Source organism: Ictalurus furcatus, chromosome 1 (genome assembly GCF_023375685.1).
Source record: "Ictalurus furcatus strain D&B chromosome 1, Billie_1.0, whole genome shotgun sequence".
NCBI lineage: Eukaryota > Metazoa > Chordata > Actinopteri > Siluriformes > Ictaluridae > Ictalurus > Ictalurus furcatus.
Genome location: NC_071255.1, coordinates 18416805 through 18472793, shown reverse-complemented (window position 1 = coordinate 18472793; position 55989 = coordinate 18416805). Strand labels below are relative to the sequence as shown.

The 55989-nt window shown below is 38.5% G+C and overlaps 2 protein-coding genes across 3 annotated transcripts; one reads left to right on the top strand and one right to left on the bottom strand.

Moving 5' to 3' along the window:
* Positions 1–5762: 5762 nt before the first annotated feature.
* cnot10 (CCR4-NOT transcription complex, subunit 10) lies at positions 5763–16758 on the top strand. Of its 2 annotated transcripts, none has more exons than XM_053630649.1 (19): positions 5763–5946; positions 6650–6744; positions 7949–8110; positions 8194–8344; positions 9485–9621; positions 10126–10212; positions 10818–10901; positions 11130–11247; positions 11481–11630; positions 12247–12449; positions 12553–12674; positions 13221–13400; positions 13632–13712; positions 14773–14886; positions 15469–15599; positions 15732–15767; positions 15875–16002; positions 16141–16216; positions 16380–16758. In XM_053630649.1, the coding sequence occupies exons 1-19, from the start codon at positions 5928–5930 to the stop codon at positions 16544–16546; spliced, it is 2241 nt and encodes a 746-aa protein (XP_053486624.1). In that variant the 5' UTR covers positions 5763–5927; the 3' UTR covers positions 16547–16758. The 2 variants fall into 2 exon arrangements, with proteins under 2 accessions (XP_053486624.1, XP_053486617.1); XM_053630642.1 differs by having other exon boundaries at positions 9482–9621.
* A 4266-nt stretch (positions 16759–21024) lies between these two features.
* trim71 (tripartite motif containing 71, E3 ubiquitin protein ligase) lies at positions 21025–50381 on the bottom strand. The gene is made up of 4 exons (XM_053630633.1): positions 49627–50381; positions 33028–33195; positions 27336–27470; positions 21025–26780 (listed from the first exon to the last, which is right to left on the bottom strand). Exons 1-4 carry the CDS (start codon positions 50299–50301, stop codon positions 25329–25331), a joined length of 2430 nt encoding a protein of 809 aa, XP_053486608.1. The 5' UTR covers positions 50302–50381; the 3' UTR covers positions 21025–25328.
* Between the last annotated feature and the right edge of the window lie 5608 nt (positions 50382–55989).

Below are 55989 nucleotides of genomic sequence, written 5' to 3'. Positions count from 1 at the left end.
TACCAATTGTACCAAAGGGTATAAAGTAATAAAGTTTGGGAGGCTCTGTCTGCAGTTAGGTTCTTGCTCTGATTAACAGTCTACTCCTGTGCTACTCTGAAGTATTCTGAAGAATGTAAGCATGACATGACAGGATGTGCTATTATCAACACTGTGGTGATGTGATGTGATGTGTTACCACCCTGAAGTGGATTGTGTTCCTATAACAGCGCACCCTGAAGTGTTTTATTTCTTTTACACCACAGCGATTTGCCTATTTATTACTAAATGGCACATCATAATTTTTAAATGCTTATAGTTTAGTGAATTTAGTTATGTGGGATGTCCTTGCCTCAAGTTAGTTCCTGTTATAACTTACCTTCAGTCGACATAATTATTATCTCTCAGAGAACAAGGAAAGTATGTATCAATTCAATTCAATTCAATTCAATTTTATTTGTATAGCGCTTTTATACAATGGAAATCGTCTCAAAGCAGCTTTACAGAAATATCAAAACACAAGATACAGATTTTAAGTGTGTGAATTTATATTTATTGAGCAAGCCGGTGGTGACGGTGGCAAGGAAAAACTCCCTAAGATGATAAGAGGAAGAAACCTTGAGAGGAACCAGACTCAGAAAGGAACCCATCCTCATCAGGGTAACAATGGATAGTGTGAAAGTAAAAGAAAGTTCATTATGGTTTTTACATAAAGTCTTTCCTGAACTAGTCCACTGTTCACTAAATGAGACCTCAGTGCAAAACTGCATGTGGTAATTGCAGTCCCAAGGCTATAGTAGCAACCGTAGTCCCAGCAAACACAGCGAGAATGTCCATGTGGAATTGAGTTCCAAAACCATTTCCATGGTACTTCAAGCGGTACCATCCTCAGCAATCTCCAGGCTGTAGCCTCCAGTTGATCAGAGCTCCATCCAGAGGTAGGGCATCCGGCTGGATCAGGCAGGTCCGGAGAGCAGAAAGGGTCAGGATCACTGGCATCTCCATAAAATCATGGCTTGACTCTCCTTGTCTGGACTAGAGACTACAGAGCACTTCTATAAGTCACTCTGGATAAGGGTGTCTGCTAAATGACCTAAATGTAAAGTGCAAATGTAAACATTATAGCAGCTATAAACAGTCGTTCCCTAACCACATAAGACAAACAAAAGTGCATGTTATTTTATAGAGAAATAACAGAAATAACAGAATCCTCTGTCCTGAAGACTTTCCCATGGTGGAAAACTTACTGTAAAACCTTACTGTTACAAACACACAAGACTCCACCTATAAGTGGTAAAGAAGCATGTCCTTACAAAAAGCTTAACCATATCAATGACTATATGGTGTTTTTTTTTTTTATGTTAAACAGCTACATGCTTTTAATCACTTTGTTATTAGTATTAGATTACAGGGGAGTGTTGGCCATACAGGTCCCTGTGAATGAGTTGTTACTATAGAAACAAAACATATTAAACTGAGTGCGTAAATATAATTAAATAATTAAACAAACAATGAGCACATTAATATAAACCTCACATTTGATTGATAGCCTGCACTCTTGTCAGAGCTGTTGTTACAGAAAATGAAACAATTTTTCTGTGATGTGGTATAAAGCACATATATACATATATATCTCCATATTCTTATTTGCTGATATTCCTACGAATGTTGCATGAGGTTGGTACTATTGGTTACTACTGATTAACAGATTGGTCTATAACAGACTACACAGCACATTTTCAATGCTATAATATATATTCAATTATGAGTGTATAAGGAGCAAACAGGAATATATAACTGATATTACCCAGCAGTCATGTGTTTCAGACACTTCCAACTGATCAGATTTTTCAATTGTCCCCACACTTTAGCTGAACATGATTTACGCACAGACAGTAGCTGTGGCAATTGAGCGATTCTGCTTGTCTCCAAGCAGCTGTGTATTTAATGGAACACTTTTCTCCTAAAGGCTAAAGCTGAGCTCTCTATGCTCATTTGTTTCTGCTCTTGCTGTGCCCTCTGAGCCCAATAAAAGCTTCACATTTATTCCATTAAGACTTCCTTGTCTACTGCAAATACCAATCATTCAGCATAATTGCCTTGACAGTATATTACAAGCTTTGCAGGCACAGCCTCCCAAACATAAAATAAAACTAGATAAGAGATTAAGTGTCATTAAGTGTTCTGGTAAGATGAAGATAATCATGAAAATTAAAATGGCAGATGGATGATGTCCAGTATCCTCAGACCTCTTCTGTTAAAAATACATAAAGGTAGATCAATAAAATCACTGAGGGTCACAGAACTGCTTTTTATTGTGTGTGTGTGTGTGTGATTACCTGATGAATTGAACTGTGTGTGTTAAAGCAGAGAAGACATTAAACTGTGCAATACTGCAGTCCTCCAAAACTGGATGACTCTGGATCTGACTCCCTGCAGTGCACTTTCAGTCGTTATTTTAAACTCTATGCACTAAAGTGTTAGGAGAGCTGCCCCTATCCCTCCTCATCTCCCAGGTGCCTGCTTCACATTTTCTAGCTTATGAAATCTTGACAGAGAGAAATGTCTACACCGGTAATAATCACAGTGGAAGTGTTTATTGGACCACTCGAGGCATTTCATACATCATATTATCAGAGCAAATAAACAAAGCAAAAAATTGTCTTTTCTGGTCATTTAGATCCTTTTGTTGTGTCTTGCCATAGCCAGACCAACTTAGCTGGAAATGACCGAACAAAATTATTCATATTGGTAAAATGCTCTAATTCCCAAAATGGCTGAAAAGATTGCTTCATATTTATGGAGGATCCAAATAACCAGATATGTACAGGCAACCAATCAGCTCTCTTCTTCTCAATCTCTATTTCTCTCCTGTCAATTATTAGGGCATTTTGAAGCTAGCTCAATTAAGACTAATTTAAGTCACAGTGGCAAATTAACACTGCTCTGGGGGGTGTTTCAGTGTTGCAGGAGGACTCAGCGGATGTGTTTCACAGCAATGGGACATATTATTGAGTGCTCATGTGATGTTACACACATCTAATACATTATCAGTTACAAAAGGACTCTCCTCTTTGCCAGTGATAATTCACTAACTAGAGACACCTTGTGTTTGTGTAGACCAAACATTTTTTTCTGTTCATTATTACTGCGATCTATACGCTTAAACATGTCAATCTAGTACCCTACAGTACACTTTGTTTTGTTCCTCTGAGGGAACAGTTACAGGTTCTATGTAGAACCCTACAACAGAGGTTTCCCTTTCAGACGCGTTTCAAAATATGCTATGAATAATAAATAAATAAGAAGTTAAAACTCTTTTTAGAGTATAGGCCACACACACACACACACACAAATGTGAAAGAGTCATCAGGAAGAGTCCATTCAATTCTCAGGAGAGTCACTTGGGAGTGTGACAAAAAATTATTTTAAATTTCTGATTTCTGCTTTAAACTATAATATTTATCCCTAAAATACTTTAAACTAATTAAATTACATTGTACTACATACCGTATGCCATGCGGATCAATGTGTATTTCACAGCTCTGTCAGTGAGCATGCTCCTGTCTGCCATGCTGGTATACCGAGACAATCTTGAATTATGTCTCTAAAAATAACTGTACTATCTTCATGTTTTATCATTTGGACATTTTTCTTTCAAAAATAAAACAAACACAAAACAAACCAACACATGGCCTTTCTAATGTTTTCTTATGTGACCCACTGAACTGAGGACTGCAGAGATAATAATAAGGTTATTTTGTTTATTAATTAATTAATATAACTCAAGAATAACTTTATTTTTATGATAAATTTTTTTGATTTTGTTGTATAGTTTTACTTGTCATTTTGGTAACATTAGTGCTGGATTTTGTATTAAGTGTTTTATATATTTTTTTCTGTATATTTATGTCTGTTTGTGTGTTTGAGTTTTAAGTCTGTTACTCTGTAATGGCATGCCTTCTTGGCCAGGTCTCCCTCGAACAAGAGATTTAATCTCAAGGGACATCGTAGTTAAATGAAGGACAAACAAACAAACAAACAAACAAACAAACAAACAATTAAATAGTTAACATGCTAGTTATCAGTATTGAATAATACATTCACAGTATTTCACACTAATGAAATAAACATGAATTGGATCTGAAGGCTTTTTTCCCACACGAGCTTGGCAATGCTGTATCACTGCAATTCTTTGGTAAATATATTCATATAAACTTTTTTCACCAAAATTTCAGCCTTAGAACACAGAAAGAGTTCTCGTGATAATATTTTAATAGCTTTATCCTATTGCATGGTTTGCATGATCAATAAATATATTTCGGACCATTATTTTATTTTAAATGTGAAACAATATAAATAATTTCAATATAAATAATTTTGTCTTAACTGTATCCATATTTGTACTGAATATCAAAATATACAAATCTCTTTCAAAACACAATATTTGGTCTAGAACCTATGAATCCACGAATATGAAGGAAGTAAACACATTTGTCATTTGAGGTAGTAGTCTACATAAGATCATGTTCTGTGCTTTTAACAAATATTTAACTATTTGAAAGCATATCCTGTTCACAATTAGCCTGATCAGACTGATTAGCCTGATCTGTTTAGACTATCTTAAAAACTCTGATTAGGCAGAAGGAACAAAATGGGACAAAAAGAAAGAAGTCCAAGCAAGTCTTTCACAGCGACTTAACTGCAATCCAATGATAATGATACAGACATTGATAAGTTGGTTGTAGTGGAGGAAATCACAACCCAGTGTTACCAAACATATTTATTACGGTATTTGAAGGTTTGACTAGATGGATGTGTATAATTCAAACCTCAAATCAAAACAAGTATGCCTAAATACACATTAAAAGGAATAGGACCCACACCTGCACATGTATGCAATTATAAAATCAGCCAATCATGTGACAGTAGAGCAATGCATAAAATCATTCAGCTACAGATCAAGAGCTTCAGGTTATACTCATATTAAAATAAAGCAATCTCAGTGATCTCTTTGTGATCTCTTTGACCATGACATGGTTGTTGGTGCCAGACAGGCTGGTTTGACTATTTCAGAAATCTCGTGTTTCACACACATCAGTCTATAGAGTTTATACAGAATGTGCTAAAAACAAAAAACATCCAGTAAGCAGTATGTGGGAGGAAAAGCCTTGTAGATGAGAGAGATCAGATGAGGATGGCCAGACTGAGCTGACAGGAAGTCTATAGTAACTCAAATAATCACTCTTTAGAACCACGGTGAGCAGAAACGTATCTCAGAACGTACAACACACTGAACCTTACAAACTGGAATCTCCTACAAACAGGAATCTCTACAGTCTACAGTGGGCACAGGGTCAAGACTGGAAAAAACATTGCCTGGTCTTTTAAAGTTGCTTGTGCTTGTATAAAGTCAACTTCTAACAATCAAAATAAATTTATTTTAAAAATGTGTTCTGTGAATGGAAAGTTCAGAAATAAATAAAACAAAAAGTTCCATGGCTCCAATAAATAGCAAATATATATATATATATATATATATATATATATATATATATATATATATATATATATATATATATATATTATGCACATTTAAATACTACAGCTATTAGTTGTATGATGTTCATAACAGTCAGAACCCGTGCTGGAGTGGGTTTTGTAACTGTCGCCATCTCGTGGTTGCTGTAAAAGGCTGTTTTTACACAAAATGGTGTCATGCTCTAGCGCTTCCCCGCTGACAGGAGGCGCTCGCACAAATGCTCTGCACTTCAGCGGGAGACTCTGGGTAATTTTAATGGCGAAGTCCTGAGTAAAGCGAAATCTGTTAATAGCGAATGCGGATCAGAGATTTCTTCGTGGATTAGATCATACATTCGCGAGTCACTAAGTAGTAACCAGTTGCTGTAATATAGATAAATACCTAAACCAGCGTTAATTTTCGAGAAATGGCCGAAACTAACTCTGGTAAGCTGTGTTTTTATCATTAGCTAGTGAGACGTTAGCCGTTAGCTAGGTAGACCACAGACTAAGTGTTCAGACAGCTACATAATAGCAGGTGTATAAAGGTGTTAAATGTAGCTTGCTAAATAGTTGACTCTTTGATTATGGGGTCGTTACTTTCTCCATGTAGAAGCTGTATTGTGATTGTGTGTGTGTGTGTGTGTGTGTGTGTGTGTGTGTTAGTTAGTTAGTTAGTTAGTTAGTTAGTTAGTTAGTGTGTTAGTTAGTGTGTTAGTGTTAGTTAGTTAGTTAAACATGAACGCTAGCATGGCAACTGCAACTAGCGAGCTAGTCGAGCAATAGCGCTGGCTGTTAGCGTAAACTCTCATTCTTAACGGACGCATTATGTTTTAAATCACGCATTAGCTTTTCTTCTTGTTTTGTTTGGAAAGTGGGCCGGATAGATGGCTAGGAGGATAGCTCGAGGATGTATAGTTGCATGTTGTGTTGCTTGTCTAGCAGAGCAGGTTGGGTCTGAGCGGCACACCCACATCACCCCCCCATATCCACCTGCACCAGGAGTGCATTCTCTCTCAACAGTGTGTGAAAGTTTTAGCACACTTTGTATTCGTTTAGTTTCGCACATGTAGGCTGCAGCAGAGCAGATCATTCACTGCAGCATTTATTTATTTACTTACTTACTTATTTTTCAATATTTTCTCCTCAGACCAAGTCAGTGACATTAAACATGACAGCATTGTTTCTCCTGGAATTTCAGACCAGGAAAAGGAAATGGCTACAAATGCCCTTGAAGCATTTACGGTATGTATTTGTTTTTCCACATATTGTAGCTGTTAGTAAATATCACAATGTCCTCTCTGAGCTCTTTGAAAGTATGTTTGGCCTGTGGGAGAATGCGTGAGCCTGTACTTCAGTCATAGGACAACATCGGACAACATCAGAAAACATCTATTCATCCGTTACTACTGTTATGTATGATCTATTGGATCTATATTGGGGCGTGTTATTTCACTGTACATGCTGTCATTGGGAAACCTGATTTGAATAAAATGATGTCTCTTCATTTTTGCACCGTTGTTATTCAGCTCGGTTTCTCCTTCTATTCAATCACTGCTCACTACAGTGTCCCAGCTTGTGCACTGCGGATATTAAGACCCGGATGGTTATCGATTATCCCGCTGAGTGATTTTTCTGAAATGAAGTTGTTTCTTTCTTTTCAGGACTTTGAATTATTCATGCTTTTCATCTCATTTTGTTTAGATTATTGTCATTTCTGTATCTTGGCATTAGCAAGGCTTCTCTAGATCACTTAGAGTTGCAAATTCCAGCTGCAAGCTTATTCAACATCACCAAGAAAAGAATCACCTTGACTTTGGCATCCTTGAACTGGCTCCTTGTTCAATGTGGAATCCAGTTTAAAGTAAAAATTGGTTTTGAAAAGCTCCTACTGGTCTAGCTTCCTCCAGTATCTCTGATCTGTTGTACAACACACCAAACCTTGAGGCACGTTGAGTTCCACTCCTACGAGCAGGAATCTCAGTCTAGAGTGGGCACAGGGTTAAGACTGGAAAAACATTGCCTGATCTTTTAAAGTCGTGCCAGCCTCCCACTCCCATCAAATGTGCTCTTTCTCGCGCGCTTTCTCTCTTGCTCTTGCTCTCTCTCTCTCGCTCGCTCGCGCTCATGGTTTTTAAATCAAGAATAAAAACACACTTGTACAAATTAGCATTTTAATCTGTGTGGTTGTTTCCACACATGTCTCCTTAAGTGCTTTATATCTGGAGTATAAATAAACCTATGTCTATAATATAGTATAAATTATACCTATGTATTATATGCTCTTAACCAAATTTCATATTCTCTTTTCAGTGTTTTATATGCTCTTAACTGGGTACAACATTTTTGGTCAACTTGTGTTGTTTCAAATGTGCTTTATAAATTAAATGTTCTTACTTGTAGCCTGAGCTGTACCCCCTAACTTAAAACATCTCTGATTTCTCTCTAGTCTGGAAACTATGATGATGCCCTAAAGCAGCTAGAAAGTCTCCAGGAGCTGAACAAAGATGACTACAAGATTGCTATGAACAAAGCTGTCACTGAGTTTTACAGAAGTGGCCAGACAACCACGAGCACCTTGAAGCAATCTTTAATGATGATAAAAAATCAGGTGAGAAAATACTGTGCTGAGCTGCGATCTGTCTGTCGTGTAGCTAAATGTCAAGTGTTATTTATTTATTATTATTTTTGTAGGTGCATTCCACTGTGGAAGATATTGACGGTTTGGATGATGTTGAAAACAGCATTCTGCATTACAATCAAGCCATCCTTCACTACCACATGCGGCAGTACTCAGAAGCAATAGCCATTGGAGAGAAGCTCTACCAGTTTCTGGAACCTTTTGGTATGCTTTGAAATATCACAGAAAAGTTCGTGGGAGCCTTAGACAGTGTTTGCTATAATAAAATAAAAGCGCACACATCTGCATATTGCTGTTTCTCAGCTCCAGTCATGGGGAGAAACCCAGTGGCCTGCAGTTTCAAGATTTCCCTGATATCAACATATTTTTCCCCAAAATGGTGGTGAATGTTGGTGAATCCTCAAGCCTAGAGCTGAGAAAAAGCAATATGCAGATGTGTGTTTGTGTGTGTTTTTATTGAAAGAACATTTTAAAGAGCCACTCCAGTCACCGTGTATAAACACCTTCTGCATCACTGACTACTGAGCACCTTGATGCGATTAACCCTCTGTTCTGTGAATTAATGTAAGTTGTGATTTCATGGGCGGTGTGAATTTAAAAGCCTGACCTATGTGATGAAGATTACAGCTCCATTTCTGGGAGCATTCAGTGTTTGTCCTTGACACTCAAAGCTGAAGCATACTACTTCCAAGCTTTGTGTGTGGCATTCAGGAAAACAAAATAAAGTGAAACAAAAATTGAATTAAAACAGCTCTAAGGATTTCAGAAATCATGATTGCATATGTTGCTCTAGATTTGCAACAGGTTATTTATTAATACAAATAAATAAAATTTCTAGTAGCGAGAAACAGGACTTACAAAACCCCACTATTTTCTCTATATTCTCATTTATAGCCTATTGATGAACCTCCCCCTACTACCAGACCTCTAAAACAATCCTGATTTTTGGTGAGCTCTCCGTAATCTCTGGTAGTTTGTGTCTTATAGACACAGGTGCTTTTTGACAGCGTGGGGGTGAATAAGCCCTGCACCCTGGATGAGCTGATGTCACAGACCTTGACTTGATTTGTGTCTATGGCCAACCCACAATTTTTCTGGCAGGGGGGGTTCAATACACAAGAAATGGAACATTGATTTTGTTTAAAGTCAGAAATTATGACCTGCTTAAGAAATAACACTGCTTTAGAGTAACTTAATTTACTTTCATGAGGTACACTGGAATTGCCCTTTAAAAGATTTGAATTGATTGAGTAGGCATTTAAAATTCTGAGTGCTCCCACTTTACTATGCACTGGTGCAGTGCGGTCGAGTGGTATGGCTTGATGGCATTCTCTGTACTAGAAGAGAAGTTTGCTCAGGCGGTGTGCTTCCTGTTGGTGGATCTGTACTTGCTCACCTTCCAGCCCGAAAAAGCGCTACACTTACTTGCAGTGATGGAGAAACACTCTGTACAAGGCAGCAACAAAAATGGCAAAGGAGAGGTAAGAGAACACACAATTGTGTTCTCATTTTATGTTTATTTATTTATTTATTTATTTTTTACTAATTTTCTCGTTTCTCCTCTTTTTCATATTTTGTTTCTCTCAGTTTGTCGCTTGGCAGCGTAGCCTCTATTGTTTCTAGATGTAATAAAGTATAAACTATAGATGTTATAGACTTGCAGTCTTCATGTGGTGATGTGCAAGCAAGATTTGTATAGTTTTGCCTAAGAGTTCAGTATTTGGAAAGCTGGTAGTTTATGAGGATATTTAGTTTAAATAAATAAATAAAACCTAAAACCACATAATTTTATGAAAATAATAAGTTGATGGTTTTTAGATAGGTTTCTGACAGTTTGTAACTCAAACATTTACTTTGTTCGCAGAATTACAGTATAATGCCTGCAATTGTTAAAGGCTAAAACAAATTGTTTAAACTACTCTGTGTAGTATAGTTGTAGCCTGATTTGCCTTCATTTGCTAATGGTTTTATTTAATTTGTTACAGGGTATGAGTAGCACAGCCAGAGAATCTGCTGCTCAGAAAGCTGAATTTGCAGCTTTGATCGAGGCAGCCAAGTCCCGGATGCACCAGGTAGTACAGTACAGTAAAGTCAGCTCTACAGTTATTTGCGTTCTTGGTAAAGATGGGTTTAAAACAGTTATGGAAAAATCTTTGTGGCTATTGAGCTTCATTTCACTCTGAAGATAGAGTGAAATCAAACATTTAATTGGCGTAAATTATTTACCTAAACAGCCTGAAGAAAATAAGCAACTACGGGTGTGTTATAATTATTGGCACCTCTGCCTTTTGTACTTTGTATAATCTCCCTTTGCCAAAGTAACAGCACTGAGTCTTATCCTGTAATGCCTGATGAGATTGAACAATGCAAAAACACTCTTTGACCATGCCACAACAGAAAATGATTCCAGGTCCTGCAGGGTCCTAGGTCTTCTTTTGTGGACTCTCCTTTTTATCACAGGTCAGGGTACTGGGATGGCCATCGCGGACGCTTGATAGGGAGAAAAGTAAAATTGCCAACATTAAACTAGTTTACTGTTTGTTCTATATGGTGGTGGATTTTATTGAGGACCTCATGTCTGTGCTTAAAACTCGCTTACCTGTCAGCATTTTAAGTTGAATTACAGGCCTCTTTTTCTGTGTGTTTTTTCCTAATTTTCCCCATGTGTGTTTTGCAGTATAAAGTGCGGGCCTACATTCAGATGAAATCTCTCAAGGCTTGTAAAAGAGAGATCAAGTCTGTTATGAACACAGCTGGAAATGTGAGTTATTGCTGAATTCCTGTATTATGCATGGTGTTGCACATAAAGTACATATCTGTCAGCTGTTTTAGCTTACAATATATATGGAGGAATGCATTGTTAATATGACCTAAAGTATGAAAACATCTTGCCAAATAATTTTTATAGAATACAAGTTCAGGTCATTGCAAAAAAAAAAAAAAAAGTTCTTGCATATTTTACATCTTTTACTCTGTTTCTCTCTCTCAGTCTGCACCATCTCTCTTTCTGAAGAGTAATTTTGAGTATCTGAGAGGAAATTACCGTAAAGCAGTGAAACTCCTCAATAGCTCTAACATTGCTGAGCATCCTGGACCCCTCAAGACAGGTACATAATTCATAAAAACTTCACAGTACTTAGTGTTCAATTTCTCTGCAAGATGTACTAACTCGCCAGTTTCTTACTTCAAAGTAATATTTCCAAGCCCATTATATTCTGTTATAATAGCATCGTGGAATCAATTAATACTCGATTCCCTTTACTTAATCAGTAAAGCTAAAAAGATTTTTCTTTCAGGGTAGCTCAGTTTCTGATCCAACATTTGACCCTTTTTTTTGTAGGTGAATGTGTGCGCTGCATGTTCTGGAATAATCTGGGCTGTATTCACTTTGCTATGGGGAAACACAACTTGGGCATCTTCTATTTTAAGAAAGCCCTGCAAGAGAATGACCATACATGTGCACAGCTAGGAGATGGGAAGAACAGCCAGGGTGAGTGGCAGAATACTTCCTACATAAGAAGGCAACCACAAGGTATTTCATTTGCTAGCTAAGGTTATTCACTATACAGCTAAAAGTATGTGGATACCTGACCATATGCTTGTTGAGCATCCCATTCTAAAAGCATTGTCATTAATATGGAGTCAGTCTCGTTTGCTCTTCTGGGAAGGCTTTGCACTAGATTTTGTAATATGACTGTTGGTGTTCCTGTTCATCCCAAAGGTGTTTAGTGGGGGTTGAGGTCAGAGCTCTGTGCAGGCCACTTGTTCTTCCACTCCAACCTTGGCAACCTTGTATCCAAGCTAGTATTATGTTCCTCATCTGAAATCTGTTCTGTTTAAACATGGATTAAGGTTCTCCATCACAACATTGGATTCCTGTCACTGCAATCTGAAATTTCACTTTGCAGAGAATTCACCTTTCTGTATGGTGTAGATGTAACATTCCTCTGTGCACCCAAGATAGTTTTAGTCAGGATTTTATCAAGTCCATTTGAGCATCTGTCTGTGTGCCAGTTATTAGTTGCTTTATGGTTGTAGTGTATATTGTTTGATTGATTCTTTGACCGACGCGCATTAAGCATCAATTCTGTTTTCTTTTCCTACAGGTAAAAAGTTTGCAGGTATTCCCATGTGTGCTCTTCTGGCAAATAAGCGCTATGAGCTGCTTTATAACTGCGGCATTCAGCTTCTCCACCTCGGCCGGCCGCTGGCCGCCTTTGAGTGTTTAATGGAGGCGGTGCAAGTATACCACTCGAACCCTCGTCTCTGGCTGCGGCTCGCTGAGTGCTGCATTGCTGCCAACAAAGGGGTGAGACAGGCTAACTTATAAACGTACACGCTAAGGATTGTCACCAGTTTCTGGACTCTGTGCTAACAACTGTTTTTCCTGGGTTTTTTTTTCCTCTCTCCAGAGTTCAGAGCAGGAAACTAAAGGTCTGCCCAGTAAAAAGGGAATAGTTCAGTCCATTGTAGGACAGGGATATCATCGCAAGATTGTCCTGGCATCACAGTCCACTCAGAACACAACTTACAGGTGTGCTGTCCTATTGTATTATTTCATCTAGATTTTTGGAGTGAATCGATTTCTTTAACGTGTGAGGATGTTGGATATTTAATCAATTTTGTAATGTTAAGATTTGCTTTTCATTCATAGTGTTTTTCAACCCCACCATTTACATTGAAGTGTTGGTGTTGTCTTGTGTGTGTGTGTGTGTGTGTGTGTGTATAATATATATATATATATATAAATAAATATTTTTAAAAAATATTATTTTAAACAGATATTGTGCATAAATATTATAATTTCACTGTTAATAAACGGGTCTGCTTTCCCATGAAGATGTTTCCAAGGGGAAAGGAAATTAGAAAGAAATGCACTCATCTAGTATAACATAAATGTTAAAATGTTTACTGTTTTGAGAATTTTTCTTTTTCTTTTTTTTTTTTTATTAAATCTTCTATCTGGCAGCTTTTGCCCTGCAGGTGGCACTGTGTTCATTTTTTACTTTTAATTTTGAGGTACATCCTCTGTGTGTGTGTGTGTGTGTGTGTGTGTGTGTGTGTGTGTGTGTGTGTGTAGTGAGGGTCAGTCAGCAGCAATCCCTGTTGCAAGTATGGAGTTTGCAGCAATCTGTTTGAGGAATGCGTTACTCCTGTTGCCCGAGCACCAGCAACACGAGAACAAACCAGAGAATGGCTCTAAAAACTCCAGCCAATCAGGCAGCACGGAGAGCGGCAGTGAGAACAGTGATGCCTGCAGGTATACATAACCCACTGTACATGTCCACACATTTACAGACTCTTGATCAGCAATGTTATAATGAATAATCATTTAACAAATAAACGCATACACACACTGTGAGGACAGTAGCAGAAGCGCAATAAGTGATATCCTGCTAGGACTCAGCAGTTACTTGATGCTTTACTCATTTTTGTGCATCGAACAGTGGGATGATTCAGTAACCTTTTCAGCCTGTCGTTTGATTTACAGTGGGAAGAGCCAAGAGGGAGACAAGTTCATTCCTGCTGCTCCCTCATCACCTCTTAGAAAACAGGAAGTTGAGAACCTCAGGTAAGATCAAAAAGTGTCCACTGTGTCACTCTCTTCTGCCCTTATTTCCCTGTCTCCACCTTTTTCCCATCCAACTGGGGCATTTTTCATTTATTTTCATCATCTGTCAGTCCAGACATGGGGCTGCAGAGAGGAAAGAGTGGGCGGGTTAAGGGGTGACCCGGGATTGACACCCTGGTACAGTGACATGTTTATGAGCCCGCAAGCCACCTACTCAGGTTTCCCTTCCCGGAATCTGGCAAGTCTTTTGTGTTCCAGCCAACTGCTGGGAAGCCTGCACCTCCTTTTTTTCCTTTTTTCTTTTTCCCTCCCTCCTTAACCCCTTTAATGATCGGCTTGTAGTAGATCTGGCACTAACAGGAAACAGAACAAAGATGGAGGGTTAAGAAGGGTTTAATTGAGAACACCTCCACTTATGATTATGCTTAGGAAATTTACACAGTGGAGTAAATCACTTCCCATTGTTATCAGAGCTATTATATTTATTATTGAGATCTTGTAGGTGTTAGTCAGTTTGACCGGTCACTTGAATTGAGTGGGTTTAAACAGAGAGCGCCTGCTCTAAACCTCCTGTACACAGAGAGGAACATGTGCAAATAATTTTGTGCCCAAACAAAAGCTTCTAACAGAGCAAGCCCTTTTAACTTAATGAACTCTCTTTTAGGTTTATAGAAAATAAATGCATCTGTTTACTGTGTCTTTACCATTTAAAGAGTTAACTAACATGCTCTGCCTAAGCTTCAGCTAGACTGTACCTAAACGTTGAAGTATTTGGAGTTTATGAGCTGGTGACTTGGTTATGTCAGGTATCTACCACTGTCTTTGCATCACAGATGTCTGGCATTTACCTCTGCTCTTTCATTGGCTGTAAATTAGGCCCCACTCAATACATTTACCCTTGTTTAAGGGTTTGGTTACAGCATGCATGCTTTTCTAGTTTACTAGTCTGAAAATTTATTTAGAATCTTTTGAAGTTAAATAAAAAGTTAGGTGTGTCTTAAAATTAAAAGTGTAGTTGAAACTTACTTGTTTGTTTGTTTGTTTGTTTGATCGATCACAGGTGCTGCATTTTAGCCTGTAGCGCGTATGTGGCTTTGGCCCTTGGGGACAACTTGATGGCACTTACCCATGCAGATAAACTCTTACATCAGCCCAAGCTGTCAGGATCCCTCAAGTAATTCTCTCAACTTACCTTCCATTCTATCCTTCAGAAGTCATTTTTTTCCCATTGTAATGACATTTTAATTGATTGATTCTCATTGGAATGTCAGGAGAAAGACGACATGAATATGGCAGCAAATGATTTGTTTGATTTTACTTGCATAAAGGTCTGAAACTGTTAATAGTGCAAAGCAGCAGTGATTGATTTTTGAACAATACCGGGTGTGCTACTTTGCACTTGGCAGGAATAGCAGTTCATATTTTCTGCTCAGAGAAATTATATTGTTTTGTAGTATTGCTGTGTTGTATAAAAGACCATTGTGTTAGCATGGTTTTATCAGTATAACTTGTCTGGTTTGTAGCTTTGGAGTAGCATTTTGCATGTTGATGATGCTGCGACACCGTGATACACTGAGTAGTCTTTGAAATCCTCAAAACACCACAAAGTTCCATTTTATTGTTTTTGTTTCTATCGATTATTAGTTGTATTTTCTAACATCTGAAAGCATTTGTGCCTTCTCAGCTCTTTAATTCCCTTGTAGTAGAGTCCATTTCTGCTGCTTTTCATAGTCAGTAACAGGTATACTGTCTTTAGGTTCCTGGGTCATTTATACGCTGCTGAAGCTCTGATCTCTCTGGACCGAATCTCTGACGCCATCACTCACCTCAACCCAGAGAATGTTACTGATGTCTCTCTAGGCGTGTCTCCCAGTGAACAAGACCAAGGTAAACTCACTCACATGAACACGAAGTGTGACTCATGCGTCACAGCTGGAGTGTCAACACAAGCACAGCAGCGTTTAGGAATATTTCCTCTGTATGCTTACTGTGATTTTTACACATGTTCTGAACCCACAGGGTCAGATAAAGGAGATTTAGAGCCTGTTGAATCTTGTAAGTATTATTAGCTTCCTATTAAAATCACTCTCTTGACACTACAGCAGATAGTTGTGGGTTTGCTTATTCATGAGTGGTCTGAATGCCTGTATATTTGTGTGTAGCAGGGAAACAGGCTCCTCTGTGTTTCCCCAGTAGTCTGAGCTCTGCCAAGGCCATGATGCTCTTTAATTTGGGCAGTGCTTATTGTCTGAGGAGTGAATACGAGAAAGCACGCAAGTGCCTTCATCAGGTAATGAACACCTGCATACATTCTGCTTGGTGGACTAGGCCCTGTTCCTCATAGCTGGTTCATTTTACATTGAAAAGCTTTTAACATTATTTTACATTTAAAAAAAAACAGTTGGCCTTATTTTTTTTGCCTTTGTAGGCGGCTTCTATGATCAGTGCCAAAGAGATTCCACCAGAAGCTATTTTATTGGCAGTCTACCTGGAGCTACAGAATGGTATGTTCTTAATATCTGATTGTCAAAATACCCAGACTGCCATATTGGAAAAACAATGTTTCATCCCCTTTTTTCTGAATTAGCTATCATTTTGTTTTATTAGTTGAATATTGTGATCAGTAGTGTATGTCCGTGGTTTAGTACATGATGAATGTGATTGCAGGTAACACGCAGCTGGCTCTCCAGATCATCAAACGGAATCAGTTACTCCCGTCAGTGAAGCCCTCGTCCTCTCCGGACCTGCGCAAGAAGCCTCCGCCATTCCAGTCTGTGCAGCCCATGCAGCCTATACAGATGCCCTCTTCCTTCACACAAGTACAACGCAAATGATGCGTGCACACACACTCTACAGTATCATAAACACCTTTTTAACACTTATTTATGAGCCTGCAGCAGAAGGATGGATGAAGGAATGAGCGGTGAGGAGGACAGGATACAGAGGAAAGGTTCAGGGAAGAGCTGCTTCCTGAGAGCTCATCTTCAAATGCATATTCACATCATCTGGGGTCTATGAAATCTTAAATAAATTTTATTTACAGTAATATGTGGTGTGTTTGTTTTTAAAGCAACTACTAGGATGTGGGTTTTGATGTTTTTAATATTTTCACACAACAGCATGAAGTTTATTTGAATTGAACTTTGGTGTGCCTGTGGTCCTTTGTGTACTTCATCTGGGTATGTGAGACCCAGAAAAAATCTGAAGAACAAAAAGAAAGAAATCTAATATTGGATGTGGTACACAAAAATATGATACAAATTGTTGCAGCATTTCTGATCGAGTATTACATGTGTGAGTAATACGTGTTTTACATGTATGTACTACATTATCCCTCAGCAGACGAACCAAAAATATCAATTTCGCTCTGATTCAGACCCAAGAAAACACTCAAATAGGGGCCTGTGTAATGCTGTTACTGCTATAGTAGTCATAAAGCCGCATTTGTAACTGAACCTATTCCACATGTGGTGGTGTTGATGCAAAGTATCAGTGCTACAGACTACCCTGGGGTTTTTTACCCCAGTGCTCATCATGGTGGTCCTGCAAACACACAGTCATACCTAGGGACAGTTTAGGCCTGGTTTATAGTTCACACACCTCTGCAGACTCTGGGCTTTTTTTATGGCGTAATTTGCAAATAAACATGACGTCGACAAACATATAGTAAACTATTTACAAAAATAAATTAACATCCACAAATAAATTTAGATGAACAAATTTTCACATATAATAAATTACTTGTTAACGAATTACTTTTGGGTTTATTTATTTGTGGAATCAGCTGCATGTGGATTATGTACTCATCACTTGCTACGTTTCTGAACTGCCTGCCTTTTTTTTTTTTTAGTAAATTTTATTTGTGAATTCCTGAAACATTTCTCAAATCAAGCCACAAATGTGTATCACTGCGCCAACCAATCCTCTTGAGCTCTACAAGCCCTGCAGGCAAATAAGCTGGTTTTACACTCCTTTGTTGTCTTTGTCCGTCCTCGGTTTGGAGATTTGGTGTTTGGTGTAGACCTACTTTACAATAATGATATTAATATTAATTAGCTCAAGCTTATTTTGAAACAGTGAAGACAATGAATATATGTATGCGCTGTGTTTCTGATCACAGTTCTGGATGAAACAGGAAACTCGGTGCAGCTCTCCACTAATGTCTCAGAAAAGTTGGTGAAGTGACTAAAGTAATGATTTAGCGTGTTCATTTCATTCATAAGTGGTTGAGGTAATTCTTTTGGACGCAGGAGTCACGATGGAAACTTAGGAGAAAAATAAAACACGGATATTTATATTTGGGAAAACGCTGTTTCACTAGGAATACATTTTAATTATACCCACAGTGTAGGTGTGTGTGGTTTTTTAAAATCGGTTATCCCATTTAATCTAGCAGAAATATGCCAAATAGCCAACTGGGAAATACAATAAGAAGAAGCAAGCAGCTGCAGCTGTTCAAAGCGAGTTTAATCTGGCCTGCAGCTCTGTGTCTTTTAATCTGATTGGTTGAGTACGACTCTCTCATTGGTCGGTATAATGTGGGAGTTGGCGAAATGTTGTCTGAGAATCTGATTGGCGGATGCAGACCCAGTGGGGGAAAATACATAAGTGAATGAATTAATTTGTACAGATCAGAGTGAGAAATATTTCTGAAATCTGGCGATCAATAAACAGGTGTTTGTGCATTTCAAACATATATATGAACCATTTTCTGCTTTGTGAAACAAACTAACAAAAAAAAATGCATGTTGTTTTATTTTTTGTTGAACTCGTGTTATTTATTTGCAGTTTGGCACGTCATAGCCTAAATATGTCTGTCCGGCACGTTTACATGTTTACCATCAACATGTTTAGAGATTATTTCTTGCAACTCAGACCTGCTGTTGAATTTAGAGCTCCATCTCAAGTCGAAGATCTTACATTCAAAAATATTTACTCTTCTGAAAGATTGATAAAACTTGAATGTTACGTGTAAGTCATTTCATTCAGTAATTTTCATAATATGGAACTCCATTTGTGTTAAAACGAGAAACTGGTCCTGATTCAGCTCTACATAGTGATATTGGCCACTGCCTGCAATATTTACACTGCTTTAACGCATCAAAACAGTGCATGATGCTCGCGGCAGCCATTTTACTCACGCGTATTTACGAGCAAGCATAACCCTGGTTTTAGAGCAGCTAATCCAGCCAGGCCTAGTTCTAGTGTATAGAACTAGCGTGCTTCTTGTATACGCTTCTACGCTTGTATATGCTTCTTGTATAGTGTATAAATCTAGCGTGCTTTTTTCCTTATTTATACCGGCGTGCTGTCCAATTCTCGAATCTGATTGGTCAGAAGGTGTTGATGAATTTTCTTTAAAAGCAGCTCTAACAATAATGCTGAGCCTCCTGCACTAAACAGGTTTTTCGTGTTCTGTCAATGTACACATTTTGCAGAAGTTAAGTCACTGGCGTATTACTATACTGCAAGATATTTCTTTTTAAATGATTTTAAAAAATCATGTGAATACAAGAACCCTAAATAATGTTCTGCCTGAAGCAGTGTTTCTACTAACATTTGATTAGATCATAACTCCTCATTATTAGTGTGTGTTAATTTATTCTCCTCTTTAACCCTTTTAACTGTGAAATAAATTGCACAGAAACTCTCAGTGCAGATTTATTTGACAAATGTAATCCGACTATACAAACATTAGGCTCATGGTTTAATTGTGCACAGTAATAATCTGGCTATTTATTTGAGCCTTAGAACTTGTTTATTTCTAACAGAACACAATATTACATGACAGCTCCAACATGTCTATTTCTGAGTTATTTAGGTTGGAATTAAACACATTAGATTCAAGTGACCAGTCAAACAGAATTATTACTATAATAACATAATAATAAATATAATAATTTTGGGTTGTGATTTTGGCAAAAACATAGGCCCCAGAGCCTCCACAGACCCCATTATGAGAACTACCTATAAGTTGTAATTACTGCTTGTATTTTACTGTATGTAGCAGCATGTATGCACATTTCAGCATCTCTCTCACAGATTTGTGGCCCATAGAAAATAAAATTCAAGAAAAAAAAAAGAACCATCTTAAAATGCCACTGTGGAATGTGGTCTGATTGGTGGCCTGCACAGGGACCAGTCCACTACGGGAAACCACCTCTGTGTCTCTCTCTTTCTCTGTCTCTCTCTCTCATGTGTGGTCCCTCCCTTTTCTCTATGTCTCTCTTTAGGGTGGCCAAGTTCCCTTTTCCCTATAGGCAGCTCTTTTCTCATGCTAAATCCCTTCACCTCCCCTGTGTTCATTCCTCTCCTCCCCCATCTCTCTGCATTGTTACCCAGATCTCTCCTCTGACAAGCTCTGTCAATGATCTTCCAGAGAAAGTGAGAGGGTGAGGGCTTTGTTCAACCTTTTTAAAAGAGCTCAGCTACTTAGGACACAATGCCTGTGCTCATACTGTAACTCTACATGTTTCCATTAAATAGAGAGAGCTTTTGTTCACAAATGTGTTCCTTAATTTCCTTGCATTGGTTTATGTAAAGTTGTTAATCAATTCTGCAATAAATCTGCTAAATTCCTGGATAAATTATTTGACTTAACAGCTTGGAGTTGGTGACTGCGTTGTGAACACCGTGTCTAACAGAGCAGTGGACTATTTGGGAGTTATAATCTCCAGAATCTTCACCTCATCATCAATCATTAAAGGCTGTTTAAAGACGCAGGCCATCTGTGTGAGACTTGATGCCTTTGGAGATTTTTTTTCTGTCCCTTAATACAATATAATTCTTTAAACCGGTATCTGAATATTTCAATCAGAATAGAAAGATTATGAACACTTAAGCACTTTCAGAGTGAACGATAAAACGACAGTCTTAGACCAACATGAAAAATGTGTTTACGTGGTTTAAATCGGTTATTTTAAGAGGCCATCTGCTTGGCCATTCTGGTCATCCCTGCAATTTGAAGCTTGGCTTTGTTGACCTTTTGGGCAGGGCTCTGCCATGACCTCTGACCCTTTGGTATGCAGGGACACCAGTTCCTCCTGCTACACTGGTGGTCATGCTGGGTTTTGTTAAATGATAATATTAGAGTTGATATGGTAAGGTATGTCATTCATTTATACTAAAGATGACATTAGTTTAATAATAATAAAATAAAATAAAATAAATATAATATAATATAATATAAATATAATATAATACAATTTAATATAATTAAATAACCCTGACAATTCAGCACTACTTACAACAGTGTGAACAGTGAGTTTCTACTGCACTGCCACTTCAAACAGAAAGAAAAGACACCCACACATTCAGGATCCCAACAAGTTTATTTAAGCATAAAGAACTGAACATAAAATAAGAATCTGCATAGGAAAATGTTTAAAGTCAACAAAGACAAAAGCACAAGACTGTAGATCACCAAATAATTCATACAGCCTCCTCTAAGTACAGCAGCCGACCAAAATCCATGAGTATTTTATGTATGGTAAATACTGTTTAGAGAGCAAAAGAGGACCTCGTGGAGGATACTAAATGTTACATCCACCTAAAAAGACAACAGACCTGGAATCTGGCTTTGCTGTTTTGATCCTACCCTAACAGTTAGATTTTAAAGGATAAAACTGATGCCAGGTCTGAGTTTAGGCAGCAATCTCTCCACATGTCCCTTTGCATTTGTCTCACAACCAAATGTGTGATCAAGGAATTAAAAGCTATGATGACTGTAATGAAAGTGTAATGAAAACTATAGTAGAAATGGTTGGATTGTTGCCATCAAGATAAACAAACAAACAAACATTTTGATGAGGAAACATGTCATATTTGTAATATATTGAACATTGAATACATTGTTCATCAATACAGTAACCAATGTAATCTTACACTTATCAAAAATATCTCCACATTGTTGCATTAGTGCTGTTTGACTGATTTAACTGAACTATTTTTCTGAATATGATTTTTTTCCCCTCAGTCTGGGTCTGAAAATGAACACACACAGTAAAATTTGGCTGTGAAGGATCCTGTTGAATTTAAACACAGCAAAGATATTTTTTGTAGATAAATACAATAATGCACACACAAAAAATAGATACTAAATCCTATGGAGTACTAACAAAGGATTTACTGTAAGAAACAAATATTGACTTTGAATCAAATCTCTATAAAGCTACCTGAGTTTTGGGGATTTTTTTTTTCTTCTTCTTAGGTAATACAATCATTAAAAAAAAAAAAAAGAGACCATGCACTTCTGAACTGTTTACACTTTCCTTCTGCTTTTCCAAGATTAGGAAACAGATCAAAAGCTGGAATACACCACAAATGGTGGGAAACCCGTAGAGACGCTGACCAGAAGTCCAAACATGACACAGTATGATGTGACTAGACATACTGAAGGCCAATGTTTGAGCCTGATTAATAACTTCTAGACATGTGCACCCATTTACTGTACTGTTCTGGCACCATATTGTCTAAGAAGTTACAAAACTATTCCTATAATATAAACTAGATTTCCCTAATAACCACCACATATCGAAAATGCACTGATGACATACTGGAGGGTTGTTCTGTGTGGCTGCTCGGTGGAGGCCCTATGCCTCTACGCATGATGGCTCCTGGGTATGACTGAAAAGGTTTTCTTCTTAAGCACAAATCAACACAACTGCTTTTTTCAACTGTACTTGGACATTGGTACATTTTAGTGTAGCTCAGTGTAAATGTTGTGTCAAACATATGAGGACATCAGTGAGGGATTAAATTGGGGGGGGGGCAAATGGAAAACAAAAAAGCAACAGAGCAAACTCTTTGGCAGTTTCCAGTTTGATTAAATTTCAGAAGAGGAAAGTAAAGTTACATAATACAATGCAGCAGTGTTAAGGCATATGAATGTAATTTCTCCTAGTCTCTCCCCCACACTCACACACAGTACCTTGCTCTGTAAAGCTATCCATCAATGACTAATAGAAAACTTGTAGTCAAAGTTGTTCACCACAACATAGGAACATATATATATATATATTTTGGTATATAATAATAAGTGTCTGCTTTTTCTTCATCACCTCATTTCAAATAAAATTACCAACAAGGGCTTTTAAAGCATGCAAATGTTTCTCTTATAGAGATTTCTTTGGTTCTCTGGGGACAGAGCTGCAGCTAAACCTCACAAATCAAACAGCTGACATTAATACTGAAATCAGTGTGAAGATTTCAAAGCAGCAAATTCTCTCATAACTGCCCAATGCTCACACTGTTCATGTTCCACAGCAGCTCTAGCACACGACTAGCACATGTTTTTAACTCGCCACCAGCCTAAATTCATCCTGTGACTCTGGGATCAGGTTCTCCACTGATCTACAATCACTGCATTTGGACCAATGAACAAGCAGGTCAATTAGGCTTTCGAAATATGTCCCTTCATATATAACAGCACAGTTAATGTTACACTCTGCTGAGATACATATTAAGATACTGCAGTGTAAAAGGTGCTCCATAGAGTTGAAGTCGCACTAATGAACTGATTTGATAGGAAACCAATCTTAAGAGCAGCCTCAGAGCAAGTGTCCCACATATACACTTTGTTTTGGCACTTGACCATTCCCAATGGTTACTATTTGGCAAAGTGTAGACTTCTGGGCACCAGAAAGACAAATCTGACTGAGCAAACAGATGCAAAATACTATCAGCATAACACTACAACATAAGGGACTAGGTGTTTTTGTCTACTGAAATGCTGCTGTGCTTTTTTCTTTATTGATACTTTTGAATTTGAATTTGAATGTTCTGCTGTAAAATGGAATGCACAATTGGAGCCTCTATAAGGTCAAATTAAAACCACATAACATTTACCTTGTGAATGTACTTGTCTTTACCTGAGACACACACTCACACCATCATAAAAAAAGAGCTCTCATAAGTTTCATCTGCAGAAGCAGCTTAAAACACAAAATGCCCATCCAGACGAGGAGCTAAACAAGAGCAACACCTGACAGATCAGCTTTGGGATTTAGGCCCTGGAAAGGGCATGTGGTCAGGATATGGCAGGTTCTAGGATGTACATTCTTCATTGTCTCTCAATGAAACTCTCCTTGTAGTTTCCAGATGGGTTTTTCATTGCATGACATTTCTGTAGATGGGTTAAATAAAGGGGAAAATGTTTATTTTCAGGATGTCAGTGCTTGTCTTTTTTGTTGCTTTCAAATGCTTTCTTTTTGATCAACATTCAAGAGAAGCAGGCAACCATTAAATCATTAAAGTGGTTCCCCCACAAATAAAGAAAAAAAAAATCTCTTATTTTAGACCACACTCAGTTGAATATTGATGCTTTCAAACTGTGTTCCACTGACTGAGCAAATGGTCTTTGAGGAGATCTTATTCAGCTCTTACTTTTAGAGCGCTTTCTTGGCCAATAAATAGATTTCAGACATTCAAAAAGGACTTTTTATCAAACTAAACTATGTCGTCCTATAGGGTTTGGATTACATCCAAGCTTGCAGCAACAGCCAGTCAGCAAACCAATGTGCCAACCAATAATTCTGATAATCACTTCATCTTAAATGGTGCTAGATGATGTTAGATTTAAAATATATAAGACATACAAAAATAACCAAAAATGGGATGATTCAATTCAATCCAAGGTCCCAAAAACGATTCAAATCTTCATACAACGATCTCTGCCCCTTTCTTCTTTTTCTATAACAAAGGGAGCAAGTAGTTTCTTGCATTACTCAAACTCTAGGCGTGAATCTATACTAAAAGACCTACCAGTAATTAAAAAAAAAAGCCTTACTAGCCACCCTATAAACCATCATGCATTTCAGGAGACTTACACATCTTTAAAGGAAATCAACACAAAGTGAGGTATGTACAATGAGGCATTTGTACACAGAGGTACATTTAGGTTATGAGGTAAGAAGTTTAGATGAGGTACGACAAATGAAAACCGATTTAAAAAACATAACACAAAACAGTAGATTTATCCAAACAGTATCCAAATGTTCCCGCTGACATGCAGCCCTGGTCTACTGCATCACTGTACTCAAACATTCAGGGGTCCTGCCTGTGTTATGTGCACAGTAACAATCAGGAGAAATTTGTGCGAACTGTGCAAATATCAACCAAACATTGCTTCATTTCTTATGTTATGTTCTCTGACGACAAAAAAAATAAAATAAAAATAGCACTGAGGTAGACGTCTTTATAAAACTTCACAGACGCTGCACGCACACAAGAGAATACATTCATACACAAGCTAGATGAGGTAGGTATAATGCAGAGAGAGAAAAATGTTTCAAGAATGCTGGAAAATTCCCTGAGAAAAAAATCAAACAAATAAAGATTTCAAAACTCAGATCAAGAGCAAAATAGCAACACTACTAGCGACCAGTCTTTTTGCTCTACTCCTTCTCTTTGATAAATGGCGTGTGCACGAGATGAACACTTCCGCCAGCAGCGCAAATCATACTACAATCAGGATAAATAGATATAGATGAGTATAAAAGAATCTAACCATTACTGCCATATTTTCAACATTCAGCCATGTTTGCTCCTGATAATTGTGTACCTAAACCTTCTTTTTTCCTCCTCCGCCTCCATATATTTCTAACATTGAACACTAGCTCAAAAGATGAGGATTCGATTGTTTCCAAAGTCAACGGCTACAATCATTCCGTCAGGGGTAACGGCTATACCTGATGGGCGATCCATCTGCCCGAAGCCACTACCCTGAGTCCCAAACTTGCATAAGAAGTTGCCATTGGGTTCAAACACCTGAATACGATGGTTACGGGAGTCAGCCACAATAATGCGATCCTCCTGGTCCACGGCTACGCCTTGTGGACGCAAGAACTGCCCGTTACCTGTTCCCTCAGAGCCAAGAAAGCGAGCAGACTGGCAGTCAGGCCTGATGACGAGCAGGCGATGATTGTTGAAGTCAGTCACCACTAGGTGACCTTCCTGGTTGAAGGCAACTCCTCGAGGCGAGTCGAAATGCTTCCAGAGGGCACCTTCGAAACCATACTTGTTGATGAACATCCCATCAGGGCCGAACAGCTGTACCCGGTGGTTGCGCGTGTCCGAGACAAGAATCTTTCCCTCCGAATTGACAGCTACGTCCCAAGGGTAGTTGAACTGCCCATTTTTGGTTCCCTTTTCACCAAACTTGAGGAGGAACTGCCCATCAAAGGTGAAGATCTGGATGCGGTGATTGTCCTTGTCAGCCACAATGATTCTTCTCTGGCTGTCACAGGCAACCCCAGCAGGTCGGTCAAACTGGCCAGGTCGTGAGCCCAACGTGCCAAATTTGTGGTGAAAGGTGCCACACGGCTTGAAGATCTGTATGCGATTGTTGCTTCGGTCAGCCACGATCACATAGCCTTCCTTATCAACGCAGATGCCCCAAGGTCTACACAGCTGTCCATCACCATCACCCTCTCCACCAAAGGATGCAACAGGCAGACCAATACCTCCGTAGCTGCGGCCAGATTTGACCATGACTTTGAAGGGACTTCCCTCAATGTGCTGGTTGCAGATAAGCACAGAAAGAAGATGCTCTCCTTCACTCTTGGGCAGGTAGCTAACCGTGTAGGTACCATCTTGTTGGTCAGACACATCAGCACTAGAGAGGTTTCCCTCTGGACCCATCAAGACCACTGATACACCATCTCCACCAGACAACCGTGGTTCTCCATCATGGTCATATGCCACTACTGTAAAGGAAGCCAGTTTTCCCTGCAGAGCTCTCTTGAGACCTTCCCCATGGGCTTTGGTGGCTGATGCGAAGGCTCCACTGCTTATCAGGCCCATGGACTGGATGGCAATCAGAAGCGCCTGATCTGGAGGCGTGAACATAATGCGGTCATCCTCCTGTGGCTGCAGAATGCAGCGCAGTGCTTTGAGCTCCTGCAGCTGATTCAGCATGTGCTCACGTGCTAGTAGGATGTCTATGTTGCGACCTTCCTCCAGCACCTTTGTCACTGTGGCAATGGTGCTGTCCAGCTTGGTGAGGTTCTGGTGAAGTTTCTCTACCTGAAGGTACAGAGACTTGGCCTTCACCTGGCGGATCTTTTCCAACTGCATAGGGACATGAAGGAAAGGGCACCAGTTGGAACAGTGAAGAGGAAAAACTGTATCCTATTGTTCTGTGATGTAACAAGTTTGAAAAAAAAAACTACATAATTTCAGATTTGTTTATTTTTTACCAGCAATTACTAATTGCTGGTAATCATATATTTATATATAATGAAATCTCAAGAATAATTCAATAAAACTTCAAGACCCAGTGAACTATGCCTGTGGGATTTACTGGTATTTCAGGATTTATTAAAAAGACCAATGGCATGCCAATGCTCATGATGCCATAAAATTGATTAACATTGTATGGCTTAGTAGTTATATAGTGGTTTGGATGACGACTGATACCATGGTGTTAAAAAAGGGTCTCGGGTATCAAAGCCCAAAGAATGTGTGTGATGTTATACAGAGTGGTGTATACCATAAGTTTCTGCCCAGGCACCAGTGTAACCTTAGTGGCAAGGCAGAATTTCCCTTAAGTGAATAAAGCCACTGTTGCTAATGGTTATATGATCAGGGTTCTCCACAGAGCGGTAAAACCAAGTGCATGTTTACCTTCCATAGCAGCTCACACTCGCGCTCCTCCAGGGCTTTCTTGTGACGCAGAGTGGTAGTCTTCACTTCTGACTGCACCACCTTGGCCTTCAGTTCCACCTGCTCAGCGATGGCTTGCGCTTTCTCAATGCTTAGCTGTGAAGGACATTCAGTCAGATGATTCATCAGTGAAAAATTTATAAAAATCATATACAGCATGCGTAACAATATATAAACATATAACCATACACCACTTACTTCAATGAAATCTAATTAAAACTGTAAATAAAACCTACACAGTGAATTGTGTATTTAAATTATACAGTACAGAGATAATACTTACAAATAAAAATTTTACACATAAATATATTAATTCATCTTCAGTAACTGCTTTATCTTGGTCAAGATGTTGACAGTATTAAGACCGTGCATAACGTGCACACACACACACACACACACACACACACACACACACACACACACACACACACACACACACACACAGATTTCTCCCAGTAAACATGAATAAATGTAAGAGAGCATGAGGGTTCCCTTTGTGATGTTACACAGAGGAGAAAATAGAGGTCAAATTGCAGCATCATGACCCTTAACCCCTGTCCAAACAGTACAATGCTCTGGGACAGGGGATCTGAACAAATCACTCTCTGCCCATCAACTGTGACCTCAATCACACTTCCAACTAAATTATTCAAAGACATAAATATGCACTTTCAGTTATTTCCACATCCTACATACAAGCTGCCCGAGGCCTTTATGCCTTTCAAGTGTTTTATAATAAAGAATCAAAAAAGCTGTACGAAATGAGTTCACCCAGTTTCTGCCCATTATAGATGTACATGTACATGAACAATAGTGCATCAGTCCAAAAGGTCCCGCATCGGTACATCTCTAATTCTTAGCCAAGTAAGTCAGTACACAAGCAAATAAACAAACAAAAACAAATAAATTCCCCACACAACACTCCACATCACTGCAAGAGGCCTGAACAGTCCTCTCTGGTACTCGTGCATTAGAAAACATCATTTACACCTCCCACGTTTTCCATGTTGCGAGTAAACAGTTTCAGAGAACTCTGACTGCTATTTTAAATCAAGTGGGAAACGCATCTGCAACCCGAAGCGCATAAAACCAGTAAATGGGATTAAATAGAGCTGATTTAGTCACAGTGGCCAGCGGTTTGTAGTGGTCCAGACTCTTCATGGTCAAAGCACTTTCAATATGGTGTAACACACTCCAGGAGCTTTCAAGTCCATAAAACGTTTAGAGGCTTCCTATTTAACACCATGTAGTAATAGGATTAGGACAAAATATAACAGCCCAATCGACCACATACAGCTGCAAGCTGGCCTCTCTGCTCTGAGACTGCAGGGCAGTTTTAACAATGAGGAAGTCAGACTTACAGGGCATCACTATGAGCAGCGGATTGGCAGATTTCCAGGTGAATTTAGGTGCTAAAAACAACGACTTAAAGCACACAGTTAATCATCTGTGCATTAGCACTTTTAAAAAAAATCTGTGTAATGGCAAAAGCAGTGCACTTGTTATTAACAGTTAAAAAAAATTCTATATTAAAATTACCCAAAAGCATTTTGAACACTACGTGCTGAGTGAAGCAGCTCGGTTGCAGAGGGGCATCACCCCTCAAACCGAATCACTGTGTTCAGCCTTTCACTTGTAAATTCTCTCTGCTGGGTCTTCCTGATGATCAGCTCTGCTCAGTGTCACCACACACCATGTGAACAGTTCTCTGTGGGGATGCAGCCCCACCTCCCAAACCCCTCAACCCCCTGCTGTGATTCTTTAGTAGCAAAAGCATGAGTGATAGAAACATTTGCACAGTGCTGGACTAATGATCCATCCTATTCAGGCCTTCAGGGCAGTGAATATGGGCAGGCAGGACGCGCGGTACTGCTTTATTCGGGGCCAGAGGGGAAAGAGAAGGGACAAGGGGGGTTGGGGGTCAAGAGCCTGCTAAAAGAGCAACACTGTTCCACTGCTTTCTTTTAAAATACTTTTTTCAGCCTTCAGAAAAATATGCATGCATACATACAGTATTTGAGTGATTCCCTCTCTTTTAAAAAAAAAAAAAAAAACATAAAAAAGGATTGACTACGTGAAATTGCCCTTAGGTACAGTGGATAAAAAAAAGCCTACACACCCCTGCTAAAATGGCAGGTTTTTGTAATGTAAAAAAAAAATTAAACCAAGAACAAAAAAGTTTTTCCACCCTCAATGTGAAATTACAACATATAAAAATCAAACATTTTAATGGGGGGGGTGGGGGGGGAAGCTTACAATATCCTAGTAGCACAAGTGTGCACACCCCTAAACTAACACATTGTTGAAGCAGCTTTTGATTTTATTACACCACTCTGGGTACGTTTACATGACAACGATGTATGAAACACGTTTTTTTTAAAAACGTTTCGTGTATAGATGACAACGTTTTCAAAACGATCCCCATTAACATGGATCCGTGAAAATGATTAAAAAACGCTGTATTATGCATGCCAGGCCAGCAGTTGGTGATGTCATGTTGCAAATAAACACTACGCGCCTGCGCACATAAGCATTCATGACAACGTGTCCGCCATATTGATCCGGGCAAGACTGCCCAATAAACAAATACAAGTAAATGGGGGAGCTGTGGGTTTTTTTAGGATAAAAAGGACAATAACGTTTATATTTCTCAAACGATTTCATGTGGAGTGAAAAAAACAGTTCTGTCTCCAGTTACTTCGAATCTCGATATCTAGACTCGAAAAATTATTAATTGTCATAAGGAATTGTGAAAACTCACGCTTGTCAAGCATAGATTTGGCTTATTTTTCTTGGTTAATAAATGCGGAGGCATCCCTAATGTAATATAATTTAATGTACATGAAATGTGCATAAAGCTTTTTTCATTATGGAAATGGTCTTTTCTTGTGCTCCAGGTCAGAATTCTGTTAACAAAGCTCAATCATTTTTAAGTAACGAAAAAAAAATCTAAATAGTGCATCTTTAAGTACAACTCATTGAGCATCACTGTACTAAAATGGATCAAAATCTGCAAATACAAATCAAATAGTGAGACACTGGCATTCGGTCTGCTTTCTATATTTTATTAGCAATAAAAGGGTACAGATTTACTCCAAAACAGACAATTAAAGATAGCGCATGACATCATTTTCACAAATTCTCGTTTTTGTACGTTTACACAGAGACGATAAAACCCGTTTTCAAAACTTTGCGTTTTCAGGCCCCAAAACGCATTGTCGTATAAACGAACAGCCAAAACGCATAAAAAGTTTGCCGTTTTTAGTTGAAAACGTTGTCGTGTAAATGGGCCCTCAGTCTTTATGGGTAAGAGTCTGTCTAACTGAAGAAAAGCAGCCCTAAAGCATGATGCTGCCACCATAGTTATGGTGTTCTTTTGGTAGTCCTTTTTTTTTGGAATTATGGAATTATTATATCTTTTGAAATCGGTCTCATCAGACCATAAGACATTTTGCCACATGCTTTGGGGTGATTAAGTTAAGCTTGGATGCTTTTTGTGAAAAAGGGTTTCCATCTAGCCTCTCCCTACTCCATAGCCCAGACATGTAAAGGAGATGTGAAGATATTCCTGCAGCTCCTTTGATGTTGCTGTAGGTCTCTTGGCAACTTCCCTGGTAAGTTTTTGTCTTATCCATTTGGAGGGACGTCCTGTTCTTGATGAGGTCACTGTGGCGCTCCATTTTCTCCACTTGTTGATGATGGCCTTCATGGTGTTCCAAGTACATCTAATGTTGTGGAATTTTTTTTTGTACCCCTCTCCTGATCGATTCCTTTCAACAGTGAGACCCTGTACAGGCTTTGTAAGCTCCATGTAGAGCATGGCTTCAGCAGTCAGATGAAACCAGGAAGATGTGAAGAAAATTCTACAGAAGCAGCCGGTCTTTATTTTGGGGTTAATCAGAATAATATCATTGATGAGAGCTATTTGATAATTACTTTGGAACATGAGATTGAATGTGACTGGTTCATTCTAAACACAGCCACATCCCCAATTATAAAAGGGAGTGCACACTTATGCAACCAGGTTATTTTCCCCTAAAATGTTTGATTGTTGTTCATCGTGGGGCGGCTGTGGCTCAGGTGGTAGAGCGGGTTGTCCACTAATCGTAGGGTTGGTGGTTCGATTCCCGGCCCGCATGACTCCACATACAGAAGTGTCCGTGGGCAAGACACTGGATCCCAAGTTGCTCCCGATGGCAAGTTAGCGCCTTGCATGGCACCTCTGCTACCACTGGTGTGTGTGAATGGGTGAATGAGACAGTGTAAAGCGCTTTGGATAAAAGCACTATATAAGTGCGCCATACTTAGCAAAAAAAAAAAGAAACGTCCCCTTTTCAGGAGACTGTATTTTAAAGATCATTTTGTAAAATCCAAATAAGCTTTACAGATCTTTATTGAAAATGGTTCAAACAATGTTTTTCATGCTTGTTCAATGAACCATAAACAATTATTGCACATGCACCTGTGGAACAGTCCTTAAGACACTAACAGTTAGCAGGCGGTAGACAATTATGGTCACAGTTACAATACCTTAGGACACTAAAGAGACCTTTCTACTGACTCTGAAAAACACCAGAAGAAAGATGCCTAGGGTTCCTGCTCACCTGCATGAACATGCCATAGGCCTGCTGCAGGGAGGCGTGAGGACTGCAGATGTGGTCAGAGCAATAAACGGCAATGTCTGTAATGTAAGACGTCTAAGACAGTGCTACAGGGAGACAGGAAGGACAGCTGATCGTTCTTGCAGTGGAAAGTTACATGTAACCATGTCCCTGTCCCCCCCCCCCCCCGGATGTGTTCGAGAACGTCCAAATGCCTTGGTGGAAGAGTGGAGTAATATCTCAAAGCAAGAACTGACCAATCTGGTGCAGTCCAAGGGGATGAGATGCACTGTAGTATTAAAGCAGCTGGAGGCCACCACATACTGACTGTTACTTTAGATATTGATTTTTGATTATTTTGATATGAACTGGCATCCCTTCCAGGGTCTATTCCCATTCCCTGGACAGACTCTGGATCCACCACCCTGACCAGGATAAAGAGCTTACTAGAGATGAATAAATGAATAATAAACAGGAGGGTTCGATGTCAAATCTGTAGCATAAGCAAACATCTGTCCACACCAATTCAGCCATCTGTGTAAATAAGGCCAAGTTGTTCCAGTTGTAACTGAACATACACTGCCAGTCAAACGTTACTGAACGTTTCTATTTTTACAGTTTTATTACAGTTTAATCACTATTATGGCCACAGACCAAACACAATGGTACAGAACAGCAGTTAAATAAGGAAACAAATATTTGTGTGACATTAACCGGTCGCCCAGATCGTAATGTACCTCTAAGGTAATTACACTTTAAGGCTAAATCTATTAAATCTATAGATAAAAGACACACAGACAGTGCTAGTATTAACTGCACAACATAAATATGTGCTCTGCTAAAAGTGATGTAGATTCCGGTCTTTTCTAATGAGGGTCAAAAAAGAGAAAAACAGAAATGATTCTACATTCCATATAATAAATCAAATGATAATTTGATAATGACAAACCAACACTATAAAAAAACAAAACAAAAAAAAAGGAACATATAAGAGAACATATACAAAATATATAAAGTGAATAATTACTAGTTGTAAGTGTATGCTGACTAACCTGCACGGCCTGTCGTCCCTGCTGTGCATCTGCAAGCAGCTGGATGGTGAGCGCTCTGGAGTCATGCAGCACGTCCTGCAGGTAGGACACACTGTGGCCCACATGTCTCCCCACACTGCACTCCCTACAGATGGGCACAGAGCAACTCTCGCAGAAAAAACGCAGCACCTGTGAAAAAAACAATGACAGACCATCACCACAACAATCACAATATTTGCCATTAAATCAGCCTGCACTCAGAGCAACATTCACAATGAAATGATGGGGTCCATGCCCCCTGCTCCCTGGGATAGGGTCCAGGCCCATGTGTAGGATAAGTTGTACAGAAAATAGATGGATGGATGAAACGGATTTCAAGTAGAAAGATGATCTGCCTGTTTTAAAGCACCAATCAGCCAAGAGAATATAAAATCTGGAAGTTATTTCGGGAAATAATAGCAAAAATCAACAAATCACAAACGTACAAGTCAGTCTATATGCCATGAAAGCTAATAATACTGACAAAGCAGCCTTATCAGACCAAACATGGTGTACGGGCCACAATGTGGATAGACCTACAGCAAGTGTTCATTCTAATGACAAACCCATACAAGGTCCCTTAAAAACAAAACATTCATTATTGTATATTAGACACAATATTTCTTAATAAGTGATGTTCCCAGAGCAGTGAGAACAAAATTATTTGACAGACTGCATTATTAGAGTATTTACAATTATTATCTTTAATATACAAAAAAAAAATTTAAACTGACAATGTTGATTTGCACATCACTTTGTCATATTATATATCATATAGAGCAACATTAGCTTAAACTAAGAAACATGGAACCTTCTATGCCAACAGTCAAAAGAGAATGAGGGGTAAATGGTAAGTAGTAGTTTTAAATAAATATCATTTTAATAATGCTCTCTGGAATATGATCTTGAGCTACTCAAGAGGGTAAAATTCACACACCTATATAAATATATTCTACAAATGTAAATATATTCTACATTTTTGAAGCTAAATACATACTTTTAATAGATTAGTAATGTGTAAAAACATATCTCTATAATTTTAGAATTAACAAATTACAAACCAAATTACACTGAAAATCTGCTTTTAAAAGGTTCATAAGAATAATACAAAACATATAAATATAAAAAATACCATAACTGAGTACAATTAATTACTTAAGATATTGGTGAAAATTTGCTCAATTTAAGACAAAAATATAAAATAAAATAAAAAATAAAATAATAATAATAATAATAATAATAATAATAATAATAATAAACTGGGATATAAGGGTCATATTTTAAAATTATACACAATGTACCACCACAATCTGTTGTAAGGTCAGTGACTGACTAGTAACACCATAAATTAGTTCTTCCCACGATATTACCTATTTAGATTTAATTTAAGGATAATAATTTAAAAAAGAAAAACAGCCAAAAATCTAACAATATTATCAATTTATACACAAATAATGTCCTGTTTGCGGGAGTGCTGGTTTGCAAACACAGATTGAGCTTATCAGAGCTCAGACAGCGTGCCTGATGTGACACAAAGGGGAGGTCCAACTTCTTTCAAGCACAAAACAGTCATTCCTGCTCTCAGTTTCCTGTGTTCTGATGGCTTGGTGATGGATTGCTCAAGTCCTATTGTCCTGCCATTCATTCATGCCTTTTAAGAATAATTTCATTGTTCTTTAAAGAATGTCCATCCATCAAAAGATTAGATAGTACCATTAAAGCCTTTAGTTCTTTTTCCTTCTGGACCAACATCACAGAATCTGTAAATGTAGGAAATGCTTCTTCACAAATAAATAAATCTGCATTTCAACGCCAACACCACTCACATGCACCTATATTTCACGCTCCTATACAACACTCTCTTAAGAGCCCTTTACACGCTCGCATCTGAATGTAATATCTTTACCAAACGCCTGATCAAACACTAAGTCTCCACTGTCTGCAAGCTGAAGCAGCTGCCAGTAAACTTAGAGCTGTGATTGCACTCAAGTTACCTGCTAGTAGTTGGCCCTCTCCCCGTGGACCAGATGGCCTCACTGTGGCAGTGTGTACAGAGTTCATGTGGAAGTGTTTCCTGGAGGGGGAAAAAAGCCTTCTGGAAGGACACAGAAAGCAGAAAGACCTCCAGAGTTGGAGTGGGAAGTCTAACAAATCCTGAATTACTGTCCATCTGGATGAAGCCACAACAAAGCCTCAGAACAATACAACATGAAAGACAAAGGGAGGCCGCAAAAGCACCAAGCTACGTTGCTGGAGAATAGACTGTGTTTAAATACTGAATAACCATATATAGCCCATTATAGCCAGCACTAAATCTAAACAGTGTACAAAAAAAAAACTTCACTGAAACAGTTAGAAGTGTTGGTGATGTGCGTTATATGCAGAACTGCACTTTATGTACTCAAGTATGCAATTCACATCCTGAAGAGACTGGTGGGTTTTACTACAGACTCCTTTTAGTTTCTAGCTGACCCTTTCAACCTTACACTAAAGCCAATAATCTCAGTCAATATAAATCTTTGTCAAAGCATTCATGTTCCCTCTCTTTGTCTCAGTCATTTACTCATCGTTCTTCCTTTCATACATATCTTCCATACATATCGTCATACTATATTTCGTTTTTAGTATAAACAAACTCATGTGCTGTTATATGAATCGTTCTCTGTTCATATACTGCTGAAAATGACACGAAGAGGCACATGTTAGGTAGCAACAGCTTCTAAATATGTGCCAATTTTATTAGAACCAAAATGTCACGTTCAAAAAATGCAATTATCCCTTAGAACATGTAATGAGGACAAGATATGATGTGTTCTACATCATGATTTCCCCATTGATATCAATAAACAGAAGGAATATCAACTGGTTAGATTACCTAAGAGAGTAAATATCTGCAGGTAATTATTAATATTGTTCCCAGTATGAGAGAAAGCAAGTCTGTGTTTTTGCTGATAATAGACTTCATAGGTCTAAAAGACTGCAGTTATGTTCTACATAAAATGCGAGATTATGGGTAGGTACTGGATAAAGGTCTCATTTTACATAGTAGTAATAAAAACTTCAAAACATAAATTCTAAGAAATAGATACAAACTGTTCACCATGAAGAGTGTTTTCATTGCAAGGTAAACATTTTCATTTTAATATCCAAAGAATGGATACTTTCTTCTTTTATGTTTTATTATGTACACAAATGGACACGTTTTATTTGGTGAAGCCTCAGTTCCACAAATAAATCTTTTTTGTGAAAATGTTGAATACAAAAAATAGTTTCTTAATTTTGATATCTAGTGTTTCAATACTATATACACACACACACACACACACACACACACACACACACACATACATACATACATACACACACACACAAAACTCTCTATCCAAAACTCTCTCTGTTGAGCTGTATGCGTATTCCTGCTGCCCGACATGATGTAGATGCTTGATCCTGACACACTTCTACTGTTGTGGCTCCTCTCACCCTTCAGACCTGCCCAATTCATCCTCATACTACTTCTACCTGGAGCCTCTGCACTGGTGAATCAGCTTCTACTACTGTGGATAGTCACCCTAAAGTTTTACACTTCCCAAAAACAATTTATGCCCAACACTCTCCCTTACATCAGTGAATTCTCTCATTTTTATACTAAACACTCTTGTACCTAGACCGCTGTTGTATTCATAAAGATTGCCTTGTGTCTTTACTCTCAATATACTCATACTGAACATCCTTTCAACACACTCTGTACTGTTTGCCTTTACTCTTCTACAGCTGTACACTGTAATTACATGGAATCTCACAATCCGGAAAATAGGTTACCTTTAGAGTCTGGTTCCTCTTGAGGATTCTTAGTCATGCTGTCCAGGGACATTTATCCTGCCACTGTTGCCGCTGGCATGCTCATTGCAGGATTTATTCATTTAAATCTAAATTTGTATTTCTGTAAAGCTGCATAGTGACAATGTCTATTGTTAAAAGTCCTATACAAATTAAATTGAATCTAAACTGAATCAAATTGCCTTAAACATCTCTACCTTTTTGACATTTCCAATCATTCTTTGACAACAGGAGTATGGATCTATTCAGAGCACTAATCAACAAGTACAAGGAGACACAACTATAAGCGCATCTAAGAGCAGTACATTAGGAGTGGAAAAAATGAGTAGCTTGGTTTAACCTTAATGCCGTTCATACAGGAGTAAATGAAAGTCTGCTTGTTCATGTTCACATGTTCCTCCTTGCAGATTTATTAGACACTTGACCACTCGACCCTGATCTTTAGTGCTCAAAAAGGCAAACATCAAGAACTCCAGTGCTGAAAAAACAACATCGGCAGATTAAAAAAAAAAAAAAAGACCACAAAATCTCAGATACTTATTTAACTTCATGCCACCTGGACAGGGAAATGCAATCAGTGATGTTATAAAGTGCTAAAAAGAGCAAATAATCACCTTCATATACAAATTGTGTTGAAAGCACTTCTTCATTTAATAATTTGTCTACATGACTAAATTATCAATGAATTATTTACACAGGGTTATATAGACTGTTTGCTTAATATATCTACAGACAAGTTAAAGGAAAAGCTAACAAGTGTTTTGGTAAGGTGTACGGCCACCACGAACTACCAGATCAGCTTTAAATGCACTTCAATACAGGAACTGCATTGGAGATTATGATCACCACTCTTCCCTCAAAAAATAAAAATTCCCTCGGTTGGTGTTTTGACGATTGCGTTGAAGCACAGTCTAACACATCAGTCCAAAATCACCCACTGGTGTTCAAGTGGGTTGAGATCTGGCGACTGTGAAGGCCATAGCATATGATTTACATTATTTTCATACTCATCAAGTCATTCATTATGCTCTCATGTCCTGTGGATTGCAATGGCATTTCCATCTAAAAGGACAAGTGGGTCTTTGTCACCCATCTGTATGTATTTACAAGATACAATCTAAGGTTGTGACAAGTTATACAAATCAGTTGGGTATTGTCATGCTGCGAATTGTATAAGTAAGATGGAGTCGGATTTTTTTTTTACCAGTAAGACTTGTGTAGATTTTACAAGATGGGGCTGTTTAAAGATGTTTAAATGTTTTGTACATTCAGCTGGAGAGATCCGTGTGAATCATCAGCTGAAGGTTGATTTGTGTCCAATCCAGTTATCTAGCAGCTGAAAGGTTAACTAACTAATGTGCATAATGTCTGCTGGACAATACAGAATTGGGACTTGGGGCTTTATGTATTTGGGAGTAAATGTATAAACAAATGGTGTCAACGTTATTGTATTTCACATTGTAACAGTAAGAGCTACAATTCTACCAAATGCTTTGCTCAAGACACAGTAATTGCATGAATAATTCGTCTGTCATGGGAAAAACTTAAAGAGTATTACTGATGTAGTGCAGAACCTTTCTGACAGACCGAACATGACAAGCCAAGACAGGACGAACAGCTCAGTCTGCATTAGAGGAACTCTCCAGCTGTAGAAGTTACCCAGGCTGATTCTGCCAGTCCAGATGAGAAAAAAGTGGAACAGGAAGGTTGTGCTACAATACCACACAATGCCAACAAGCACTTTATTCACTGCAAATATTGCGCTACATTACTGTCTCCTGAGCAATAGTGAGCAGCTGAAGTCCAGAAGCAGGAATGAGGGAATGGTAGTCTTTTCTCTGGTCTGAAGTGCCTGATGGAGGAAATCCCCTCATACTTTGAGGATGAAAAGAGAGCCTGGGAGATATTCCAACAAACTAAGCAGGCACGTAATGGTAGAGCTGAAATAACGTATATAGAACATATGGTCTATCCACTATATAATTATTATAGCTTCACTTTCACATCATCAGTCTATAGGTGATAAACCCATTCTGTATACGTTGATGGAAAATATGAGCAGTCAAGAGTCGTATATCTTTCCTGACACCTAGGTCCATTATTTCCAGCATGGAGTCCAACAATGGTGTTAATGTTAAGGCCTATAAGCCTGGTCTATGCTGTTCTACAAAGATCACCCACTAAACACTGACTCTAAATGACCAAAAAAAAACCCCACCAAGTTCATTTTAAACCAAAAAGCAGTAAAAGCCATCTGACGAGAAACAGATAACTTGATAGATAATCACTACAAATGAAATAAGGATTGAGGAACAGCTGGGTGCTGCTGTAAACCTCAATATGACACTTTTTACTGGCATGTGAAACTGGTTTTCAATGTGAACAAAACAAGAAGAGGTAAGTGTTCCACTGCAGGCTGTGGTCTTTGCAGTGGAGGTGTGTGTAGGACTATGGGATTAAAAAAAAAAAAAAAAAAAAAAAAAAAAAAAAAAAAAAAATACATTCCCACCCACTACCTGTAAAAATTATGACCAATCCCAACTACTTTTGCTGTTCTCATTGTTTGCACCTGCCCACACTATTCTAAGGTCTGATGAGCTTAGATGGTTCTATTTCTCAAAAATATAGACAATAAGCAATCTACACTATTATGAACCTGAACAGGATAACGCAGTTAGTGATGATGAATGAAAGAAAACAATAAACGTGTGAGCCTTGTGAGACCTATATAGGCTTTCATGTTAAAGAGCACCTATTATGGTTTTGAAACATGCCTAATTGTTTTACAAGTCTCATACAATAAATTTAAATGCATCCAAGGCCAAAAAACACTTCAATGTGCTCATAATTTACTAATAATTTGCTCAAAGTCACCAACAACTCGTTAAATGATTCGTTCTAAAGGACTCATTCTAAACTAGTCCTTTCAGAGAGCATACTCTGCTCTGATTGGTCAGATGTCCCAGTCTGTTGTGATTGGTCTACCGCTGTTCGCGTGTGTCAAAAAAGGGAAACATCCACTACCATAACGAGTTTCAGCTCCGTCTGTCAGCGAGCTCCAATGGAGACCAGAGGTTAGTACAGAAAGTAAGTCTGGAATTACTAACGACTCATTTCAGCTGTTCAGAATTGGTTCCTTCTTTTGGGAGTCAATAACTCAAGTTTGTCGTGCGCTTTGATTTTCTAAACTTAGCAGACATTTTTACATTCACACACAGCTCTATAACACTGCATAAAAGGTAATATTTGAAAAAACCATAATAGGGGCACTTTAATGAATATGGCTTTTCTGTGTCCCAAGAGCTTCATAGCTGAATGCCTACGCAGAGTCAACAACATCCAGTCCTATAACTTTATTTGTTTAGTGCTGCAGGATATGGATCCTGATGCACACCTCTACTTTGTAGTAAGTTTGTTTTGTAGTTTACTGGAGAGCTTTTTTCTGATATGACGATGTATATTGATATTATTTTTGGTCTGCAATAGAGTTACTCCTGGGTTCACGGCTGAAGTAAAATTCAAAACATTTAAGTGTATCTAATATTTTTTTTATTTCAATAGAGACCAACATATGCAATATGTTCTTTAAATAAATATGGATGGCTATTCCTCTGAAGTTCTGTGGCAAACCACACAAATCAACAAAAACCGTGACTGCTCTTTAATAATCCCTCTCCAGAAAACACCATTCACAGCCCCATTCACACACACAAACACACAGGCCTGGGCTCAAAGGAAGAGACATAACCACATCCCCCACTGCGTTAATAAGGTCAATTTACAATACCCGAGTATACAAACACCTTGTCTGGAAAGCTACAGAATTAAGGGTTGTTTTTTTACATAAAATATTGAATTCCAATGCATTAGATGAAACACTATTAATCCAAATCTGTAGATCTATGAGATCAGAGAGCACTTCAGAGGAAATCCTCTGAATTGGAATCAGATGCTCTTTCACTCACTCTTGCACTCACATGCCTGCACTCTCACTCTCTCACAGGGAGGTGGCTGCCCACTTACATGACCTCACTGGCTGTTCATAAGAGGCCAAACAACGTTCCAGCGTGCACACGCACACGTGTGTACACGTGTGTGTGTACAGCCCTATAGACCCAGCAGTAGCTGTCTTGGTCCAGCTGCATACCTCCTTCCAGAACTCCATTCAGAAATCTAGAGAGAAACTCTGAAACTCAACCCAAAACTGGACTGAGAATCTACAAGCAGACAAAATACATTTGAGCAGAAGATACCTGTAAGTGTCCACAGCCAGATTGTTTTAAATTAATGTTTTACAGAGACAGATAGACTGATGTACTTCACTCATCCCCCAAAAGAGAAACTACACTACAATAGCTGAAGAACACAGGACATAAACTAGAGTATAAATACACCTAAATGCACATTCTGCACGTTTACATATACACAGCAGTTATGGCATCAGTTCACAAACAAGACAACCTGCATAAACACATCATTGGCTTTTCATTTGGTGTGTGGGAGATGTGAGGTTAGAGGTTTAGCGTGAATGAAAATGAAAGAAAAAAAAAAATCAAGCAATACACCATCAGGTCTATGCAAGTGAATGATAATTAATTTAAATTGACATTCTGTCTTATTGTCTATTCAGAGGGACAGAGGGCAGGATAGTACACGAGGAAGCTTCCATCTTGTGAAACCTGACAGCAGTAGACCTTGGTGGATGTGGTGGTTAAGAGTTCTCCTGGATATCAATTCATGGAGCGGACATGCAGAATTGTTTTCCAAACCTGCTACCATTCTCTTCTCGATCACTTCATCCAGTGACTTCAGACTAGTTTATTGAAGTGCTTTGCCTCAAAGTGAGTATTAATCCCATTCAATAATAAACAATTCACTGGCTGAATCCCTGAAGCAAGACAATGAGATTGTATAAAGGGCTCTGGTCATGCACTTAAGTGTTATCTCCTCCTTTAACACTATTAGATGCTCAGACGCTTAATGCAAACTTATACCTAATGGCTACAGACACAACAGCTCCAAGAACATGACCTCTAAAGAAGTGAAAGTGAGGGAAGCAAAAGGGGCTGAATCTCATAATCCACCATGTCAAAACCATGTCTAATACTCACCTAATTAAAACCACAATCCAAAGAGTGAGGCTGGTAGCATGTTTAACTCCTACAGTTTATAGAACTCTAAATGCTTCAAATACCGTACATATTATTTACACTACTCATAAAGAATGGGCATACAAAGCAAGGTCATTGTATTTTTGGGAGTAATCAGTCTCAGCCTGAGACTCATTGCCCCACAAGATAATGTGTCTGAGTACACAGGTTAAAACACTATTTATATGCACTATTTAGTTGTTCCACAAGGTGGCAGCAATCACCCAGGACTGTTGATTGTTAAGGTAGTTGAAGAAAAAATGGAATAAACGGAAGAGACGGAAACAAGTGCCGGTTAGAAAGTACCCATATTTGTATAATTCTAGCCTTAAAGAGTATAAGGATTTGTATATGGTGCTAATCGTGGTGAGAGATTGCCCAAGCATTGTTCTTCTTGTTGTTGTGATTCTTCTTCGTTGTCGTCCTTCACGTCAGAAGACCTGCTTTACTGCTCTGTACTGACTCTCGTAGGCCAGGAGGGGTAGTGCACGTTGTCGTAATGCGCATGCGTCCTCCGCCTTTGTACGTGGACATGTCGAATGGCGTATACTTTGAAATGCTATGTGTACGACTGTGCGCATATGCTAGCGTACGCTAAAAAAAAAAGGAAGTATACCAGCTCTTTTATGCCGCAAGATATGGTCACAGTAATAATAATAAAAAATAAAAATGTATATTTTATATATATATATTTTTTTATATATATATATATATATATATATATATATATATAAACACAGAAAAGATGTGTGTGAAGCACCAGTTAGTAAATGAGAATCTCTGTGTTTCAGATTGAAAGGTCCGTGGTTAGTCATTTCCCATGTTGGTCAAATTGCCTCTTCCTGTGAGAGCATGCAGTTCTTGGCGACATTTATAGATGAAACACACCAGACTCTGAGTAAGGTAGAGGTCTGGCTTCCGAGACTAGGAAATAATAAAACTAATAAAATCCAAATGTCTAGAAATTGCCTCCAAATATGTGTTATTTATTACGTTAAGTACAAGTGTGACATATTTGCAGCCACGTGAACCAGTAAATTTATTTAGTAAATTTTTAAACTAATGTGAAATGATAGCTTGACAGAACGAAGTACGTTCTATCTGGGAGTGTCTGTAGGCATCAATCTACAGAGAGTCCCCCTCAATGTGTTGACCAGTCCACATTCCTCTCCAAGGACCGACTCCATCAGAGAAAACCGTTTCAGGGAAATACTCTCATACCAGACAGATTAGGTTCTTGGTTCCTTCAGAGTTTGGTTTGTTTAAAGTATGGCCTGCCAGATTCTGTATCAAAGAGGAGTGCACATGAAAATGGTTAAAAAAAGAGCAGCACAGGGATATGGAGTCACTAGAACAGGGTCATAAAAGGCATGCTCAAAGGCTTTTCAGGACTGCTTTTACACAACCCCCTGCCAGAAACCGGAGCCTTGCCATGAGGAGCTCTCACAGCAACCATGAGATCAAGTTAAAGAGTGCTTGGACTACTTAGACTGACAGCACAAATGATTGGTAATCTCTCACAGTAATGGATATCCTAAGCTTATATTTAGTGTGTTGGAATTTCTGCCACGATCTGTACGTTTTTGTTGTTATTCTATTTGAAGCTTAATTAACACTAATTGTTTTCAATGCTAGCTATGTAGCAGTAGAGGAGGAACAGTTTAAAGTTTCCTGTCCAAAACTCCCATTGAGCTTTTCTTTGTGGTGCTGTTTCCGTCCTGAGATTGTAACCTACGTTTGCACTAGCAAGTTGCACATCTTGCTTGCAGTTTGTCTCTTGTGGGTGTGCACTGTCCTTCCAAGCTTTATTTTACTTCTTAATGCATATATACACATTTAATGAGATGATGTATATATGATGAGGGAGAAAGAAAAAAAATAATATATATATATATATATATATATATATATATATATATATATATATATATATATATATATATATAATTTTTTTCTTTCTGTTTTGTGGTCAGTGGTCATTTTGTTGCTCGCTCTTATGAATGTAGGGTTAGAACACAGTGACATCAGCATCACTTCTAATAGTCTAATATTTCAACAATTTCATCCAACATGTGTTCCTACATTTAAAACAATTTTAAAATGTCCTTTTTTAGATGATGTTTTAAAGCAAATGTCTAGCTAACAGCCAGGCTCTCATATCATAACAGTTACATTAAACACTATCCTCCCATAATGATGCACAATAATATGCTCATACTGCATCCAGGGAATAAGCATACAGTATATTTATCAGTAGGTTAACTAGCAGCAGTGGTTCACATTTGTATGGTCTTACTGTTGTTAGTAATTTGGTACCTTGACAGTGCACTGATATCTGATGCAGTACTAGACTATAGATAAGATTTTAATATTCACACTTGCAGGTTTTCAAACAGCTGTCTGTGATGTTATATTTATCAGACTGGATACTGTAGAATACTCGCACAAACCTGCCACACATTCTACTCTGCCTTGTCCTTCAACCACTATTACCTGTTTGCTTTGGCCTAACCACCACCTGAAACTGCATCATCCAGATCTAAAGATTAGAGATTAACTACAATCTGCTCTCAGTGACAGACCTCTTGCTCAGACAAGCAAAAAGATAGTAAGTTAGCAATCCACGGCATCCATCTCACTAATTACCAGTCCCTTCCTTCAGGCATGAACACTAACTGGCAAAACAAGATGTTTGAGACGCACAGACCACGAACCGTGTGTAATAACTGATTGTACAAAACACCTGCACCTGCTTACTGCTACCTATTGAGTGACTAAGAGCTAGTCCTCGTTGATGATTTTCACTATGCTAGATTCTGTGCAGTACCATTTCTGCTGTAACCTGAATGCGCTCCATAATACACACACATAGTAATGACAGGACTTACTGTCTGAGCTGTACATACTGTACCAGCTGAATGTCCTACATGGAGCAAAAAATTTGGTGAGCTTTAATATTTGCAAAGTTAGCTAATTCATTTAACTTTCTTTCTGCTTGTTATATTAGCATCTGACTTGAGCAACAGCCAATTTAAATTCCACAAGAAAATCTTATATGAGCAATACAATTCAGATTCAAGACTGTTGTACTAGTTAAAGGCCAAGTGTTATTAATTTGTCCTTTTTTATTGTGATGTTTACACAAAACATTTAACCCCAAAGCAAGTCAAAATGAACTCAAAGATCTCAAAAGCACATCAGATTTTTTTTGATTTCCGAAATGTAAACTAAGCGCCGAGTTGGACGACAAGGCTCACCAAGACCGCACTAGATTCTGTTTTGTTTGCTCGGACTGCAGTCAGCTGGTCAGAGGTGTAAACTGAGCTCACAAAACATTACTTTCAAACATGAAGCAAAAGTAAATGCACAAACAAGCTTCAGGGGTGACAACATTTTTGTTTGACAAGTAGTGAGAGACAATGCGCACAAACTTGGTTTGCTTTTGCTTGCTTTGGGCTACACCCATGCTTGAAAGTCAAATTTTTTTAAACTTCTTAAAGGTGCGGAGGTTTTAAAGTTTGACCCTTCAAGCTCTGCTATCACTGATGTTGTGGAGTAAAGTGCAACGCTTCATGAGCCTCTGCCGCTTGTTACTTGTTACGACAGTAGAAGCTAGCTGGCTAACATTAGCTGGTGTGTTAAAAAAATAAAATAATAATAATTAATTAATAATACAAAAAAACCCAACCAGGAATGTGTCTTGTTCTTCACTGTCATCTAGCTAGCTAACATTTACCTTGTTACGGTTTGCCCGTCTCGATTCTCTCATAATGGACACCAACAGCACATTAATCCACCTGAACGTAAGCAGTGACATTAGTACACTATGTGGAAATGTACAACTAATTTTCCACAACAAGCCAAATCAAATGGTTTGAGTCATAGCATTTTATGACATGAATACACACAATCTTGTCCAGTAAATAAATTAATGCATGCATCGCTAAGAGATAATCATTAAACAGCAGGTATATCCCTCCATGCCTGCTTCAAATAGCTGACTATATGGTGGTCCTTTATCACTAATAGACAATAAATCAGGGTGTCAAACTGAAATTCCAACCAGGCCACATGAGTCGTTCTCTTAAGCCTCTGAAAGTTTTGTCATGTCCGCTGAGGATGCCACTGACTCTACTGTAGTAACCGTTTCAAACTAGGAACTGGAATTTTATGTGGAGAACACATGAGTGGAGTGATACACACAGTGAAATGTGTTTGTATAACCAGCACTGAAATACAAGCTAACTGGTACAAGCCAGTTTTTACCCGACAAAAGGTCGCATGGATTCTGACCTCTGACCTGGTGTTCATACACTGCAACCCATTACCAGGGGAAAAGAAATTACACAGAGAGAGAGAGAGAGAGAGAGAGAGAGAGAGAGAGAGAGAGAGAGAGAGAGAGAGAGAGACAGAAAGAGAGAGAGAGAGAGAGAGAGAGAGACAGAGGGAAACACACACACAGGGACACACACACACACACACACACACACACACACACACACACACACACACAGGGACACACAGGGACACTCACACATACACACAGGGACACTCACACATACACACAGGGACACTCACACATACACACAGGGACACTCACACATACACACAGGGACACTCACAGAATAGGCAGAGTAGGAATGTAAAAGACTGCTAATGGTCAGTTGTGCTCACTCTTACCAGACTACAGGCTGCACTAAACCAGCAAACCCAAACACAGCACCACATTCCTTTCTTTATGGCACCATTTCAAACACGAACACTTTCAATGGTTTAGGGGGAAAAAATAAAAAATTCAATTTCTTCTGATACAGGATACGAGTCAAATTAAATGGAAAGGAATAGTAATTTACAACTTTTGAATGGTTAACTCTGTTATTTAAGTATCTTATTCTTTAAACTAGCATATAAAGTAGAGCCAGCAGAAAATGAAGCAGGGTCAAGAACACGTGCCTCTTTGTTCTGTGGGAAATGTTACATAATAGACAAGCTTCTGTCACACTCATTAATGACAGAAATTAAAATATTCTAAACAGGGTAGATTTTTTTTTAAGTGAGAGATAAGACAGGAGCAGAGCTAAAGAGAAGACAGCATAAAGAGACTGTGTGGTGTGTGTGTGTGTGTGTATAGATGAAGAGAGTATACGATATCTGCATTGCTTCTGGAAATCATCATCATCACTCTACTGCAGCAAAAAAGGATCTGACTGTTTACAGAAATGATTTCAGACTTCACCCAGACCTATCCTCTGCTCATGCAAACACACTTCATTTCCTTCCATATAATGATATAGAGGTGCATCCGTCCTACATACTGTCTCCCAGTGAGAGGATTTCTTTATTTTACACCAATACCTGCTTATCCACTACAGTTGCTGAGAATACACAACCTGCACATTTCTGTGTCTTCTTTCATGTTCCAATAAGCTTTATAATTAGCTGAGAATTAGCTCAAATGCTCCAAGAAGCCTGAAGGCAAGATGATTACCTTGTGTGTTAGATTAGAAAAAACATGGAATCGTTCAAATTAATATTAGGAAACTAAAATTGATGGGGGAAATATTTGATTCTTAGATGAATTACAATTCTCTCTTGAAAGATTCAATGCACAAAGACATAAAACTGTTATAATGTTACACTGGCACAAACACAACACACATTAATGGTACTGCTAAAAACCACCATCACATATTTGTTTCACATTTTCATATATTCACTCAGAAATATGTAGCTAGATTTTACATTTCAAATAGTATTATTACAGGAAGAGCACAATTCAAACATCACTAATGGAACTATGCTAAAATATATTATTTTATATAAAAAAAAAAAAACCCAAAAAACTAAATTTAATAAAAACAGCTACCATTAGTTTTACAGATGAAATCACAATATATTAACTGGACTGTTCATAAAGTCCCGCAATGGATATATCCTGCTGGTTTAGAGATAAGAGGTGTGATTTAATTGATTTCTCTTAAAGATTTCTGTTCAATCAAATTAACTACAAAGACATAATAGAGTAGGATGAGAGGCACACTTTCTTTACCCCCCCATGATGCTCAGGTCATTTCAAACTAGGGATGTCACCAAGAGAGAACTGAATAAGCAATTCCCAATCAACTGAATTCACAGTCTTTTTACTGGTATTTGCTCAAGGACACAACAACCGCAATCCGAGCAAAAACAGATATTAGACAATACGGACTCTCAGCCTGAACCTAGGGGTGGGGACATGACAAAAATTATTATAATCACTATTCTTGAAGGCATATAATACACAATGCACATTATGCATCACGAAAGGCAGGTTTGGTCACAAAACCCCAGCATTACATTAGTGTTGCATCCAAAAAAAAAAATAATTTAATGTCCATAAATATATATTTATTTGTATTTTTTAATAACTTTTTATTTAAAAAATAAATAAAAACACTGAAAATGAATGGGGTGTAAAGTTAAATTTGGATGCACTTCTGCAACACAATCTAACCTAACCCTTGTCTATTAAAATATGTACAGCTCAGAAAGTGATTCTTAATCTAAAATATGTATCATTTAACTGATCATTACAGTAGGCATTCAATTAAAATGGAAAGCTCAGCCTGTGGTTTATGATGGTTTAGTCAGGATTGCTAATAATACAACACTTCGACAGAGCAAAGCACACTCAGGGTTTGTTTAACAGATAGTGGAATTAATGCATCAGCAGAATAGCAGAAAAACTGTGTGATATGATGGGTCACCTGAGCTCTGCTGGTAAAGTAAATCCAATAATAAAAAAAAAAAAAGAGTATACAAACACAACATTCAGCTAATATTATGTTTTAAAATCGGTGCAGGGTTTTTATTAAAGCAGTTATCAAAATGATAAATCATTTTGATAACTGCTTTAATAAAAATCTGTTGATTTTTTGCGAGGCAATGAGTAAAAGTGTACTGTATAAATTATGTGAAAGCAGGTATCTAATAAGGTATTGCTGCAGAAGAAAGTATTGAAGTATACTGTATACATGACCTCAGTAGTATTGATTTCCTGATCCTGGTACTATACTCCTCCTTGATTAAATCCCCCCCAAAAAAATCTCTGTTGCCTTTTTGACAGAGCTGTAGGTACATTACAGAGTCAAATACAGACCAAGCTTATAATCCATAAACTTGCATGGAGCCACTTGATATATTGATTCCACAGTATTTATGTAACAGTGAGAAGATCCTTCACCTTTCCTTCCACATATTGCTTGCAATACTATTTCTACCAGACTGCTCTAACATTTAATTGTGACTGTCTAAAAGCTGCAGTGATTAGTACTTGGTCAATGATCCAGTGGGACCTGTACTGAAATTGGGTGTGAAATTGGAAACACTAAATGGTGTACACACAGTGACTCGTGGCCTAAACTAATCTACTATTAATCATGGATGCACACTACAATAGTGTAGCACATGAAGAGGCGAATTGATGAGTTGAGACATGTACGTATGTGTGTGTGATGTAAACAGAGTACAAGAGCACTACTGGGAAATGTTGGCCTATGAGTGAATGATTGCAGCTTGAGTGCTACCTAAAACGATGTGCATTTCAAGGACTCACCGTATTGTTGTGCTGTTGACAGTAGTCCATTCGGTCCTGGAAAACCGGAAGCAGTGAGAAGTTGTGAAACGCCTGGGAGAGGCTGAGCGTAGTGCCGTGGCTCCCGGTGCGTGCTGGCATGTGCAGGTTCTCCGCCAGGCTTTCAATGAAGTGGTCTTTGGTGAGACGGACGCGCTGGTGCGCGCGCACGCAGTTGTCGCACAGGTACTCCTGGCAATCGAGGCAGTGCGAGCTCGCGCCGTTCCCTTCATCGCACGAGCTGCACTGCGGCTCCGAGAGCACGTGCTGAGCACGGAGAAGACCCCCGCTGCCTATGCAGCTGCTCGTGCCCTGATCCTCGGCGGACACCACCACGTCCAGCAAGTTGCTGAACAGGAAGTTGGACGACGGCAGCGCGTCCACGCCCGACTCGGACATGGGTACTTTTTGGTCGCAAGTGGGGCAGCGTAGCTTGAGCGGGTCTCCGTTGCTCCTCAGGCTCTCCAGGCACGACCTGCAGAAGGCGTGCAGGCACGGCAGGACGTGCAGTCTTCGTGTGGACGAGGTAGTAGACGAGTTGGAGGTCTGCGATGACGAGGAGGAGGTAGATGAACTGGAGGAGATCGGAGCAGAGGAGCCACACAGCTCCTTACACAGCGGACACGTCTGCACTTCGGAATCGGGGAACGATGCCATTTGGGGCGAGAAAGGGCTTAGTGTAAAGTCATGAGCGGCGCGTCGATTCGGCCCCGAGTATTCCGCGTAAATTAGATCATCGCAGAGCACATACAGTCTACCTTTCGTCGAAATGAAATCACTAAACGTGATAATGTTTAAGACTGATAGATTTAAGATCGTATCTCGCTTCAATTAAACTCCAAAAATTGGCAAAGTTGAGAACTAAGTAGCTGCCTGTAATACCTTTAACGCACCAGGAGAAGCAAGCCGCGACTTTGCGTAAAAGCGCATAACACAGTGCGTGCTACGTGTTTTTGTTTTGTTTTGTTTTGTTTTGTTTGTTTGTTTTACCCCCTTGTCATGTTAGAGCCTTGAGCTATGGGGCATTAAAGTTATTGCGAAACGTGAAACGCGCTGCGAGCTCCCTGCTCCGATCCTCCCCCACCGCCGCATGACTCTCCGGGCCGCGCGCTCAGCACAGCGTCGCCTCTACTGCGGCCCCAACGCACATGTCTTCGTTTCCCACCATACGCATGCTCATTCCCAGTCCTCCATTTCTTATTTTTGTTGTTGTTGTTGTATGTCGTTCGTGTCGGCGTGTGACGCTAAGAGATTAAATAATTCACAGAAGTGTGTCACATGTAGCTCCTGGCCCCTGCGGGATCTTCTTACTGCGCCCGAGTCACGGTCTGAAATAAATAATAATAATAATAATAATAATAATAATAATAATAATAACAGCCTAAGGAATGCTTTTCACTCCGAAATCAAACTCTCAGCCCTGGTCCTTTGTTGTTGTTGAGTGAAACAGCTGAACCTACCGTTTCAGACGGACACGGCGCAGCCCAGAGCGTGTGTTTTTTCCAGAGGTTTCCCGTGACTACTCGACAGAAGAATATCGCAGCCCATTTGCCTCGCGCTGCGGAGAACCGGGGCGAGGTAGCTCACTTCCGCATTCCTGCTTCTCCACACCGAGCACAGTTGACGCCGTGCAAATCTGCACGCATTTCGGTCAATTTTCTGTCCGCGTTACATGAATTAAAGAGCATTATCGAGCGAATGCCTCCGAAACTGAGATACGAGTACACTTCCGCTTGGCCACAAGGGGGCGAGGCTTAAGTGACGTGGGGGGATGGGCATCGCATCAACCAATAGCAGAGAGCCTCACTGCTTCTGTACGGCCTATTGCTGTTTCACTCAGTGTTTAATGTAAATTAGAAATTACTGCGCGGTGTTGATTTTCTGTACTGGAGTGTAAAGCAGCTCGGGTTTTTATGTACGCGGTTAACTGTTAATCACGTGATAAAGATTCTACTGATTAGTAGATTAATATTAATATGTACCCTTTACTCCTAGAATTTACTTAAAGGTTCTTTGGTTAATGATTATTGCTTTCCAGTTAGGATCTACTTGGACCCTTACCTGAAAGGAAGCCATATGGTGTAGGATTTAACATAAAACCTTAAAGGGTTTCCCCACAAATGAATAAACCAAAGAACCCTTTATGGTGCTGAATGAAATGTTTTTTTTTTCTCTCTCAGAAATAAAGGTGCCAAATTGCACCTTTCTTTTTTTCTGGGGTGGTACCATTAAGGGTACATTGTTTGTACCTTTAGTATGTATGTATCATTTACCTGGGGAAGTGTGTTTTGTGCCTTTAGCTTTTAGAAGGTAGAAGTACACCCCCAATTCCAAAAAAGTTGGGATGCTGGGTAAACGTAAATAAATGTAGATAAAAAAAGAATGCAATGATTTGCAAATCTCATAAACCCATGTGTTATTCACAATAGAACATAGAAAACAGAAAATATTTCAAACTTATTTTTTTTTCTTAAAATGGTACATTTCCTTAGTTTAAACATTTGATATGTTTTCTATCTTCTATTGTGTTTAACATATAGGTTCATGAGATTTGCACATCAGTGCATTCTGTTCTTATGTACATTTATTTACGTTTAACCCAACGTCCCAACTTTTTGGAACTGGGGTTGTATATTAATATTCCTTAAGGTTCAATTATGTACCATAAATTGATGTTTAATGTATACTATTTAAGATATACTATAACTTTTCAAGGTGAAAGATAATATAGTAAAGTTACAAAAGATACAAGGAGACAAGAGACCAGGGAAAGTCCAATTTGGTATCTGTTATGTGTCAGTCCATTCTTTGGAATTTCAGAAACACATGATTCATTTGGTCATTCAAAACCCCCAGCACTAAAACCTAGAGTTGGTCTCACTCCTTTGTAATTCTACATTGATGGTCCCTTCTGTAAAAGATAGCTACCACATGGAGGAGTGACTTTAGAGCTCATTTACAGGCTCCCAGGATGGGGTGATGTCACGGCTTTGGTGGCAGAGGAAGGAGCTTCACAGTGGGGTTTACACTCCAGATGCGTGCTGCCCATTAAAGCTGTGAGACGCCCAGCTGAATGACGGGACCTTGTAAAAGACCCTTTGACCCCCATTATTGAGGGTTGGATTAAGGCTAGTGAAGGCTGGCCACTCATGGCTCCAAGCTTCTCTGGCCATCCCAAGGACATCTCATTGATCTTCATGAGGAAACGCTGGGGGTAGGGCAGGGGCCCACTCGGCATAATTCAGTAAACCAGGGAAGGGCCATGTCACATAGTGGAAATGACCACAGGCAATGTGGACAGGGGGTTGTGTGTATAATGAGGAACTGGTTCTTTCTTCAGCACAGGAAATAGGCAGTCCTTTTGAATGTCATTTTCACTTAGCACCTATGGAGGATAATGCTGTGAAAGTCAGTGGGCATTTTGGAAATGTATAAGACAGTGTGGTATCCAAAAGCACCTGAAACCTTTAATATAAAGATATTATCCAATTAATTATTATAAAGTCATTAGGTATTGTTTGAAATCTTTTGTGATTTAAAAAAAATAATAATGTACTCGTATCATTACGTTGTCAAAGGGTACATTACACAACACAAACGTGCATTATATTGGAATGGGATTGTAGTGAGATGTTACATAATCTGTGTGCAAGTGTTCAGATGTGATCCATGTGAATAAGCTGCTGTAGTGTGATTCTCAGAAGCATCAGCAGTTTTCCCTTAGGGAGCAGGATCAACCATGTGCTACATTTACATTCATTTAGGTTAACTGAAGCTTTTGTCTAAGATGGCTCACAGTGGGTGCACTCTCATTGATTTACATTGCATCTTCTCAGGGGAGCAGAAACACAATTTTTTCCATCAGTCTGTCTTGGACTAATTATCACAAAGCTTTAGTATATTTAGGATGGATTATGTATTATGAATATAATACATAATATAAAACGTTCTGTTTTAACTTAATACATGAATATGTATTTAAAAAATGAATGAATGAATGAATATTTTTCATTCATTCATTTTTTAAATGAATTCTTCTATTCATCAATAACAAAAAATGAATTGTACATTTAAAAAACAAATAAAATGTATTGCTTTTCTACACTTCTAGTTTTTTTTCTTTCCAGTTGGTAAACAGGTTCTGTTGTTAGTCATTAGATTTTATATATTCACATAACATATTGGTTTCCTATCCCTGTTAATAATAACAAAGCAAATAAGACCATAATAACAAATAATAATAATAATAATAATAATAATAACTAATAATAATAATAATAACAAAGCAAATAAATCCATTATTCTTAAGGTTACTATGTTGTATGTCCAGTGCTCTTTCATTTTAAATCCAACAGTTCACTTGTTCAAATTCTAATGAAAATTAAAGTCATTTGAAGTTAAACCTTGCTTTAAGAATTAGATTAAGAACAAAGCAGTTACTGCTCAGATACATAATTTTTCCTTTCCTTATGAACACATTCTTAAGTGGGTCATAAAACAGCAGCCAATAAAAGAAAAACAATAACCTATAAATCTGTCCACCTTTCTGGGAACAAAAGTCAGAGAGAAAATGAACACAGAGGGCCGAGGTGAACTTCACTCATTTGTGAGATACTTACTATGAGTTGGCACAAGTTCAATGTTTATCATATTTTTATCTAGCACATTACTGTGTCCTGACAAATGAAGCAGGAAGCACAGAACAGCAGGACAGAGACAGACACTATTATATATTACCACAATCAACAGAAAAAAAAACAGGAATACTGACTGCATATCATTCATGTTTTCCTCAATTCTTTTATTAGTCAAGTATTTTTAGGACAGTATACTAAAATACAAAAGTACATGGTCTGAGATATATGTATGTGCAACATTCACATGATTTAAAAAGTCACTGATTTTCAGTCCTACTGTGCGTATGCTGCACTTTATATTTAATTATAAAAATAACATTGACACCAAACAGTAACAATAACAAAGGTGACTATAACACTGCTGAGACAGTGAATAAATGTACGTTATACAGGCTGATGGTAGATCGGAGTAAAATAAACAGATGAAACAATTTCAGTGTGTATAAATGTCTATGTAATTCTGTGTGTCTGTTAATATGTGTGTATGTGCCTGTAAGAAGTTCCTGCACTCCAGCTAGGAGAGTTATCTTTCAGTTTTCCCAGGTTTATTGTTGTTTTGCTGTATGATCTTGACCGTTATTGAAAGTGGTGCCTCAGTTCTCCTCACTATCTGCCAGTGCAGTTAGTGTAGCCAGCACTAGTGCTTTCTGACTGTGTTACACAAGAGAGTCTCTGCTTGTGATGCGATTAGTGTTTTCAATATGCAGAACAAAATTAGATATTTAATAACTGAGCATCATGGGGGATTTGGGAAAGCATTAGGAACCGTAATAGATCATTTGTGGTGTCCAGATTAGCTGAAAGCCGGCAGTCTCTCCCAAGCTTCTCTAAAGTTTTGATTTTTAGATTTTTTTTTCCCTTTTTCCCCATTTCAGTTCATGGTTATGTTTTCTCTAGTGATAGTTCTGTGCAAAGCATGTTACTGGCATGATTAATTTTGTTTCCTTGCTAAAGTTCACACGACTCATTTCATGCATAAAGAACTTAATATTCATTTAAAATGTAACAAGCCACGTCGCTTGTGTGTGCAATGTTAAGGAAACACAAAAAATGCACACTAATTGGTAAGAGGTGACTCAGAACACTGCACCAATAAGTTGCCATTTCCTCTGTAATTCAATGAAGCTTAGGACTATATATTGGTTATATATAAGCTCTCATCAGTAAATGTGTAAATCCGTGCCATCCTGTGTTTTTGTTGTGTGCAAAATTATCTAGGAAAAAAATATTCTTGCGATGCCAATAGTTGCAGTGCCCGCCACTAATATTGGCACCTTTGGTAAATATGACCAAAGAAGGCTGTGAAAATTTTTTTATTGTTTAACCTTTTGATCTCTTGTTAAAAAAATTCACAAAAATACTTTGCTTTCATGGATATCAAACAATTGCAAACAAAACACAGGTTTATATATATATTTTTAAATGATATCTTTGTTAAATATAGGTGTGCAACAATTATTGTCACCCCTATGAACTCATATAAGAAAATATATTTGAAGTAAATACCCGGTGATATTTGACATTTTATTTAGTACACCTGGGTGACTCGGAACAGGAAATTGTTCAAGCATTACTTCTGGTTTCACAGGGGTATAAATATGAGGTAACACCTAGGCCAAATTCCCTTAGTTATTCATAAAAATGGGTAAGGAATATAGCTGTGATGTGCAGCAAAAGGTTGTTGAGCTTCACAAAATGGGAAGTGTCT

Bases quoted from the DNA above. Each gene is read 5' to 3' on its own strand.
- cnot10 (XM_053630642.1), top strand. The intron at 13,713-14,772 runs GTAAGATCAAAA...GATCGATCACAG, and splicing joins CAGGAAGTTGAGAACCTCAG to GTGCTGCATTTTAGCCTGTA. The intron at 16,003-16,140 runs GTAATGAACACC...TTGCCTTTGTAG, and splicing joins CACGCAAGTGCCTTCATCAG to GCGGCTTCTATGATCAGTGC.
- trim71 (XM_053630633.1), bottom strand. From the start codon at position 50,301: ATGGCATCGTTCCCCGATTCCGAAGTGCAGACGTGTCCGCTGTGTAAG. The intron at 27,471-33,027 runs GTTAGTCAGCAT...TGTCCTTCACAG, and splicing joins AGGGACGACAGGCCGTGCAG to CTAAGCATTGAGAAAGCGCA. The intron at 26,781-27,335 runs GTAAACATGCAC...GTCCCTATGCAG, and splicing joins AGTGTGAGCTGCTATGGAAG to TTGGAAAAGATCCGCCAGGT.